At 40.3% G+C, this 72,089-nt stretch overlaps 1 protein-coding gene across 1 annotated transcript; it reads left to right on the plus strand.

The window, feature by feature from the left end:
- Positions 1 to 6,881: 6,881 nt before the first annotated feature.
- CAVIN2 (caveolae associated protein 2) lies at positions 6,882 to 58,709 on the plus strand. Its single transcript, XM_075285253.1, has 2 exons — positions 6,882 to 7,592; positions 54,585 to 58,709. Exons 1-2 carry the CDS (start codon positions 7,098 to 7,100, stop codon positions 55,344 to 55,346), a joined length of 1,257 nt encoding a protein of 418 aa, XP_075141354.1. The 5' UTR covers positions 6,882 to 7,097; the 3' UTR covers positions 55,347 to 58,709.
- The last annotated feature ends 13,380 nt before the right edge of the window (positions 58,710 to 72,089 follow it).

The following is a 72,089-nucleotide window of genomic DNA, read 5'->3' on the forward strand; positions in this document are numbered from 1 at the left end:
AAGAGGAATTTCCTTTTGACTCATTTGTTTGATTTGCTTCTCTCTATCTCCTTTTAGGACCTCTGTGAAAATCTGATGTATTTTAGGTAAAAAAATAAGCAGATATAGAATAAATTCTGAAGGGTTCCCAAACTTCGAAGCACAACTGTCCCTTCAATATGCAATCTGTTCTTTTGTCTATGTGTCTGTTTCGACTAGAGAAGATTGAGAAAGCCATACACAGATATGTAGTTTATAAATAGGAGCCTTGCATCTGGTTTTCCAGAAATGGACTAGGAATTAAAAACAAGGTTATTTCAAGGTTAAAAAATTGCAGGCATTGTTCTTCCTTCAATTTTTCTATTTTTTTCTGCATGAATGAAAAGTTATGTTTTACTTATGTCTTGCTCTAGGTTCATACCTGCGCGAAAAACCCAATCCACTAAAAAAGCGGTTACCGCAGACGTTATAGACAATGATGGTGTCCGCTAGGTTTCCGCTAAAAAATGAGAAGAGAAAAGTCTCGCTTGCAGGACTTTTCTCCCCACATTGTTTTTTTAGAAGGACACATAAGAAGATTGAGCCAAAAAAGGGTGTGGGATATAGTAGGGTAACAGCAATATAGGAGTGAGGGACCAATAACCAGTGGCGTAACTACCACCATAGCAGCAGAGGCAGCTGCCACAGGGCCCGGGACATTAGGACACTGGTGACAGCCGCTACCGCTGCTATCATTATTCTCGGGGGTCTTTTCGGACCCCCAAGTATGATTGGCGGACCGGGAGAGGTAAGAAACATAAAAAAACACTGTTACTTACCTCTCCACGATCCTGCCAGGCCTCCTTCCTGACGTCCTTTCTGACGTCTCTGATGTCACATGGACCCGGCCTGCGTCCCGGGTCATGCGACGTCCGACGTCATAGAAGAAGGACGGCAGCAGAGAGGACAGCGTAGAAGCCGGGGGACAGGTAAGAAACAGTTTTTTTTTTTATGTTTTTATTCCCCCGGGTCTCCGATTATTATACTCTGGAGTCTGAAAAGACCACAGAGTATAATAATTGTTTATGGGTGTTCACAGTGGGACATAATACTGTGTACAGGGGCCACTTAGGGACATAATACTGTGTGCAGGGGCCACTATGGGGCATAATACTGTGTGCAGGGGCCACTATGGGGCATAATACTGTGTGCAGGGGCCACTATAGGGGATAATATCAATAGAAAAAATATATGTAATCAGCTCACCAGTCCATATATAATTGAAATCTCCTGGGAGACCAGATGTCGGAAAGAACTTTTCCCGAAGAAATACTCCACAAACAATTGTAAAAATCGGCTCCAACCAGGAAGATTATCCATACACGATCCGAGGTATACTTCTTTTTTTAAAAAAGCATCAATTTTATTCATTATCCATTTAAAAAAAGGTTGTGAACAATCTCATCAGCTACGCGTTTCGGCGCCATTGCGCCTTCCTCACGGCATACAACTTAATGACAACAACCCACATTTAAAGGAAATGCAGACAGTTCACTCCTCCCACTTTTTAACCCTTAACAAAATATATACATATAAATACATTCCATATAAACATTATCTATACCTCTGATCCAATAAGTACAACATGAACCATATGACATGGCATCCATCAAATGACATAAAAAAAGCGAAGAAAAAGAGAAGAGATAATATCATCTTACCCTATTCATCCATTCAGAAACCAGGCCGGACTCACCAGGTCCACACGGAAGTATGATCCCCCACATCGGAAGCAAAGAGTCACACCCACACACTGTGGAAACTACAATTCCCATGGGGCTAAGTTTTCTACGCTACATACATCCGGGGTAGGTCTAAACACAAATCACTCCTCATGCCTCACAATTCCCTTTCTCAGTATGTAGCCACTAGTTCATATTAATAAATGAACGACAGGTCAGAACGTATGTTTAAACCTCCTGTACTACGCGTACCTAGACGCATAATCCAGAATGCTTCTCTCAGGAGGAGTTTCTTCCTCCAATCTCCTCCCCTAGCCGGTTCATTCACACATTCAATGGCATAAAATTTTAAACCTGTTGTGTCGCCTTTGTGTATTTGTGCAAAATGCTTAGAAGCCCCCGAGGTGTTTTCAGAAAATTTACCACTATCCGTGATGTGCTCAGAAATTCGATTCTTCACTGGTCTAATCGAGCATCCCACATACAGTTTATTGCAGATTTCACATTCGACTATATACACCGTATGATTGCTATTGCAGTTCATAAACGATTTAATTGGAAAAGTTTCAATACTGTCAACACCGCTAAACGTCCTGCATTTTTTTACAAACTTGCACATTGTGCAACGGCTCATACCACATCTGTAGAACCCTTTGAGCTCCAACCAAGTCTTGCTTTTATCCCTGGATTTCTCTCTGAACATGCTAGGTGATAATATATCACCCAAGGTTTGACCCCGTCTAGCAACAAAATTAATGCCACTGTGCAACAATTCTCTGGTAGTGGCATCCTGATTCAATATAGTTACATTCTTTTTGAAGATCTTCACAATTTCTTTATACTGTCGGCTATATGGGGTAGAGAAGGTCAAGCCCTCTCTGCTCTCCCCATCCTTAACCTTGATTTTATCTTCCAATAATGCTATTTGTGTCTTAGAAGCTGCAGTGTCCACTGCCCGCCTCAAGGTCCACTCAGGATAACCACGGGTTCTTAATCTCTGTACAGTTGCTTTCTGTTGTAACTCAAAATCTTTATCGGAGGTACATGCCCTCCGAGTTCTAGATACCTCACCCAGCGGAATCGCTTTAATTGTGTGTGCTGGGTGGTGGCTAGTGGCTAGTAGAACGGAGTTACATGCTGTAGATTTCCTGAATAGACAAGTCTCCACCTTCTCCAATTCTAAATTGCCTCTGAGTAATATGTCCAAAAAATGAAATTTCCTCAGTACTGCATGAGAAAGTTTTGTGATAGCATCCTCTGGTACGGCCGCTACATAGATGATATTTTGTTGGTGTGGCGGGGAGACGTAGCGGCCGTACCAGATTTTGCTAAGTATTTAAATTCCAACATGCTTAATTTAAGATTCACTTTCTGGTATTTCGAACGAACGGCGCGGCGGAGAGCACTTCCAAAGGTAGAAGACGAATAGCCTTTCTAAAGGCTATTCCGACGTGTTACCTAGAAAAAAAAGTTTTTTAATGGTAGAATCCCTTTAACGTACTGTGTAGGAAAGTCACTCTTATACTGTATTCATGGTGTTATGTACCTGAACCTGGCGCCCCCAGTTGTATGCAGCTATTAAGAAAGTTATAACTTATAGATAGCAGGCTGTGTGGGTTGATATGGAGTTTGAAACCATATTAGGATACTAAGCCTGAATCTACTGTGCCATAAAGTCAAGTAGAAGGCATCTGGTGAGAAGCACAGGACTTTAAGTAATTTATTGTTACCTATTAGAGACTACTCGATCGAATATCAAATTCCACCATAGTCTATGGGAAAAAATGCTCGTTTCAGGGGAAACCACTATTCGACTAAAGGAGAGTAACCAAGTCCACGAGTAGCAGGAGGAGAGTGTTTAGGAGGAGCGAAGTACAGTTAAAGTGCACGGACCCCACAGACTATGGGCCAGTTCACATTAGCGCTTGCCTCCCATCCGGAAGGAGTCCGCAGGAGGACCCCCCTTCCCGAACGGAATATCAGCACGACTGCAAGTGCTGGACAGTTAAGCACATGAACCCCATAGCATATAATGGGAATGATATTCCGTTCAGGGGGGTCCTCTTGCGGACTCCTTCCGGACGGGAGGCAAGCGCTAATGTGAACCGGTCCTTACTTGTCCTGCAGAACCAGCATTGATTGTCCGAATGCTATACACTGTATAGCATTCGGCCAATCAACACTGGTTCTGCAGCAGGCTCGTCTTTGTTAGTTGGGAGAGCTGGCAGCTTGCGGTTATGCGGGAGATGACTTTTTCTCATAGAAATGCATTGACCAGCGTTGATTGGCCGAATGCTATACAGTGTATAGCATTCGGCCAATCAACGCTGGTTCTGAATCGAATCTTTGTATTTGATAGAGTACAAGTATTTCGAATACCGAAGTTTTCATTTGAATACCTACTTGATTGAATACTACTCGTTCATCTCTAGTACCTATGAAATAAGGAGTTTTTGGTTTTCTATTCATTTTCCTGCTGAAGCAAGCCACTTTAAGTTGCTGGTTGTGACTGTGTACAATAAACCTGGACTATTGAACTTCTGTACCTGTCAATGTGTGCCAGTATTGCTTGATGGCAAAATTAACTAGAGGGTCCAGATTCACAGAGCCAACAAGATACATAAGATTTTTGACCACACAACGTTTTAGCCAAGACTCTTGTCTGAAGACGCTATGGTAAAAAGATGTTGATAATAATAATAATAATGTTATGTCAGTGTACCATTGGGTTAAATGCAGTGACATTCCAAATAGCTATGTATCAAATTGTATTAAACTACAGGAAATATGTGGCTTCCTTCTTGGAGCAAACTTTAAAAAGAATTCAACTCACCTTCTCTTAACAGATGGTTGAAGGAATATTAAAAGTTCATCAAGGGTTGCAGGATGTGGTAAGGACTGCAGGTGTAGTAAGGACCACAGGGTGTGGTTTGAAGGTGGAACCGGTATAGAATTATTAACAAAAAATTAATTGTCCTGACAAAGTAATTTGTTGGTTTTGAAAGTAGGGAGCCAATGTAAATGTCTTACACAAAGGACCTTTGTTGTCAGTGTCTTTCCCAGATTATTGTTTTAAAGTTCTTTGTAAGAGTTCAAGGCTTAAACATATGCTTCATATATTGACCTTGGGTCAGTTATGTCTTAAATTCAATGAAGAAGATCCTCTAGTAATGTATTGCTATAATACACCCTCCTTGTAAAAGTCATTTCTCTGCTTTTTGTCATTCATTCTCTTTATTTGTAGTGGATAAAAATCAGTCCATGGTCATGTGATAGATGGTCCATGGTCATGTGATAGATGGTCCATGGTCATGTGATGAACACACAGGTGGACAGCTCATTACCAGACAGATGTCTGATTACTGTGCTGTGCACATATGTGTTCATCACATGATCATGGACCATCTATCACATGACCGTGGACTGATTTTTATCCACTGGAAGTAAACCATGAGTAATTGATAGATAGACTATATTGGAAAATTGTACAACAATGACATTTGTTTCTCAATATTTATCTGAGACTGGATAATCCCTTTAAGAGAAGCTAGAATACCAGGTTCAGTGAGGGTACTGTACGCCATCCTCCCAAACCAAAGCACAATAAGTTATGCAGTACAATTTGTCAAGACTCCAGTTAAATACAATCTTACTCCATCATATAAAAAGGTATACATTTTCTTAAAATGGGTGACAAATGGGCAACAGTTTTAATATCTTGTGCCCAGTGGCGTAACTATGACCGTAGCAGCAGAGGCAGCTGCCACAGGGCCCGGGACATTAGGGGCCCAGTGACAGCCGCTACTGCTGCTATCATTATACCCGGGGGTCTTTTCAGACCCCCGAGTATAATGATCGGCGGCCCGGGAGAGGTAAGAAACATTTAAAAAAAAACACTGTTACTTACCTTTCTATGATCCAGGCAGGCTTCGGCCTAGTCGGCTGACGTCTCATGACCCCGGCCTGAGTCCCGGGTCATGTGACGTCTGACGTCATTGAAGATGGACTACTTTGGAGGCCGACAGCGTAGGAGCCGGGAGATAGGTGAGCAACAGAGGTTTTTTATGTTTTTCTCCCCCTGGGTCTCTGATTATATATCGAAAGTTCGCCACGGGGCCCCGCCATTCCTAGTTACACCACTGCTTGCGCCATGCAATATATCTTGTATGATATATTGGATTTAGAGACAAGATAAGTATGTCACTTAGGACCTCTGGGAAAAGGTATTTCAAGAGCAGGTTTCTAAGTTCACGTATCTCCTTAGATCAGTGGTGCTGAGCCATTCTAACCTTCCCACTAATCGGAGGAAATCTTCACACTGCCAAGGCAGAGTGAGCAATCAATTCTGGAGGGGACTTAAAGCACACCCATAACAGGGACACAACTATAGAGGGTACAGTGCTAGCCAAATAAAATATGTAACTATTCTAAATAGCACATGGTAGGTAAGAGCGCATTACAGATTCTGCCCCCAAACATATATCTGGGGTAAAAAGGACTATAAAATATTAGTTCTGCGGTCTCTATGCGATTATGTGACTATGTGACTATGTGATTGATTTCTGTATGGAAGACGTGCTTGTTGCTAATGGGCAGATAGTACAGTATGGCATCTCAACAGTTATGTGATTGATTTCTGTATGGAAGACGTGCTTGTTGCTAATGGGCAGATAGTACAGTATGGCATCTCAACAGTTAAAGAGAAAAATGTCACAGGGAAACCATTCACAACAATGGAAAGATAAACTTACACAAACTGCAACTATACCCCTAAAAAAAGAGCTCTGTGAAAAGCGAGATCTCTAACCTATATTTGTAAGGAAAAAGAAATGTAGATGTGAACCACATCATGAGTTATTCCCTTGGCAGATGCAAACAATACTTCTCTCTGAAAATAACTTCATCCAGGAAAAAAACATGCTCAGTGTTCCAGTGTATCATAGCAGCCAGCCAAAAGTTTTCCCCTGCAGCCAAGAGAAGCAGGGATGGCTCCTGTCCAACATAGGGTGTTTTCTGTGCCTGCATGAAGTCATTATTGAACTATGGCATGTTAAAAAAAAAAAAAAAAATGTAAACCTGCACATCTAGGAGTGCCGTGACATGGAGTGTGTGCTCCCAAACACACCCCTGGATCTGAAAAGTTTGGACAATTCACATTTCACCTCCCACTGGGTGGAGCAGAGGCTTAAAAGAGAAGCTGGAATGTAGTTGCTGGCAGTGTTTTGCTGCAGACTAGTGTGTCATACTATCCTATCAAAGCAAACACTAATCAAAGGAGAGAAGCCAAAGAAGAGAACATCTGCTACTTTACAATAAGTTCTGCCGCATATATCATAAGCAAAACCCAAGAGGAAAAGTGAAGCAGCTGCACAGTGTGATTTGAGAACATCTGTGAACATGGAGGAGGATGCAATTCAAATAGAGAAAAACAACGAAGAGTTTCAGAAGAGCGGGGATCATGAGAGTCAGGAGTTGGTGGTGCCCAGCCACAGCCCTGCCGAGTCGCCCAGCTCAAGCCCTACACCCCAGCAAATAGTGGCTGACTCCATCAAAGATAGTAATCAAGTTAACGCCATCACAGTCCTCACCCTGCTGGATAAACTGGTGAACATGTTGGATTCAGTACAAGAAAACCAGAACAAAATGGAGAAGAGGCAGATTGACATAGAAAACTCAGTAAAGGGTATCCAAAATGATATCACCAAACTATCAAAAAGTCATACGTCTACCAGCAACACCATCAGTAAACTGCTGGAGAAATCTCGCAAAGTCAGCGCCAACATGAGAGACGTCAAGGATCGTATGGATAAGCAGACTGTGCATGTGAAGAAGCTGGAGAACAACCACAACCAGCTCTTGAGAAGGAACAATTTTAAAGTCTTGATCTTCCAGGTGAGTTAATCCAAAGTATACAAATCTAAGCTATTTTTTCTCGATTAGTTCTTGAAAATAATTTTATAGATCCTCTTGTTTGTATAACAGGTTCAGACTGGTACCCTGGTCAGCCACTCCCTTCTCACTACAGAGATAGTGGTACTTAGATTCTAGATTTCAGTGGATTTAAAGGCAGATATACATAGAAAGTTAGAGATGTCTTTTCTTTTAGCACTTGGGAGGGTCATCGTAACAATATCATATACATTATATATTATATATATGTATACGCTCACAAAAATGTGCATAAATAGTGGTGCTACATGATGGCTTAAACTGAGCACCATATATGGTTGAATACAGTGGGTGTGGTATTTCGGTATTTTTGTAATAAACTATATAAAACACAGAAGAAATGAATCATACTCAGTTACTGGAGTCTTGGTTGAATGTAATAATCCAGTACCATAGATCCCACTTGTTGGCACTCTGGTGTAAACTATGTCACTAAATGTCGCAAAAGTGATGACGACACGGCAACATTTTGGCTGTAAAATTTGTAACTTTTTACGTTATTCATCAAATTTGGCAAGTGACAATAAAAGTGGGTGTGGTGAGAGGAGACCTAATATATTCCACGCTTATTACGTTGAATAGGAGGAAATGGCACACATTTTGGTAAGAATGTAAAGCTGTTCATAATAAGTGTAGATTTATTTTCCCTACTGTTAGACAGGTGAGTGTCAAACCTATCAAGCGAAAATCACCATTTAATACACTTTCTGCAAATGCCCACAATCGTCTGCATTACTTGACTTGTGGGCCATTTCCATCCTGCATTTCTGTCACCTATAAATAGGTCATATCCATTGCAGAGAATACGGCAAATGACAATTCTTTGGCAGGGATATGATCGGATCTCCATGCTGCTGTGGAGATCCAGATGTGACACTTGCTTTGACAATCAGTGACAATCATTTGACACAAAAGGGGAAATCAACAGGTCAGGATGGGAATTATTTATAAATGGTGTCTTTGCAAAGAACTATGTGCTCACGTAGGTAAAATTACAGTTAGTATCCATAGATCAATCTGTAAAACAAAAAAATAAGGTGGAATTATTAATTTATCACTAAGTCATTATGAATTAGACATGACAAAATCCTTACCTGTACAGTATGGTAACCGTAGGGTGGCTTCACACATTGGGGGAATTCATCAAATCCCCATACCACTTTTGTGGATTAAAATAGTTGCAAATCAGTGATTTGTGACTATTTATAATCACCTGTCACTAAAATTTTTACAACTGGTATTGTTTCCACCATCCTCACCACTTTTCCAAAAGGGTGGAGTGGGGGGAAGTGCCATTGCCTGCTTCACGTTCTACTGTCATTTATGCCACAAAAGTGGCGCACAAGATTTGTGCCTAGGCACAAGGTTGCGGGACACAGACTCATCATGAATAAATAGCAGACACACGCGACATTAAGACCAGAGCAAAATTTTACAGTCTTAATGAATATGCCCCGTTGTATATTTGTTGCAAAATTTCTGTGGTCGGTTTCTGCACCACAATGCTACAAGAAAGTACAATACAACATCTGCAAAATTTTATCCACAAACATTGTCTCGTCTACAGATGCCCCAAAGTTCTAAATCCCAAACAAGCCGATCAATTGAGGATATTAACTTAGCCTCAGGTAAACTGTTGCGCTGTGTTTATCAGTTGTGGAGTCCATCAAACCCTTAGTTTATATTTTTGTTGCCCGTGTAGTCTAAATATGTTTGAGCTTAGAATTTGTTGCCCTGTTGACATGATCAGATTTCCATATTGCTCTGGAGATCCAAATGTGTCATTTGCCATTGTAATGAGTGGCAGGTGGTGCACAATGAGACACTGCACCAACACTACAGGACAATAATGACCTACAGAGCAAAGAGACTACATTGACTACCTTTGGGTGAGGGTTTAGTGGTTGCAAAACTTTTTGCATAAATTACAGGAAAAAAATTTCCACCCTGCCCTTACTGCAATTGTGACAGTATCTTGGAATACCCCTTTACAGCTGGAGCTGTTGCTATTCATACTTCATATCTTCATATATTTCTCATCTATACTATAAAACGTTTTTATATAACATAACGATCTAAAGTGCAGCTTCTGACATAATATAAGGAATCACTTTATTATAAAACTTGCATTTTCTCAAGATTTCCCTTTTTCCTTTTCACTTACCGTGAATGTCATGTGCTTAAGTTAATCGTGAATAATTCATACCAAAAATGGAAAAGTTGAATCTTCAACCTTTCAACTCTGAGTATTTTACCATGTGTCCAATTCTGCTAAGCATTTCTTCATTTAACCCTGTACAGAGTCAGTTTTCTTGCTCATCCTGGGCACAGCTTCTACATATACAATATAGCACTTGAATGTAGAGAACTAAGGTAAGATATGGTTGTCCAATGGGATTCAACTATCTGAGACATTATATGGCCTTTGCACTACATGGAGACATCAGTAAACCTAATATATAGTGTTGTGTTCTTCAGGGAGTTCCATACAGCTTACTAAATAAATGCTACACCTACTCTACCTGACATCTGGGGCAACATGGAGGCATGACATTCTCTGCTAGGCAATAAGAGTGGTCAAAGGTTAAGCTAGGGATGAAAAACGTATAGTATACATCTCCAAGGGAGCAACTAGATTGGTATATCTGTACTTTACTATGTTTGGGTAGGATCATTCTATAGTCAACTGCTTTGTGGTGTGTATTAGGATTTAGCGTAATATGGCACATTGCGGCCTCACATATACTACAAGTGCTTGATTCATAACACATTTATATTACTATTCAGCATAGCAGTATTCTACTCGTTGCTTTCTATTACTAGCAGAACTACAGTTTCTAGCCTTGATAGCCTACAGGATTTCAAGTCAAAGGGTGAATTCCCAAGTGCCATCATTTTAAGCCATAGACAAATCCACATCTTTCTTGGATTTATATGGAAATCCACAAAATCCTCATATAACACATGGAATGATGTAAGGATCAGAGGTGTATTGTCCTCAGCTTTATGGGGGCAATGCACATTTACTAGGAGATCCTGGAGTTACACCTGTGGAAACGTTGGTGTTTTCCATACAGGTATAATAAGGGCAGATAGTTGGCAGAGGAAAACTCAATAAAACATTTTGCAGAAAGAAACAATGTGTTTCTGCTGCGTTTTTTTTTCTGCAGCATTTTCTTGCTGCATTTTGATACGTGGGCGCTTAGGCTAAGGGTAATAAAATACATTAAGCTTCCAATAGTGGCTTCTACAGGTACAAGAAATATAAAGTAAGTGCTTAAACCTCTGTCTTCAGCTATAGCTACTCCTGGCTAACAATAAAAAGCAGCAACACCTGCAACAAAAAATATAGTTTTTCTGCAACATATGGCCACAACCTAATGCTAAAGCTGCTGTGGAAACACAGTGTTTTGGCTAAAGCAAAAAAACAGGAGAAAAAAATGCTTCGTTGTACATTACTAGCAAAGTGATTGAGATTTCATATTTCTCATCCAAGCAGAAAAAAAGAGCTGTGGAAAAGTTGCATTTTCAGGATAGGTCATCAATAAAAAATCCAAAGGAGGTCTAACAAACAGAACCCCTGCTGATCAGCTGTTTAAAGGGGTTCTAGTGCTCATGTGTGCGCCATAACCCCTTCATAGCTTGCACGCCATCTGTTTCATAGTGGCCATATCATCTGTTTCAGACAAGGCTATTGCATTACAATGTCGTTATGAAACAATTGCCTGATGTAAACAGTAAAATGTGACATTTTTTTCCATTAAAAAATAGCTGGACCGTATTTCCTTGTAGATTGTAAGCTCTTTCAAGCAGGGCCCTCGCTCATTGTTTGATCGGTTAAAGAGAACCTTTCATGTCCTCGGGCACATTCTGTTTTATATACCCCTAGAAAGCTGAGATATCTCTGCCCACTGTCGGAAGGGCATTCCTGACAGTTTAGCTGGGCTGTGAGGAACGCCCCCCTGACAGCACTTGTCTATAGCTCTGTACTATCAGAGGGGGGGTTTCTTACCACATAGCAATGACGCTGAGCTTTGAGGAATGCCTCCCCAGTACAAGTCTATGGACGAGTACTGTCAGGATGGGGTCTTCCTCATAACCCAGCTAGACTGTCAAGAACGCCCTTCCAACAGGGGGCAGAGATCTTTGCCGACACTAATGGCACCGATATCTCCAGCCCGGGGTCACATAAAGGGAAAGCTAAATTCAGTGCACTTTCTGCTTTCTAGCGATATATAAAACCATATGTGCATGAAGTCATGAAATGTCCTCTAATTATTTTATTACATTGTAATGTCTGATACTGTCGGCTCATGTCCCTTTCGATTTGTAAGGTGCTGTAGAATAAGTTGATTCTATGTAATTAAAATAATTATCTTAAAGAAATAATAATAGACATAGCATGCCTTTACACAGCAGACTATCCATGTGGCCAGTTATCGACTATTATTGCCCATTAGGTACGCAGTTGTAGTGTAACTAGTATATGTGTAGCTGTACATGGTGCATATAGAACTAGACACAAATATTTGTGTGGGCACTTTTTTTCCATATGGCAAAGGTTAGGAAAAAATTGGCCTTGTGTCACATTTCTGTATGTGGTGTAAAATCCCAGCTCCAAATATTTTACATTCCTGTTGAGCAAGCAGACCCAGCCCAGGATAAGACTGAGCTGCATTGTTGTGGCACTGACAGATAGCCAGCAGCTTGTCTCCCACTGCCTTTCATGGAAGTAACGTACAGTGAAGTCTCTCCAAAAGACCACCTATTTCAGGAGACCAGACCAGTTCACTATATACTCTGCATATTGGCCCTGTTCCTTAAGGCTGTCACCACAAGCTACGGAAAGGCAGCAGAAAAAGACCCTGCGTTACAGATCCAGCAAAGTGAATGAGATTTCATTTAATCTAAAGCAGACATTGTCGGAAAGGGAAGTGGTGCAGAAAAACACATGTTAATTTTACCTATGAAAAAGCAGTTTTTTACCTTAAATTAAATGGGGTGGAGAAGACAAAAATGAAAACCGTAGGAGAAAAGCATATTGAGATTAAATATTATACCAAACATTTTTAGAAGAAACCTTGAGGTGAGGCCAAGAATAATCACAACATCTCCAACCAACCAATAGCAACCAATCCGAATTCAGTTATCTTTTTCGTAGCAAGTCTAAAAATCAAAGTAGTGATCAGATTGGTTATGTGACACCTCCTGTTCTTTTCTGCATTACTTGTCATACATGGGATCCATAGTGTGTATGTGCCCCTATACGCTATCATACTGGATAAGTGATTAATATTAAAAATAAAGATCCAGTCCTGCTTTTATATTTTTGAAGAATTCCTAACAAATAGTGGCAATGGGGAATACACATAATAAATATGAATACAGATAAAACAGACCTGAATTTGTCATTTCTTTCTTCTATGCATTATTATAATGCACACTGAATAAAGTAACCATTCAGTGGCGTAACTAGGAATGGCGGGGCTCCGTGGTGAACTTTTGACATGGGCCTCCCCCCGACCGACACCGAAGACCTCGACCAACTGACCCCCCCACACACACACACATTTCTGCGCACACTATAATGCCCCATAGTGGTCCCTGCACACAGTATTATGCCCCATAGTGGTCCCTGCACACAGTATTATGCCCCATAGTGGTCCCTGCACACAGTATTATGCCCCATAGTGGTCCCTGCACAGTATTATGCCCCATAGTGGTCCCTGCACAGTATTATGCCCTATAGTGGTCCCTGCACACAGTATCATGACCCATAGTGGCCCCTGCACACAGTATTATGCATCATATTGGCCCCCAGAGTATTATAATCAGAGACCGAGGGGGGATACAAACATAAAAAGACTACTGTTACTTACCTATCTCCCAGCTCTGCTGCAATCTTCCGGGACGTCATGTGACCGGGGTCCTGCGTCACGACGCATATGGACGCAGGTCCCAGGTCATGTGACATTACGCAAGTAGGCCAAAGCCTGCCCAGAGCCTGGAGAGGTAAGTAACACAGTTTTTTATGTTATCTTACCTCCCCCGAGCCTCCGATTGTTATACTCGGGGGTCCGAAAAGACCCCGAGTATAATAGTGCTTGTGGGGCCCGTGGCATGACTTACCAATCCTGGCCCCTGCCAGGAAAGGTAAGTAAGTAGGGACCATTACCGGCTGGAGTAACTCCAGCCGGTAATGGCCTATTAAAAAAAAACAAAAAACGCAGCAGTAGCGGCTGTCACCGGGCATCTAATGTCCCGGGCCCTGTGGCAGCTGCTACCATGGTGGTTACACCACTGTAGCCATTCATTTTTAAAAACTCATTCACACTTTGGGTAGTGACACTGGCTATGTCTCCTTTTCAGTTGAAGCATGGCAGCCACATGAGGTTTGTAGGTTCCACTTCTGTCAAGTGGATTCACTATAACTTTCTAGACAACAAGATGCAACATACATTTTGATACATTTGTTTCAAATAATGGCAATATTGTACACAGCAAACTTCAAAATACTGCACATAATATACTCCCCTACAGTGTCAGACATGGGATACATAAAGCACTTTTTTATTTTTCAAATTTCCAGATATTTTGGAAATAAGGAGATGCGTTCAGTAAAGTAGGTCAGCACATCTTTACTTTTACTCCTTATGTAAATGAGGTGCTCAGATCACTGGGGCCTTGGATTCCTAGCCCGAGCACCAGCCATTACGTCGTCTCCGAGCCCCATCCCACCCACCTAATACTGAACACAGGGAATCATGTGAACCTGAGAGGAGTGGGGCTGTGCAAGGAGTCAAAGTGAAGATGCTGCTACTCATTGCTGGAAATATACCACAGGAAAACCCACATAAAATTCTAAAAATATAAATCAATTTATCGATATGCAGTAAAGAACATATATCACAAAAACAAGCAAATGAGAAAAGAGGAAGAGAGGGGAAAAAGGACTTGTAAGTCCAATATTATACCAGAACTATCCATAGGTGTGGTGCAGAAAGGGAGGAGAAACAGTGACTCAGACTCAACAAATCCCCGGGATGGAGCCTTGGTTTGAAGGAGAAACGCGTGTTTGGATTGTGGTACGGTGCAAAAGGGTAGGTGTTTCATTCCTTACTATGTGAGCCTGTGTTTGCATGTATCTTGAGGTGCTTTGAGCTATTGAGGGTTATCTATTACCCTATTGTACTGGATGTTCTAGCTATATACTATAACTAATAGGGGGTTTCTTTGTTAACTCCATGTATCATAATTGTTACTTAGTGGGCCATCCCTTCTCTCTTATGTACTATACATGCTTACATTTGTAGAGTCTGAGTCACTATTTATCCTCCCTTTTATCCTCTGCACCACACCTAGGGATAGTTCTGGTATAATATTGGACTTACAAGTCCTCTTCCCCCTCTCTCCCTCTTTTCTCATTTGTTTGTTATTGTGATATATGTTTTTAACTGCATATCAATAAATTGATTTATATTTTTTATAATTTTGTGTGGATTTTTCTGTGGTATATTTTGAGTTTATTAATCCTAAAAGTGATGTTATTGACCTGTATGGATTCTCTTACTCATTGCTGGAGTAAAGTTTCATTTTCATGCTGTTTTTGAAATTGACCACAATTATTACAAGGCTTGCACTGGCCGGCAACCACAGGTGATAACAGATGCTCTAGCAGGCATGACCACAGTCAAGGTTTTTTGTAAGTTTCTTAACCATTTAATGTATACACTGTTGTAGGAGTGGTTAGTGCAGAGCAGTGGTGAACTTGGAATGGCGAGGCCCCCTTGGTGAACTTTTGACATGGGCCTCCCCGACCAACAACAACGCTGAAAACCCCGACCAACCCTCTCTCCCCCCTGCATTCCTGAACACACTTATGCCCCATAGTGGCCCCTGAACACAATATTATGTCCCATAGTGGCCCCTGTACACACTATTATTTCACCATAGTAGCCCCTGTACACAGTATTATTGCCCCATAGTGGCCCTTGCGCACAGTATTATTTCCCCTAGTGGCAACTACACACACAGTATTATGCCCCATGGTGGCCCATGCACACACTAGTATGCTCCATTGTGGACACCCATGTACAATCATTATACTCTGGGGTCTGAAAACCCCCCAGAGTATAATAATCAGAGACCCAGGGGAGGATGCAAACATGAAAAACACTGTTACTTTCGCTATGTTGCGTACTGAGTTTGATCTCCCTAGCAATGATTTTTTTTTAAGTATCTCCAAATTCGGTACCTTCTACAAACTCTTGGAGCCTTGAGACTTGTTTTTCCAAGACTAGCCTTTCGGTTATGGAGACAGTCTCCTCCTGCCCGAGGTGGCACCTCTGCATTCTATAGTTTTCTCTCAACTCCATCTACGCAGGTCAAACCTTTTACCTATTGCGTTGGGAAGCTGATCTAGCCAGAACCATTCCCCTGATGGAGTGGCATGAGGCCCTTGGATTTGTTAAGAAGGTGTCCAGGGGTGCTTCCCATTGGGAGACGGCTCAAAAAAATTATACTGCGCTGGTATAGGACTCCTGTTCAATTGGCTCATATGAATTCCTGTATGTCAAGGCTATGCTGGCGGGGCTGCAGTTGTGTAGGCTCATTTATTCATATGTGGTGGGAATGTCCCCCAATTCAGGCGTTTTGGGTAGCAGTGTTTCAGTTCATGTCTTCCATTGTTGTTCTCCCTATTCCTCTCTCCCCAGGGTTAGTGCTGTGTTTCTTGGATCCCGGCTCTTTTCCAACGGGTACGCAGGTTGTCTTGGGCCAAATAATCCTAGCGGCTAGGTCCATGATTGCCCGACATTGGAAATCAGCATTATGTTTGACTGTAAACGTTTGTAGAGGGCACACTTTTTCTAAATTTCAGACCAAATGGACCCTTTGGTCTTCTTATGTAAGGAACGAAGGGACTCCCAACCCCGGATTTTGCCTCCTTCCTCTGGAGCTCCGTGATAGCAGCTTTTCTCCTTAGTCTTAGTCTTAGTCCACATGGTAGCTTTTAGTGCAAAGTGGGCATGGGATTCACTATACTGTAAAACACTGCGATTTTTCCTATGGCATTACCACCGCGGGCAAATCATGGCGTTTCCGTCCCGTGGGGCCCCAACCTTATACTTCTTCTTTCTAATCAATCCACTCCTAGCTTTTACAAAAAAAACACAACAAAGTCTACAACAAAAAAAGCTCCATTTCTGCTTTGTGGTCTTCAGCCTAATTCAGTTTTTGCTGCGTTTTTCGCTGCATTTTGTTTCCCCTATTACAATGCAGATTTTCTACAGCTCTTTTTTCTGCAACGAGTTGATGAATGTATTCACTTTGCTGGTACTGTGAATGGCAGCTTTTTTTCTCAGCTGCTCAACTCTGAATTTACGCAACGTGAGGAAGTAGCCTTAATCTATAGGCAAATGAGCTGTTCAGTGTACATTGACCATGACCAGCCCTGCCAGAGCATCTGTTGTCATGTGATATGTTTGGATGTGGATGTGAGAATAATAAAACCCCTTGTTTTACATCACATATGGCATTTGGTAATACGGTAATACTATGCCGGGATGTGTTTTTAGTATCGGTTACTGTTATATTTGTTCTATCAAAAGGAATCCTACGTCGCACATGACATCTGAGGCCAATCAGCAGTCACAGAAAAGGAAACAGTGACGTCACATACATTAGGCCTCCTGGCTGCCATAGTAACCCTTCATGTTATTTTTTCTAATTATCACTTCAGAATAGCCTTAAGAAAGGCTATTCGTCTCTTACCTTTAGATGTGATCTCTGCGACGCCATTCCTCAGAAATACCATTTTAACTGGTATGCAAATGAGTTCTCCGCAGCAATGAGGGCAGGCTCCAGTGCTCAAACGGTGATGGGGGCGTCCCCACTGCTGCCCGAGAGCTCACTCCAGCGCCGCCTCCATCTTCAGCTGCAACCCCACCTCTTCTGTCTTCCGTCTCGGTCCAACCTCCGACGCCTGCGCAGTACGCTTCTGTATTGATCTACAAGAGCGGCCTCCCAAAAATGGCCGGCAGCTGGCGGCCATTTTTGGGAGGCCGCTTTTGCTCTTGTAGAGAATAAAAGCTAATTTACATGTATCCTTCTGGGGTGGTTATATCTTTCGAAGGGGTGGATTTAATCGAGTTATAGCCACAACCAAATGAGTTATGTCCTTTAGTATTTTGTGTTTAATGACAAATCCTCAGGAACAAATTTATTAAACATTTGCAATGCAGAATCCAGAAAAATTGGCTTAAAAAATTCCCCTTCTGATGAATTCCCCCCCATATGTCCTGCAAAAAAAAAAACTAAATAAAAAAACTACATATTCATGAAAGCGATAAGTGTTTGTGCCTCTTTGATGTCTCGTCTTAAGCTGAGCTTGTGGGTATAGGCAGGAGTATATTATTTAATTGAAAGCATATATGGGATGTCTGACTGATGACATGTATGTGATATGGAGACAGAATGAGACTTTCTATAATTATGTTGTCAAAACAAATGTTGTTTTCTTATTGATTTAGTGGAATACAATTTTCCGCAACAGAAGCGGAACAATCGTGTAGAGCTCTTTGCTTTAGTACAAAACTGACATGTGGTTAACACAAACATTGATACAAATGTTCGCTCACATACAACACCATGTAGCTATATAATTATACTTGTCATTTACCAAACTATCCTGCAGTACTATGTTATATGATAAGATCAACAATGGTCTTTATAGGAGAAGAGAAGGCTTATGTATCCATTATTCTATAACCTCTGTGTAGAGTATTGAGTTATTCCAGTTAGGCCATGTATGAGCAGTCTCAGTTTGGCCTGTCTTTTAATGTGCTTGAAAATTGTCCATTCCAATTCCAATATACTGTACCCTTGCTCATGATAGATGAAAAGAACAACATATTATCAACATGGCAAAAACAAAAAATTGAAAGGTCCTGTCCTATCAGGACACATGGAGCGGATTTCTGAAAGTCAATGGCCAGTGGAAGATCTATCAAAGTTTTTCTGATATCTCAGAGCAGGATTTGCTTCCATTTCTTAGGCTTGTACCCCAGTTGATTTTGCAAAACGAAAATTGCAACTTTTTAAACTCTGCATTGCCTTTGCCACATTCCCAAATGTATATTTAGCATCATTTATGCCAGAAATCTGGTGTAAATAATGTGTCCGGTGGAGGGTACACCTTATCATATATGAGGCACATCCTCCACCGGCTTTAGGGCTATGAAGACTCGCCCTAGTAACACCAATCTTCATAAATCTGCCCCATTGTCCATACATGTAGCCATATACAGCCATGGGCATGAGTTTTTGATCTGAGTCTTTTTGTTATAGACCAGAATTACTAATAAAATGAATGCCTGTAAGTTATTGGGAACTCTGCCATTCATCATCAAATGAGCCTTAATCATTTGTAATCATTTGTACAAGCTCAGACACAACAGATATTCAATAGTAATACAACTGTAGTAGCACCTGGAGGATTCTATGGTGTTTTATACTGTGGTTGACTTTACATGGGTGTGCCAATATAAATGGTGCATCATGTTTGCTACGTATTTCTCAAATAACAGAGATCATAATAAGGAAGTCACAGAACTCTCATGTTATACTGTACTGAGTGCAACCAGAAGCTTCCATTGTAGTGAGGAATATGATATCCAGAGCCCCAGTCACTATTTACTACTGTATATCAATTTCCGATGAAAAAGAAAGAAGAATCCTAGTTTACTACACAAGAGATGGGAATCGATACTCTACACTTTCTAGGGAATCACAATTTATGTAAGTCACTTGCAACCCGCAAGGCTCTGACAGCGCCCTCAATTATCATACGCAAAGCGGCAATCTCCAAACTCAATTTTTGATCTGTTCGACTTATATTTAATGAATATTACTTCATACATTTGCCAGCAAATTTTAGAAATAATTTACAATACTTTGCAAATTGTAGACATTTCTTGAAGACATTAATGATCAGGCCCAGCTAATGCTTTTTCAGTTGCAGAAATTTCTACAATGAATTTGGAGTATATGAATATAACCAAATTACTTCAATTACACTTATACTTCATTTCAGTTCTATTCATTTCTCTGAAAGGTTTTACATGTGCAATGCTAGCCAAATCTGTGGTGTAATGTGTTAACCTTTCCTAATACATAATATAATATATATTACATGTCTTTTGTACTATAGAGACATCAGCAGAAGGATTCTATGAACACATAATGTAGTTTACATACCCACAGAGTATTCACAAACATGTGTTGAATGCTCCACCGTATACTAGATTGTGGAAATATTATATGCTAGAAACAAGACCATTAGGAGAGAATACAGTGTCATGAAGGCACCATAAAGCAACCTACCTTACTTAAGAGATACTACATGGTTTTAGATACATTTTAAAGGACCATTCTGGGCAACACTTCGGCCTCTTTCACGTACATAGGGGCATCTTTATCATAGCATGTATATATTTATATTTGTTTATTTAGTTGGCCTGAAGAAAATACTAGTACTGTGTCGAAAGGTGTTGCCTTTGATCTGTATGTCCAAGTGGAGCCAATAAATTGGAATCATTTATTCAACATCATCATTGATATCTATTGTCTCATTGAGCAGCACGCACATTGTATCCAAGTTTTTTATCATCTCTCTTTCAAAGTTCATAGGAACAGTTTCCCCAACATGTCATTGGAATTGGAAGAAGTGGCTTTTTTAAGGGGGTGGGTTATTTATTTTTTTTTAACATATTTTTTTATTATGCCAAAAGTAGCACCAACACTTTGGAACAGAACATGACAGACCACGCCTCATAAGACGTCTGACTGCGTGGTGGAAATGGTAGTAGCAGTGGTGGTATCAGTGGCACTGTCACAGTATAGAATAGAATATGATGGACCAAGCCACAGAAGATGTTGAGTTGAGTGGTGATAGTAGCAACATCTATGGCCATAGAATATCAAACAAAACATGAAAGACCAGGAAATGGAGCATGATAGACAGGGAGACAATGACAGTGACATCAGTGGTCCAATGATTAACCTTCCTCCCCCTCATACACACACACAAGCCCCTAATGGTGGATTACAAAATAACACATTGTTCCTGGGCAAACCCTGGTTGCACCATTGGACCATCTTTCTCATGTTGAGAGAAGGTTTTTTTTTTCTCTCGTGTGGACTACTAATGTTGTTGCTGGTTATATCTTACTGATGAGCAACTGGTATTAACCTTTTTGTGCAGAACATCACGGAGTGTTGTTTGCTGGTACTGTAAAACAGGGTTTTTTTACTACTGTGTTTCCACAATAGCCAAAAACGCTGCTTTCCCACACATGGCACCTTAGCCTACAAGGGTTTTCTTATGAACATAACTAGAATTCAATCTGTAGACAATAAAAAAGGAAAGGAATTTTTGAAAATATATAAATATAAATAGTTTCAGATTTTACCGTTTGTCTATTCATCTTAGTGGAGACACTGTCTTGATTGGTTACCAATGGATATGGCCATGAATGCAGGATTTTTCTGTGGTGTATGATATCCTTATTGTGGCCAGCTTATCTTCTCATACATGCAGTGTTCTTGCCTGATAAACCGGCCACAATAAATCCCAAGATCAGAGAAAATTACTGCATTTATGGTCTCATCTACTGGCAACCGATCAAGGCAATAGACTGTCACCAATAAGTTGGTTAGAAAAAATCTTAACATTTTTAACTACTTATTAGAGATGAGCGAGTAGTGAAATATTTGAAAATTCAAAATTCGATTCAAGTAGACCTCAATATTCCACTATTCGTTCGAATATCGAATCCCATTATAGTCTATGGGAAAAACATGCTCGTTTCACGGAAACCAAAATTCGACCAATTGGAGTCACCAAGTCCACTATGACACCTCAGGAAATTATGTAAACACTTCTGGAATGCAACTGGGACAGCTGGGGAAGCATGCCTGGGTGCACCTAACACACCCAAGTCCCAGAATTATTATTATTATTATTACTGCTGCTGCTGCTACTGATTTAGCCAGCCAATGACTGTATACATTTTTTTTTCCAATGCCTACGTTGTCCTACTTCCTGTCCCACCTCCCCTGCATAGTTATTGGTGTAAAAAAAAAAAGTGCCAGGGAAGGTGGGAGGAGAATCAAATTTTTACTGCGTTTACCGCGTGGTATTCAATCGAGTACGAGTATTTCGAATACCATAGTATTGAATCAAATACCTACTTGATCGAATACTACTCGCTCATCTCTATTACTTATACCTACTTATACTTGCAAAATGCTCTTAATTGTCTAAAAATTCAAAACTGGTTATATCCATGGGAAAACCCCTTTAACTGGAATAGACCCATGTTCCCAGGCTTCAATATATCAGCAGGCCCCAAATGTCTACTACAAGACAACTTTAGTTAGCGTCAACTTTGAAGCTGATTGCCTGGCGTTAAAATATGCATTATAATCCACTTACATGCAGACATATACAGTATAACCTACTAGACCTTATCAAAGACAAGTTGTGTGTGCAATGATAACAGCAAAGTTATTTTCCTCTCCTGGGATCCACTAACCCTGGCTGACACTGGTTGTCTGTGCCCAAACATAACAATTTTAATAGATTAATAAATGCCCTGTTACATTGTGACTTCTTAACAGGCCCGTCCGCAGGTCAAGCAGCATTCCGACAGGCCCTGAACTTACCTGGAATGTTCTTTTAACCTCATTCCCTTATTCCCGTTTAATAAAAGCAAGTAGCAGGAGACAGATTGTAAGACAGAAAGTGCTGTAAGTATATTAAATGATTTTACATTCTATATCTGGTATACTATTGCCTTTTTTCAGCAATGGAGAATTATGTTACCTCTTCAAAAAAAAAAATCACAATTGACTAAATTTAGATATGTTAATTATTCCACTATTCATTTGCTATGCAAGTTTCGTTTATTAGGAGCCAAAGATGTTTCCATGACATTTGATAGCATGAACATTGCGTAGCTTTAGCACCATGCTGGGCGGTTCTTGATGAATTCTCGGAGGAGCTGGTTTTCCTGCAATAATCAGTTGCCGTAGTGATCATTAGAATAAGTTACTTAACACATTTGGTATTAAATTGAGAAATTATAGTCTTCTGAAGAGAGATTTGAGTTACTGTTGAGGATTTCAGCACACAAAGAAACCATTGCATTATGTTTAACCACTCTACAAATTAGAAGAAGTTCTACATTAACTGGAAATGTGCGATTATTTATGTAATTCCTTCCCATTAAGAAGGAAAACCACCATAAATCAGTTCATGGGATCTTTATTCTATGGAAATGATAATACAAAAACAGACATGTAGCCCCTTGAGGACAAGGAGATTTTCAGAGGACATGCTTTTTTTACCTTTATTTTGCCATATAAGAAAATCAGTATTATAAATGGTATAAGTTAGTTGCTCCATCTGTTACAGATTCTGCATTCGGGCTAAGGGGTTTAAAAGGAGGTTGGTAAATTTGGTCTGACAACTGGTTTTATTGTAGGATTCTCTACTGTGAACTCAGCAATACAGAACAAGGATGTAACACTATAAACAACACATACAGTACACATGATAAAGTCCACTCCCCTTCAATGGCATACCTGAATGGAGGGAGACTCCCTCTCCTCCCGTATGTCATCTGTCACAGTAATCCTGGCAACCAGTCTTTAGCTCTGCAGTATACCAGGGCATGTATAGACATAAAACATACATACAAAAAAAGTTCAAAAGCAGCGGCACCGTTCTGTGAGTGTGAACATACACCAAATCACTGGATCTCAAACTAGATGATCTGGCATTCAGGTGGTGCTCACTGTTAAACAAATAGTCCAATATAGTGCAAAAAAATAGAAAAAAATCAGGGCACTCACCAGCCAGTAGTAAAATTCACCAAACTTTAATAATCTTCCATAAAAATAGGCACTTGAACAGCATTTACAGACGGGGGTATGGTAGATGGAATGTAGAAGAAATGAAGCTTCATTTCTTCTACATTCCATCTACCATACCCCCGTCTGTAAATGCTGTTCAAGTGCCTATTTTTATGGAAGATTATTAAAGTTTGGTGAATTTTACTACTGGCTGGTGAGTGCCCTGATTTTTTTCTATTTTTTTGCACTATAAAACATACATATATCGTAATCAGGGTCTAAAAGAGAGTCTAGCACCTCCTTCACTGTGTTATAGAGCACAGTGATAAACATCATATCTTATATATGTCACTTGTGTAGATTTGCCTCCTAGACCACTATTATCTCCTGTCTGCGCAACCTCAGACAGTGAGAGTTGATCCTCACAAAACTAGGGATATCAGCCATCCTACTCGATCAACAAGAGAGGTGATTGATGAAGCTGAAGGAGCTGAAGGCCCACCCCCAGTGCACCAACCTACTCATTTGCATAAACATTCAACATTCATTGTTTCTCTCCAAATCTACAAAAGTTGCAGTTGAATATGATTGAGATGGTTGTAAACCCACTTTATCTACATCCAATTACTTATAGGCACAGAGAAAAATAATGCAACAATGTTCTATTTCTGCTAACACCAAGGAACAATCATGTAATAGTGTTCAGTCTCTAGTAATGATAAGAAACAACAGTTTAGCCATATGCAACGTTTTGCAGCAACGCGAACAGCTCAAGTCCATACTACAGCTGTAAGCAACTGGGGTGTTAAAGCGTAAACTAACCTTTTGGAGTCTTTTGATTTCTGGGATTATTTCTGTCACTAATAAATTTTATAATATGTGTTACAAAATTAACTTCATTGAAATTCAGAAACAGCTCTCAATACAGAAACAAGGGAAAGAGTAAAACAATGCAGGATTTCACAGAAAAAAAGCCAAAATTTGTTAATAAAGAATATATGACACAAATACTGCCAGAAAATCAAATGTCTGAAAATTGAATTATACTTTCACAACATGGAGTATTAGTATTTTACCCACTTGCTTTCTGGTGAAATGCTGCTGGAGCAGTAAAGCATAGAGCAGTATTCAGCACATGTCTCTTCTCCAGGGCTCCCTCTAGTCCTTGAAACCAGAATACCCCCTTACATGTAAGAAAATAGTAACTCATTTTTCATACAACTGAGTCTCATTTCACAGAGTATGTAATACTGAACTATGTAAAAATGTAATGGAGTTTAATTAAAAATGTAGCTGCTATGCACCTGAATATCCTCTCTAAAGTGCCTGCCACTAGAGGGCTCCCTTCTGGGTAATTTGCAGTTCACATCTTTATTACCGGGGAAGTACGTCCCTAGATATGAGAATGGAAGCAAGAGATCTTCACAGTGAGTAAAGGGAGGGGCTGTTGTTCCCACTTCACACAGTCAATACAGATGAGAGGGGTTGATTCTCCTCATATCAGTTTTGCAAACTGCTCTGTGCAAAGGACTAAAGATTCTGAAAATGTTGCAGCTTACAATGTAAGAAAAGTTGTTTATCTACCGATATATACTTCTGGCTGCTTGTGCAATTAAAGATAGGATACTATTCACAGACAGCAAACAGCTTTACTAACTGCGTTTATTAATTGTTTGTTTGTTTGTTTTTCTTGTGTTTTAGCTGCTTTGCTGCATGTATTTGTCATGTTTTTCACCTGTATTTTCAGTCCTGTATTCCTGGATCTCCTATATTATTGTCACTTGGTCTTTACTCAGCTATTTGTTTGCTGTTGTATAGCTACTCCTGGCAGAATGGTAGAACGGTATCAGTAATGGATATTAACGGATAGTACTGTATTATCCATGGTGCTGTAACACACTGAATTTCCCCATGGCGGGGCTATTAAAGGATTATCTTATCTTATCTTAAATGCACAGTTTTGTATTCCTTTAGTGGTTTTCTAATACATGCATCTGTAATACATCTGTACTAATACAGATTTCTCACTTATTTCTCATGTTTTGCAACGGCTCATATGTCAGGTAAGGTAAGCTGATAAATGACTTTCTTTGGGACTACATGGAACAGTGTGGACAATGTCTATGTAAAGTGTTTTGTGAATATGATGGTGATATATAAGTAAGCAAAATAGATAAATATTATATCTATGGTAAGTAATGAATATAAACCTAGTACACAGGAAAAATGTATACATATTCTTACATGCAACCCAAGTTTGTGCCTTTTATCTATATATTCCCTATTTCCATAGGTTATATCCATGCTTGCAGACTTCCCATAGCTCTTGCCCTTGTTCTGTGTGACTCTGACATCCGCATTATTTACCACAACACTTTAAGCATTTCATCCCAGCATGACAAGTTTCCTTGCAGATAGTTTGTTCACTTTTATGTAGGGCAAACAGACAAGTGTGAAATACGAAATTCCTCTCCGTGCTGTACAATTGCGAAGAAACTGCCTTTATATTTATTAGCCATACCATTTTTGTACAGGTTTGCAGGCATTAAAACATATGGGAGGATGATAATATTCAGAAATTGAACAATCAATCACTTCTATGGCCTAGGAATTCCTAACCTAGCAGAGGTAATTTGATTACCTTATTCAATGAAAATCAGTGTCCATATCCATAAATCAAGCCAGCATGGCAGACGGAAAAAAACTCTTTTTATAGTGTTGTCATTGGAAGATTCAGGTGGCAATTTTGCAATGCTGTGTAGGTGACATCATTATTAACCACATTTATATAGCGTACCTTTCAGTGTGACCCATTTTACCATAGACATTGCTGTGCTCCAAGTTTCACACTTATTTCCCAGCTGAAACAACATGGACTGTGATAAATAATTCATCCTCTGGAAGCTATCCATTTGTCAGGAATATTTAAACAGGGTGAAATGTTAAAATTGCATGATATAGATAGATATGTATATAGATAGATATATATGCATGACTGTGCAATCTCTGGTTGTGTTTGTCAAACCAGTGTAAATGTAATAATACACATAAAGCTATTCATTCTGTGATATATATTATATATATATATATATATATATATATATATATATATATATATAGTAGTCTGTAAGTTTCCTCTGTGCAATAATTTTACATCCTCCCCCCATACAGCTGATTTGAACATTGGATTTTGCAAAGTCACCAAATCTAGGCTATATAGACAATAGCCAGAATTAAGAGATTTCTGGGGTTAATAAAAATTTGGTTGGGATTTAGAAAATATAGATTCATCTTTTCAATGCTGCCCCTCAGGTGGTTCATGGGTTCTATTTATCTATCTATCATGCTTACTTATATAGCGCCATCATACTCCACAGTGCTTTACAGATATTGTCAGTCACTGTCCCAGATAGGGCTCACAATCTACATTCCCTATCAGTATGTCTTTGGGAGGAAACCAGAGGAAACCCACGCAAACACAGGGAGAACATACAAACTCCTTCCAGATGTTGCCCTTGGCTGGATTTGAACCTAGGACACCAGAGGTGCAAGGCTGCAGTGCTAACCACTGAGCCACCATGCTGCTGCGTTTCACATTGGCCAACACAAGGCTAGCAATTATTATATAGTACATATATACATAGTAGATGAGGTTAGATGAAGACATCAGTCCATCAAGTCCAACCTATAACCTTACAGTCCCCTACAGTGTTGATCCAGAGGAAAGCAAAAAAAAAACCATGAGGCTCATGCCAATTGTCCCACTTCAGGGGAAAAAAATTCCTTCCCGACTCCAATCTGGCAGTCCGTATAAACCCTGGATCAATGTGTCCTCATTTTTCATATCCGTTAGGTACTTGAAAAATGGAACTGTTGTGTGCATTGGGCCATAGTCTTTCCCAGAGGGTGTGGACTAAAACTGAGCATAGAAAGAAGAAAAAACTATTGGCATAGATTGTTCAGTTAACTCATTCCCTGTACTTGGTTAAAGGGAGTCTACCACCACCCCCAAGAATATTCAACTGTCACCACCATGTTACGAGCACAGTAAAGTGAGAAATATCATTACTTTTGCTATGAATGTCAATTTTAGAGATTGCGAGACAAATAAACTTTGAAGTCTAATGCAAATGAGGCATTTGGTGCACTGAGGGTGGGCCTTCAGCTTCCTGGAGCACTGATTTGCCACTCAGACCCCTGCCATCTTCTGCTGGTTCACGATATCAGGAAGGTTCGAACAATGCTTCCATGCATATGGCACTATTTGTTCTATAATTCTAGCAGACTTTGTATAGTAAGCAGAGGCCACACGGTGGCTCAGTGGTTAGCAGTACAGCCTTGCAGCACTGGAGTCCTGGAGTTCAAATCCCACCAAGGGCAAAAATCCATCTGCAAGGAGTTTGTATTCTCTCCCCTTGTTTGCATGGATTTCCATCCCATATTCCAAAGACATACTGATAGGGGAAAAAATGTACATTGTGATCTCTATGTGGGGCTCACAATCTACATAAAAAAAAGACTTTGCATAGTAAGCCTTCCTAGCTGATCATCAGTTTATATGACACCCTATACTGTTGGATTTCCATGTTGTATATCTAGTCCTAGCTGCAGGCAGAGGTGAGCATAGTGATACATACAGTTTTGCAGAAAACAATTCATTATATATTGTATTTTATTCATGTAACCCTCTGCTTGTTCTGGGCTTAGGGATCTATTTTATTCATTGGCAGCTATCTCCATATGCACAATAATAAGAGGAAGAATGTCGATCACTGAATAGGACTATCTACTGGACACCTAAACATAGAAAGAGCAGGGAATTAAATGGATGAATTGCAAAATATACTGGATCATTTCCAACAAAACTACATATAAATTTGCTTTATAACATGCTGTCCTCAGCTTGACATGTTATCTTCTGTACAATTTTTTCCTTGTCATTTTATGCTGTAGATGGTAGTAGAGATAGGCATGTTATGCTGTAGTAGACAGTAGGAGATATATAGTAGATATATGTGATAGTGAGCTTCAGGTTTTAGCATTGAGGTCAGCTCATTATAGATGATATGTACAGGTATGAGTAAGAGGACAGATATGTGATATTGCTGGAATTCCATGCATGAAAACTGATTAAGATTTTATCTGAGCAAACTATGGTTTACTTTATGATATAATGTGATATATAGTTTTCACCCACATCTATTTATTCTTCCACTAGTAGATCATGTACGTTAATAGGGGAACAGAAAAGAACAGAGAAAAAATACCATTAAAACTCAAAAACACATCTGTTATGGTTTCCTTAACAGAAATTATGTATCATGTCTCAAGACAACCCCTCTAAGCCAGTATAATTCTGTATGATTTAGAATTCCTTACATTCTCTGATTAATGTACCTACAAGGAAATATATGGTGGCACATGTTGCTAATTCTAATTATTGTTTCAGCCGAGAATAATTTACCTGATAGTGAGGGACTTAATTGAGTTTTCAGAACTGACAGTCGTTGCGGCTCCAGCTTCTTCCATGTCCGGCAATACATTGCCGCTCAATCGCTGTCCATGTAAAGAATGGCTGGGCCAGTTCTCTTTACTAAAAGGGATATCAAGCAAGGGACTATGATGTGCATATGATGACATAAACTGAATTTAAGAGGCAGTGATTTTAAAAGAGATCTGATCAGCCATGTTTATTGAAGAGAGCAATGTTATATATCCCTATGTTATATGTCCCTAAAAGAAGATGTAAGGAACGGAGGATGCAAATCTAGTCCACCAATGAGAAACATACATAAGACCCTCTTAAAGGCTATGGAGATCTTTACATTGATTTTTTTAAATGGAATTGTATTTGGTGGTAAAAGAACATTTTCCTAATTGGGGTTTTTCTAATAGGGTCTAATTGGTAATTGAATGGAATCTACAACCATGAAAATAGCTTCTAACCACTTATATGCTGTTCATGGGGCTGTTACTAGCATAGTAACCATACTGTTTTATGATGTCTTGCTGCTGTAAAAATCAGCTTTTAGTCTCTATGCAAATGAGCTGCTCAGTGCACCGGGTATGGCCGTGTCTTCTGGAGAACTCATTTTTTACTATGATGAGGATACAACATGGACTCCTCATCTTTATTTTATGTTAGGATGTCACTACGTTTGGGGTTTAGGGTTTGTAGTACTAACACGCTCAGCTCGGCTATTACATTAAGGAATAGCCAAGCTGACCGTGTTAGTAGTACTAAGGAATAGCAAGCTGAGTGTGTAGGAGATGTAGGAGAGCAGATATGCAGCAGACTAACACGAAAAGCTTGGCTATTCCTTAGTACTACTAACATGCTCAGCTGGGCTATTACACTAAGGAATAACCCAGCTGAGCGTGTTAGTAGTACTAAGGAATAGCCAAGCTGAGTGTGTAGGAGAGCTGGCAGATATGCAGCAGACTAACACGCTCAGCTTGGCTATTACACTAAGGAATAGCCGAGCTGAGCGTGTTAGTAGTACTAAGGAATAGCCAAGCTGAGTGTGTAGGAGAGCTGGCAGATATGCAGCAGACTAACATGCTCAGCTTGGCTATTACACTAAGGAATAGCCAAGCTGAGTGTGTTAGTAGTACTAAGGAATAGCAAGCTGAGTGTGTAGGAGAGCTGGCAGATATGCAGCAGACTAACACGCTCAGCTTGGCTATTACACTAAGGAATAGCCGAGCTGAGCGTGTTAGTAGTACTAAGGAATAGCCAAGCTGAGTGTGTAGGAGAGCTGGCAGATATGCAGCAGACTAACATGCTCAGCTTGGCTATTACACTAAGGAATAGCCAAGCTGAGCGTGTTAGTAGTACTAAGGAATAGCCAAGCTGGGCTAGTCGTGTTAGTACAGGAGGAGTAGCTGGAGGGATGGTTGGGTGTAGTGCAGAGCTCTTTCATCTGTCCGGAGTAGCTGGGCTAAACGCACGGCCAGCTCTACTATATCTCGCTATAGAAATGCATTGACCAGCGTTGATTGGCCAGTCTACAGCATTCGGCCAATCAACGCGGGTTCTGCCGGAGGAGACGGAGTCTAAAATCGGACCAGAATGGAAATTGCTGTGGATCAATTTTAGACTCCACCTCCTCTGGCAGAGCCAGAGTTGATTGGCCGAATCCCGTAGACTGGCTAATCAACGCTGCTCAATGCATTCCTATGCGAAAAAGTCAGCTCCGGCATATTGCAAGCTGACAGGGGATCCCAACATAATAAAGGTACTTTAAGCCCCCAAACATGCTTCCCCTGCTGTCCCAGTTGCTTTCCAGGGTGTTGGCATCATTTCCTGGGGTGTGATAGTGGACTTGGTGACCCTCCTGAGTCGAATGGTAGGCTCTAGAGATGAGCGAGTACTGTTCGGATCAGCTGATCCGAACAGCACGCACCATAGAAATGAATGGATGCACCTGGTACTTCCGCTTTGACGGCGGCCGGCCGCTTAACCCCCGCGTGCCGGCTACGTCCATTCATTTCTATGCGAGCGTGCTGTTCGGATCGGCTGATCCGAACAGTACTTGCTCATCTCTAGTAGGATCCCCTGTAGCAAAGCATTTTCTCCCATAGACTATAATGGGGTTCGATATTGAGTGGCTATTCGAAACGAATATCGAATATCGAACATTTTACTGTGTTCGCTCATCTCTAGTCCATAGCCATTCACACAGTATTATTGAATGGCTGTGGGCGATCGTGTTTCAAAGAAATCATCTCTGCATCTTTTCTGCTTGATACACACTATAAATGGACTCACATTTGATTTGTTTGACTTGAATGTAAGAAATTTCCGGATCTGCTCTACAACTTAATGAGAATGCAAAATCACAATCAAATCAACGGCTCCTATTCACACAGGAAGTATAATACATTAGGCCATTATACTATGCTAGAATTAGCTTCCCGGGGTTGGTATAAACTATTAGTTTTACATGTTTGATTAACCCTATAATGGCACAAATCTTCATTATTGAGATGTTGCACTAGGATGTCACAATTTTACCTATCTTCTGTGCCCACACTTCTCGTCTGCTTTGTTCCTCGCTAAGATGCTTCTTCCTTATTTCATAACAGTAATGCTTATGGCAATAAACTTTTGGATAAAGGAAAGACCTTGACAACAGCATGAAATCACACAGTCAAAATAGACTGTATAAATGCACAAAATCTTATATTGTGTGATAAAATAGCTAACGCTCTAGTTACATCACAGGCTGTTGGAAAGGAGTCAGATACAGCGTTACGCCACGAGAATTACAACCTCTCCGACAAGCAACATCTGGTCAGACATTGGTCACTTGACAAATTAATAGAACTGAGTTGCAGCATGACCACGAGACCAACAGATATTGCGTCACTTCTTATGAAGAAAAAGTCCATGTTTCTAATCCTGGATAACCCCTTTAAGTTCCTCAATATCTTATCAGTGGGGGTCCAAATGCAAGAACCCCACATATTAGCTGATTGAAATTGCAAGTAGTGCATCAGTGAGTATCACTTCTGCTTTTCAGTCAGCTGACATTCATTTGTCCTGGCCTATGTGCAGCTCAGTCCCATTTAAGTGAATGGGACTGAGCTGTAATTTACACCATATGGTGCTGTACTTGGTGAGTAGTGAAAAACAAAAACAAATGCTGCTGTATCTTCAAACATGTGATAGGTGGGAGTGGATAGGTCAGCAATATCTTGTTCTTAGAAAAACCTATGAAGGCTAAAGCCCCATGTTGTGGAAACGCAGCTTTTTTTTTGTTGCAGATTGTGCTACATTTTTTTGACTCAAAGCCAAGGATTGAGCAGAACTTAGAAGTATAAGAGCTTTTTATATATTCCCCATTTCTTTTGTAGCCATTCTTGGCTTTGGCTCAAAAAAACGCAACAAAATCTGCAAAAAAAAAAAAGCTGCTTTTCCGCAACATGGAGTCGCAGCCTAACTCTTCCTAGCCATAATAGAATTGCACATAGTACCAAATATACATATACAGTCCTATGAAAAAGTTTGGGCACCCCGATTAATCTTAATCATTTTTAGTTCTAAATATTTTGGTGTTTGCAACAGCCATTTCAGTTTGATATATCTAATAACTGATGGACACAGTAATATTTCAGGATTGAAATGAGGTTTATTGTACTAACAGAAAATGCGCAATATGCATTAAACCAAAATTTGACTGGTGCAAAAGTATGGGCACCTCAACAGAAAAGTGACATTGATATTTAGTAGATCCTCCTTTTGCAAAGATAACAGCCTCTAGTTGCTTCCTGTAGCTTTTAATCAGTTCCTGGATCCTGGATGAAGGTATTTTGGACCATTTCTTTCTACAAAACAATTCAAGTTCAGTTAAGTTAGATGGTCACCGAACATGGACAGCCCGCTCTCAAATGATCTGAAAACAAAGATTGTTCAACATAGTTGTTCAGGGGAAGGATACAAAAAGTTGTCTCAGAGATTTAACCTGTCAGTTTCCACTGTGAGGAACATAGTAAGGAAATGGAATACCACAGGGACAGTTCTTGTTAAGCCCAGAAGTGGCAGGCCAAGAAAAATATCAGAAAGGCAGAGAAGAAGAATGGTGAGAACAGTCAAGGACAATCCACAGACCACCTCCAAAGAGCTGCAGCATCATCTTGCTGCAGATGGTGTCACTGTGCATCGGTCAGCAATACAGCACACTTTGCACAAGGAGAAGCTGTATGAGAGAGTGATGAGAAAGAAGCCGTTTCTGCACGTACGCCACAAATAGAGTTGCCTGAGGTATGCAAAAGCACATTTGGAGAAGCCAACTTCATTTTGGAAACAAAGATTGAGTTGTTTGGTTATAAAAAAAGGCGTTATGCATGGCGTCCAAAAAGAAACAGCATTCCAAGAAAAACACATGCTACCCACTGTAAAATTTGGTGGAGATTCCATCATGCTTTGGGGCTGTGTGGCCAATGCCGGCACCGTGAATCTTGTTAAAGTTGAGGGTCGCATGGATTCCACTCAGTATCAGCAGATTCTTGAGAATAATGTTCAAGAATCAGTGACGAAGTTGAAGTTACGCCGGGGATGGATATTTCAGCAAGACAATGATCCAAAACACCGCTCCAAATCCTCAGGCATTCATGCAGAGGAACAATTACAATGTTCTGGAATGGCCATCCCAGTCCCCAGACCTGAATATCATTGAACATCTGTGGGATGATTTGAAGTGGGCTGTCCATGCTCGGTGACCATCTAACTTAACTGAACTTGAATTGTTTGTCCAAAATACCTTTATCCAGGATCCAGGAACTGATTAAAAGCTACAGGAAGCGACTAGAGGCTGTTATCTTTGCAAAAGGAGGATCTACTAAATATTAATGTCACTTTTCTGTTGAGGTGCCCATACTTTTGCACCGGTCAAATTTTGGTTTAATGCATATTGCACATTTTCTGTTAGTACAATAAACCTCATTTCAATCCTGAAATATTACTGTGTCCATCAGTTATTAGATATATCAAACTGAAATGGCTGCTGCAAACACCAAAATATTTAGAACTAAAAATGATTAAGATTAATAGGGGTGCCCAAACTTTTTCATAGGACTGTATGTACTGTATATGTGTATAGGGATGGATGGATGGATGGATGGATGGATGGATGGATGGATAGATAGATAGATAGATAGATAGATAGATAGATAGATAGATAGATAGATAGATAGATCGATCTCATACAAACATACAATAATACATAATTATGCAGTAATAGTGAAATAAATCCTTTTGTTCATCTGGTGAAATAAAGAGCGAGTGAGCGAAAGAGGACAAGAAGTTCCATTTATTCCTAAGCCCGACTCTACCAACAGTAGCTCACTAAGCACTCACTTGTTCCTTCCTCCTAAATAAGAAGCACTCTTGCCTAAATATTTACAGCTCTAAAGACACAACCATAGGAGTTATAGGATGTCTGTGCCAAAGCGCTTTGTTTATGGCCCTGGGCGAGTCTTTCCTAACAATACAATTATATGGTTTCCTATAAAGTTTATACCTATTATTCTACAAATACACCTCTTTGGTCTTAGCCGTACATCTTGCACCTTACAGATCATTCTCCTGACTGAGATTTACAGAAATCAATGAACTTGATGCAAAATCAACAGATTTTAAGTTGTAAAAAAAACTCTATAACAAAATTTGTCAGATGTGACCATACACCAACACTATACAGCAAGAATCTGTAGCGAGTATTATGTATAAGATAGTTATCATACACTCTTGTTATCTGTCCCTAGTGAAAGAAATAGAAAGACTCCGATTTTTCATATCCAATTCTATTATTTTTGACTTCAATAAGTGGTGCTCAAACATGCATGTTAAATGGGCTGGTTTCTGGCATTAAAGACCTTTCATCCTGCAATATACTTCCTTTAAGCTCTGTTGCCCCAAGCTGTAAGATTGCGTACTAGCAAATACCAGCCTTCCAGTAAAATCACTATGGGCTTTTTGGTTTAATGAATTGATGGGCTGCTTTCTCTCAATGTGTCTCAGATGAGCTTTAAAGGTTTTGATCTCTTCTTGAAACGCACTTCTTGAAAGGTCACTCGTCCCAGGTTCCTAGCCTCCTACACTTCATCACTGTGGAGCGTAGATCTGCTTTATCTCCACTATATGTAAAGTACAAATCACAGCAGGAAAGTTGGCTGTTTTCGCTAGGAAAGACACGGTTCTGGTTTCTATTAGGTAGCTATTCTATTGCGGGAAGAGGTGTATGTAAACCGCGTTATGTCTTCAATGATACAGAATGGTAAAATATTAATCCATCTCCATAGATACGCGGATCTTATTTTCTTATTCAGTCCCAGACCAAGAAATTTAGCATATGAGTTGTGTGACACAATTCCCTTATTGCAGAACCTTTCCTCTGGCCATTTTACTGCTCATTAACTCTTGAACTGGAGCCAACCTAGATCAGCAAACAGAAGTAATCTCATTAAGTGTTCCTACCCCAAGGTAAAGTGAATAGTGCTTAATTAATTGTTCACAATTATTACCTGATGGCCCACACCATGGAAAAGACTTATTTGTCACCGGACCACTGTTTCGAAAAACAGGTTTTCTTAAAGACATAATTGGAATTACTAGCTGTGATAATTGTGCTCGAATAGTTGAAAATTCCTTGGCAACCCCATCATGTCTGAAATCCTGGTGTACCAAACAAGGCAGTAAATTAACATGGCTTGCGTTGCTGAGAAAATAATACATTCCGACTCCTTACGGCTTGTATTGAATAATGATTGACTGGAAAACATTTAGGAAAATACAATAACTCACCTTGCACAATCTTAGCCAGCATTATGCTGAAATAAAAGTTAAAGTGAAAGCATTTACGTGCTAGAAGCCAATGAGTTTCCATTAGTCAATCTATAAATAAGGTGAGATGTGTATGCTAATGAGGAAACCGAATAGATCTGCCGTAATAATTTGAAGTACAGATCAAAGGAGTAATTATGGCCTGTTATATTCCATTTCATTGTTGCTTAATACAATATAATAGCTCCATTATCATTTTGATTCCATAAGATATGCAATAGAGATAATGTGCTATGAGTATGAATTCACTACTTTAGACGGTTTTATTCGACTGGAAGCAATAGCTCATCCGAAGAGAGGAAAGTCAGAGACCGGTTATATAAATGCATTCATAATGACGGGATGGCAATATATTCTATCCTCATTTTATTGGTATAATGCTATTTTATTTAATATTATTAAATGACTAGCTGTCATAAATCTCATAAATGTCAGAAACAGTATTGTTAGAAAAATTAGGACTCAGTTTAATCATTTTTGTATAGGTTTTTAATATTTAAATAGTGCTTTGAAACGTAGTTGTGTGGTATTTGTAGTATGTATGGCGGGACAGAAGCCATCCAGGCACATGCAGCAGCAGCTTAGGTGTGTACTATGAGATTATACAGCAGCTGATCTGTATACAGTGAGTATCTGCAGCAGCTTAGGGGTGTACAGTGAGCATCTGCAGCAGCTTAGGTGTGTACTATGAGATTCTGCAGCAGCTGATCTGTATACAGTGAGTATCTGCAGCAGCTTATTTGTGTATTATGAGATTCTGCAGCAGCTGATCTGTATACAGTGAGCATCTGCAGCAGTTTAGGTGTGTACTATGAGATTCTGCAGCAGCTGATCTGTATACCGTGAGCATCTCCAGCAGCTTAGGTGTGTACTATGAGATTCTGCAGCAGCTGATCTGTATACAGTGAGTATCTGCAGCAGCTTATTTGTGTATTATGAGATTCTGCAGCAGCTGATCTGTATACAGTGAGCATCTGCAGCAGTTTAGGTGTGTACTATGAGATTCTGCAGCAGCTGATCTGTATACCGTGAGCATCTCCAGCAGCTTAGGTGTGTACTATGAGATTCTGCATCAGCTGATCTGTATACAGTGAGCATCTGCAGCAGCTTATGTATGTATTATGAGATTTTTCAGCAGCTGAACTGTATACAGTGAGCATCTGCAGCAGTTTAGGTGTGTACTATGAGATTCTGCAGCAGCTGAACTGTATACAGTGTGCATCTGCAGCAGCTTATGTGTGTACTATGAGATTATACAGCAGCTGATCTGTATACAGTGAGCATCTGCAGCAGTTTAGGTGTGTACTATGAGATTCTGCAGCAGCTGAACTGTATACAGTGAGCATCTGCAGCAGCTTATGTATTTATTATGAGATTTTGCATCAGCTGAACTGTATACAGTTAGCATCTTAGATGTGTACTCTGAGATTCTGCAGCAGCTGATCTGTATACAGTGAGTATCTGCAGCAGCTTAGGTGTGTACTCTGAGATTCTGCAGCAGCTGAAATGTGTACTTTGACATTTAGTAGCAGAAATGTAGCAACTGTGGTGGAAAAAATTGCTAATACTTTTCTTTATAGGGCACATAGTTTAGCATCAAAGGTAGTGGTTTCCTAGAATTAAAGGGGCTCTATTAGTAAAATTATGCCGTATGAGCCCCACATATGCCTGAATAGGCTATTCAGGCACTGCTATTGGTATTTTAACCCCCCCCCCCCAGGTTTTAAACTATTACCTTAAAAACCAATATGCAAATAATACTTACAGTGCACACTGGTGTCTTCTTTCAGTGACATCCTCCTGGTCTTGCTCTTCCCCGCCTCCATCTTCTTATCTTCCTGCTGGCTGTGTTCAAATCCCACGCATGTGCAGTAGTGCTCCCTCCGGATCGCTACTGCGCACGCTCCGATACCATTTTTGTTAATGGGAGTTTGGAGGGCCCGCAGGAAGATAAGAAGATGGAGGCGGGGAAGAGCAAGAGAGGGAGGATGTCACTGGAAGAAGACACCAGCGGAAGGCGGGACCGAAGATGACGTCAACCAGTGCATGAACTGCCCAGGGTGCACGGTAAGTATAATTTGCATATTGGTTTTTAGGGTATTAGTTTAAAATGGGGGGGGTTAAAAAAAGATTAGCGGTGCCTAAATAGCCTTTTTAAAGGCTATTCAGGCATATGTGGGGCTCATACTGCATAATTTTGCTGATAGAGCCCCTTTAACAGAGGTGTTGGTGGCGCTGGGTGTCAAATAAATAAGTAATGCAATCCAAAATAAGTGGCTTTATTCAGCTTATAGCAGGAACAAAAATAACAAACAGCCTAGCCCACACACAGGGCAATACCTCACTTCTTGAACCCTGACTAATCTACCAAGGGCAAGATACTTTTCTGAGGTTTCTTCTCACCAGTCTGGCTCACACTGAGCTTAACAAGTCCCTTTTGGGTTCCCGTTCTCTTGGGACAGACCTCCTGTGTGTCTCTAACTGGTCCACAGTGCACTTGCTCCTGCAGGTCACCAGCAGCACTCTCCTGCTCTGTGCACTCCCTCTGGAGTTGAGCCTCTTTCTCAGGTATGGGTGTGGTCCAGGTCCTTTTTAACCCTGTTTTGGGTCGCTCTACAGCGCCCTCTAGATTCACACCCTCACAATAGGTAAAAATTGTAGCTTCACCTTTACAAGGTACTGGTATTAGGTTTATAAGCACAAAAGTCTAGTCTTTTTCTTGTATTCTGTGTTTTAACTTTTCTTAGAATTGTATTATTCTAATCCAACGTTAGTGCTAATAGTTTCCTAGCATTGCAGCTCCTCTACACAATATTCTACGTGATATAAATAGCTACATTGTTAAAAAAGTACATTATTAGATGATACTATTGCTCTTTATAAAAGTACTGCACATGACTTTTCAAGCACCAGGGTAGCATCCATTAAGTGACACCGCCCTTCTTCATATTCTGCGAACGTCCAGGGCTCGCAGTACCACATCACCAGCATTCAACTACTTCTAGTTATTTTCTGCATGGCCTGGGAATCTCTGCAAACTGTTGTGAGCATTAACTTGTTCCAAACTATGACGACTCATCTTATGCTGTCATACATTCCATACCAAAAAAGTTACAGTGCGCCTTCTGCCAGTGCTAAGAATAATTACTCTAGATCTACTATATAACCGTATATGTGCTTTAGAAAATGTACAATATGATTTTATTTATGTATGCAGTTGATCATTGAATGACTTAGTTCACTTACAGACCTTGATTTGTAGAACTGCATACAATACAGCATAAGACACTACTGTTATAAAAGTCATAAATACAGACAGAAGTCTTCCTTTATTGTTGACCCATTCATATAAAAACCTACAAGTACAGTGGATTTGCCACATAGTTCACTACATTCTACTTTCAAAAGCTTTACCAACAAGCCCACACATGCCCACAAGAAGCAATTCCGTGCACGAGCCAAATTGCTTGCACCACTACAAGTCCAATTTGGCAAGAATAAAATAGTTTAAAAAGTGTAAAAAGCTTTTAAAACAAACATTAAAAAGCTAAACTTTCAAATCACCCCCTTTCCTTAGATTTGAAATAAAAGTAAATAGATAAACATAAACATATTATATATCTGTGTCCGAAAATGCCTGGTCTACAAATATAGAGATATTTTTCCCATACCGCAAACTACGGCCGTAGCAGTAAAAAATAAAAAAAATAAAAAGAGCCAAACCGCCATTTTTTCACCATCTCACTTCCCAGAAAAAATTTGAATAAAAATTTAAAAAGACTAGAGATGAGCGAGTACGATTCGAAACGGCCGTTTCGAATAGCTCGCACCCATAGGAATGAATGGAAGCGGCCGGCACGCAGACTTTGCCGGCGCCCGGTCGCTTAACCCTCTGCGTGCCTGCTGCATCCATTCATTCCTATGGGTGTGTGCTATTCGAAACGGGAGTTTCGAATAGTACTCGCTCATCTCTAAAAAAGACGCATTTTGCATCCCTGTAAATGGAGCTATAGAAATGTTATGGGCATTATATGGCAACGCCAATATTTTTTTTTTCTTGCAAAGATATGGAATTTTTTTAAAGGGGTTAAAACAAAAATAACTATGTAAATTTGTTATCCCTGAAATCACACTGACCCATAGAATACAGGTGACATGTCATTCTGGCTGCACCGTGAACTCCATAAAACAAAGCCCATAAGAAACTGCACAAATGCAGTTTTTCTCCAATTCCTCATTCTGATTATTTTCCACCTTCTCAGTATATTTTACAGAATATTAAACGATACCATTACAAAATACTATTTGTCCCACTAGCAATAAGCCCTAATATGCCTCTGTGAATGGAAAAAATGCAAATGTCAAAAATGAAAACTGCTGCAGGAAGGGGTTAAGGACACTTTAATTTCAGACCAAATCGAATCTGGCAGCCAATTCAATGAGATCATACCCAAAACAAATCTCAGAAAATGTGCTTATATCTAGGAGGGATCCTTATAATTGGGATGTAAAGTACAATAATAATAATTGTATTTATATAGCTAGAACATATTCCGCAGCACTTTACAAATCAGAGAGTATATGAGCAGACAATATTAGACATTACAATATGATAAAATAGTTAAAGAGGACCTTTCATCAGATTGGGCACAGGCAGTTCTATATACTGCTGGAAAGCCGACAGTGTGTTGAATTCAGTGCACTATCGGCTTTCCTGATCTGTGCCCCAGGTAAAGAGCTATCGGTCCCGATACCATAGCTCTTTACAGTCAGAAGGGCGTTTCTGACAGTCAGTCAGGAATGTCCTCTACAGCAGTGCCTATCACACTGTACAGTGTGAGCGGGGAGGAATGCCCCCACCCTCTGCTCACAGTGCTTGTCCATAGACGACTATTATCAGGAGGGGAGGGGGCGTTCCTCCCCGCTCACACAGCACAGCGCGATAGGCGCTGCTGTAAAGAAGGATGTACCTGACTGACTGTCAGAAACGCCCTTCTGACTGTAAAGAGCTATGGTACCGGGACCGATAGCGCTTTACCCGGGGCACAGATCGGGAAAGCTGATAGTGCGCTGAATTCAGCGGATTGTCAGCCTTCCAGCAGTATATGGAGCTGCCTGTGCCCAATCTGATGAAAGGTCCTCTTTAACATTAAATAATAGGATAGATAGGGGAACACAATTTTGGTACAATGGTCCAGCCATCTTTTAACCCCTTCCCGACATTCGCCGTAATAGTACAGCGCTGCAGGGAAGGGCTTCCCGCAAACCGCCGTACTATTACTGCGGATGCATGGTGCGCACACAGAAACTGTGTGCGCACCATGCACAGCGGGTGTCAGCCGTAATACACGGCTGACAATGTCCCGTATCAACATGACCACCGGCACCTCCGGGGTTACAACGTCATATGGTGCCGATCGGCACCCCCCGCGCCGGTTTCGGGGGGTGCCGGTGTTCGTAGGGGGCAGCCCGGGGTCTGATCAGTGACCCCGGGTCTGCCCCTTCACTTACCCCGTCCTCGCGCCTGGCCGATCCTGCCGTAAATGAAGCTGTCAGCCTGTGCGTCTACACAGGCTGACAGCTTCCTATTCTCTGCAATACACGTATAACACGTGTATTGCAGCGTATATCTATTGAAGCAGTGATCAGCCGATCACTGCTTCAATCCCCCATGGGGACAGAAAAAAAAAGTGAAAAAAAAGTCAAAATAAAAAAGTTTAAATAAGTTTAAAATAAATTATAAATAAATAAAGCCCCAAAAATCCCTTTTTCCCCATATAAAATGTTTTATTATGTAAAATAAAGAAAAATAGAAAAAAACATTACATATTTGGTATTGCCGCGTCCGTAATAACCTGAACAATAAAATTAAAATATTATTTAACCCGAACGGCGAATGTTGTAAAAAAAAACGTAGAAAACCGCACAAAATAATGATTATTCACCACCTTTCCCTTACAAAATGTTCAATAAAAAGTAATCAAATGGTCAGATGAAAACCAAAATGGTACCAATGAAAAGAAGAGGTCTTCCCGCAAAAAATAAGCCCTCAACCAGCTCTGTCTAGTGAAAAATAAAAACGTTATGCCTTTCAGAAGATGGCGATTCAAAAACAATAGATTTTTTTCCCTGAATTGAATTCTATTCTGCACAAATAGCAACGCATTAAAAAAATCATATAAATGAGGTATCGCTGTAACCGTACCGACAAGCAGAATAAAGGTAACATGTTACTTATGCTGTACGCTGCACGGGAAAAAAAAAATGCTAAAAAGCAATGCCAGAATTGATGTTTCCTTTTACATCCCACCCAGAAAGAGTTAATAAAATGTAGTCAATAAGTTACACGCCCCAAAATGGTGGCATTGAAAAGTACATCTAATACCGCAAACACCAAGCCCTCATATGGCCACACTGCCAGAAAATAAAAATAAAAATCTACCTTGTACAATGTGAAGACAAAAACCCCAAAAGTCGCCAAATCATTAGGACATAAGTGGCTGCGACTAGAAGGAAATGTGTAAGCGGTGCGAGCGTTTTCAGGGGACACCCCATATTTAGAGCTTATGACAGATAATACACCAGCGCTGACCCCCCAGAATGCCCCTCTTCCCTGTCCGTGTCATAGGAGCTGGTGGGAAAATAGAATGGGATTTGGTGTACCCAATTTACTCCGCACAGCTTACACATTCACTTCGGGGTTACTAATGCTACTACATCACTTGATAAATACTTTGAGGGGTGCGGTTTTCAAAATGGGGTCACTTTCTAGAGGTTTCCACTGTTTTGACTCCTCAAGGGCTTTGTAAATGCGACATGGTTCCTGAAACTGATCACAGCCAGATCTGCCCTCTAAAAGCTCTTTGGCGCGCCTTCCCTCCTGCGGCTCGCTGTGCGTCCATATATTAGTTTACACCCACAAGTGGGGTACTATGGTAGTCGGGAGAACTTGCCTAACAAATTGTGGGATGCGTTTTCTCCTTTAACCCCTTATGAATGTGCAAATTCTAGGGCTAAACGAAAATATTAGTAAAATAAATTCAAATTTGAAAATTTCACCTCCATTTTGTATTAATTCCTGTTAAGCACTTATAGGGTTAAATTACTAGGTATATGTTGTTTTGGCTTATTTAAGGGGTGCAGTTTTGAAAATGGGGTGATTTATGGGGGGCTTTAATACAAGGGTCTTTCAAAACCCCTTCATAACTGGATTAGGCCCTTTAAAAAATGGGTTTTGGAAATTTCTTGAAAATTTTGAATATTGTTGTTTCACTTGTAAATCTTATAATGTCCGTAAAAATTAAAAGGGTGACTAAAGTTTGATGCCGACATAAAGCAGAGATCTGGGACATGAGATTTAGGATATAATTTTGGCGGTCTGACTATCTGTATGTAATGCACATCATTTCAAACTTTATAAAATGCATATTTTTCAAAATTTCCACCAAATTTCCAATTTTTTTTATAATTAAACACAAAACATATCAACCAAAATTTACCACTAACATGAAGTACAATGTGTTACGAAAAAACAATCTTAAAATCACTTTGGTAAGTTAAAGCGTTCCAAAGTTATTGCCACATAAAGTGACACATGTCAGTTTTGAAAAATCGAGCTTGGTCAGGAAGTCAAAAAGTGCCATCGGCGGGAAGGGGTTAATAAATAAGGTCATATAACTTATAGGTTTGCGGGTTTGACTGTTTTCTTTCCAAATGTATTTTTACTATGAATAATAAAACCATATTTCATGATATTTCATGTAGATTTTCTACTATAGTGTACAATAAAAACATTATAACAGCAAAAGAATATATATTATAATCAGTCTTGACCATCTGTCAAGTTCCGTTGGAGTTAATGAAAAAAAAACGAGGATGAGAGAACTTTGATTACCATCATTTCAAGCTGACGAGACGAACAGAAAGTGGCAAAAAATTAATACCAATTACCTGCAAGTCATCCAGGTCCTAATTGAAAATGTGCTATCTGAATGAGAATATGTGCACAGTTTACTTCCTTACCAAGGGCATAGATGTTCCGAATTCCAGTTTTCTAACGTTTTATTATATAACATATTAATGTAGGGTTAATACAATGTGAGAAGACAGCAGGTACAGTATTGTGACATTTAATATCCTCAATATAGGAGCCCTACTGTACAAAAAGACACTAAGTGCACATAATAATTCTATTCAAATTTAGGTTACAAGTTAGAAGCATGATATACAAGGGGAGATTTACTAAGCAAATACAATACAATGATGGAAAATTGTGGCGTTTTACAGTACAGGTAAAGTGAATGGGATCTGGCGAATCCCAAGCCCACTTTGCGGTAAAAACCACTGTGCGGACACGCCGCAATTTCCGAAACTGTCACAGTTTTGGAAATCGCAGCATGTAAATGATACCTATGAAAACGCCAGTGATTTCCCCATAGGTACAGTCCTATGAAAAAGTTTGGGCACCCCTATTAATCTTAATCATTTTTAGTTCTAAATATTTTGGTGTTTATAACAGCCATTTCAGTTTGATATATCTAATAACTGATGGACACAGTAATATTTCAGGATTGAAATGAGGTTTATTGTACTAACAGAAAATGTGCAATATGCATTAAACCAAAATTTGACCGGTGCAAAAGTATGGGCACCTCAACAGAAAAGTGACATTAATATTTAGTACATCCTCCTTTTGCAAAGATAACAGCCTCTAGCCGCTTCCTGTAGCTTTTAATCAGTTCCTGGATCCTGGATAAAGGTATTTTGGACAAACAATTCAAGTTCAGTTAAGTTAGATGGTCGCCGAGCATGGACAGCCCGCTTCAAATCATCCCACAGATGTTCAATGATATTCAGGTCTGGGGACTGGGATGGCCATTCCAGAACATTGTAATTGTTCCTCTGCATGAATGCCTGAGTTGATTTGGAGCAGTGTTTTGGATCATTGTCTTGCTGAAATATCCATCCCCGGCGTAACTTCAACTTCGTCACTGATTCTTGAACATTATTCTCAAGAATCTGCTGATACTGAGTGGAATCCATGCGACTCTCAACTTTAACAAGATTCCCGATGCCGGCATTGGCCACACAGCCCCAAAGCATGATGGAACCTCCACCAAATTTTACAGTGGGTAGCAAGTGTTTTTCTTGGAATGCTGTTTCTTTTTGGACGCCATGCATAACGCCTTTTTTTATAACCAAACAACTCAATTTTTGTTTCCAAAATGAAGCTGCCTTGTCCAAATGTGCTTTTTCATACCTCAGGCAACTCTATTTGTGGCGTACGTGCAGAAACGGCTTCTTTCTCATCACTCTCCCATACAGCTTCTATTTGTGCAAAGTGCGCTGTATAGTTGACCGATGCACAGTGACACCATCTGCAGCAAGATGATGCTGCAGCTCTTTGGAGGTGGTCTGTGGATTGTCCTTGACTGTTCTCACCATTCTTCTTCTCTGCCTTTCTGATATTTTTCTTGGCCTGCCACTTCTGGGCTTAACAAGAACTGTCCCTGTGGTCTTCCATTTCCTTACTATGTTCCTCACAGTGGAAACTGACAGGTTAAATCTCTGAGACAACTTTTTGTATCCTTCCCCTGAACAACTATGTTGAACAATCTTTGTTTTCAGATCATTTGAGAGTTGTTTTGAGTAGCCCATGATGCCACTCTTCAGAGGAGATTCAAATAGGAGATCAACTTGCAATTGGCCACCTTAAATACCTTTTCTTATGATTGGATACATCTGGCTATGAAGTTCAAAGCTCACTGAGGTTACAAAACCAATTTTGTGCTTCAGTAAGTCAGTAAAAAGTAGTTAGGGGAATTCAAATCAATAAAATGATAAGGGTGCCCATACTTTTGCACCGGTCAAATTTTGGTTTAATGCATATTGCACATTTTCTGTTAGTACAATAAACCTCATTTCAATCCTGAAATATTACTGTGTCCATCAGTTATTAGATATATCAAACTGAAATGGCTGTTGCAAACACCAAAATATTTAGAACAAAAAATGATTAAGATTAATAGGGGTGCCCAAACTTTTTCATAGGACTGTATAATTGTAACAGAGAGTTTTTCCTGCAGTGCTTTATTGCTGCAAGACGTCCTATGGTGCCTTAGCCTAAGACGGTTTCATACAAATTAAATCAAATAGGCTTTATTGGCACGTCCGAATGGATATCTGGCATTGCTAAAGCTAGTAAAGTGGGGGGGGGGGGGAGTTGGAGCCGAGGGGGAGAGTATGGGGTGGGGGGGTGGCTGATTTGAACAGTCCATGGAGTCTCAACTTCCTCTTAGTTGGTAACCGCTATATGGGGAGGTGGGGTAGGGTGGGGTATAACAGTCCGTGGAGTCTCATCTTCCTCTTGTTTGGTGACAGCTGGACACATATTGGGCAGTGATCTCCACAGTGGCCTCTTCTTCTCCCATACATTTCTCCCCACTGTTTAATCTCCTGATTTCGCATTTATAAAGCTGCCCATACACATTTAGATATTGGTCAACCCAAATGGCCAATTTCATCTATTTTAGCCAACAATCTGCTATCTAAATGCTGGAAAAATGTGTTTGCGACAACAGACTTACGCATGACAAATCCAGATCGACCTTGCTGGAAATTTTTTAGTGGTCAACCAAAAAACGTTATTGTCTGGCATGCTCTGCTACTTACAGACTCACTGCAGACTTGTCAGACTTATTGCGCAACTAAATGCCCCCCATTTGGTAGATTGCTAAGTAATGTTGATGTTGAGTTTGTTTCGTACAAAAGACAGCCTGAAATTTAATGTATATGGCCAACTTTATTCATTTACTTAGAGAATAATTTTTTTTTTCTGTGACTGAGAAAACTTTTCCTTAAAAATTTGCAGTAAACAATTAGTTTTTGCCTTCATTCTACACCAATAAAATCTAAAGAATATTTTGGATTTCATTATTTTCTAGACTGACTCATGGGCCATTCCATTGCTTTGCTGATGATATTTTTTATCTAATTAGCCTGGAAATCATAATGAAGTTATCAATATGCAGGCCGGCTCTCGGCAGGTATTATGCCACATTTTTTAATTCACAACCAGTGGTCAATCTTTCTGTATAATGAATCTACGTAAGTATCAGAACCTTCTACACACTGTAGGATATATTTAGTTGTTAGGTAGCAGGCAGTAATAGCACTTCTTGTCTCTAGGTTACAGACATTTCACTTGACATTAAAACTGTCCTCTGAAATGAGAAATATATTTTTGGCATCAATTCTTCTCAAACATTCCTGGTATTGCTCATGAGTGGTATTTCCAATGTAGACTTACTTAGAGCTTGTTTGTTGTTGAGATATAGCCACGGTTTATTGGGTTCCTTTTCGATAAATGGTTTCCATGTCTCTTCAATAAAGGAAGCACAGCTTTGATTTAGTGTAGAATCCTTTATACAAAGGCAAGTTAATTATGTTACATAAACTTGGATTACTTTAGTTTCCTAGGGTACATAGATTATAAAGCAGACCATTGGGTGGAGCATCATAAAACACTTGGAAGCTCTCAAGTGTCTCCTACAAGGGGCATAGCTACAATGGCTTAAAGGGAACTTGGACACTAACACACTCACAGGTACTTATGAGCCCATGATTTAATGCCGTGAAATAGTCCTATGGTGTTTGTGTCTGAAATTAAGAAAGTCCTGCTATTCTCAGTCCCTGCCCAGTTCTTTATTAAAGCTTTTACTGTGCATGTACAATGTGTACTTGGCTTGTACTTCAGTGAAGAGCTGTAGGGTCAGTATTACCAGAGATTAGTTTCATGACACACATTGGACTCATCCCTAGATAAGTATTTTTTATTTTTATTTTTATTTATTGTGGCCATGGACCTATTGGCCTCATGCACACAACAGGGATAGTTTACAGCTGAATGGATCAAATACAAGTCTATGGGTTCCCTTTTTTAACACCCGTCAAACTGATCTAAAGCCAAGTGATGGTCACTAAAAACTGATCAGTGGATTGGGCAAAAAAAAAAAAGAATGAAATTCACCCCTTCAAAAAAAAGTTTAGTTAAAAATGGATCACAAATGAATGAGATTGAAATATTAAAAATATGTGATGCATGAATGGAAAATGGGCATTTCATTTTATTTTTTTTTAATCCATTTTTCCCATGTTTGTATTGTGGGCCTCAGTGCTCCAAGAGCCTCTCCTTATCCTTATAATATCTATTACCCCAGAGCACATACATATATTATACATTACACATGGGTTGTTTGGTGCCCTGTTTGATATTTTGACTTGGAACCAAGAGCTTTTATGTGCCCCTTATTCTGTGGAGTTCCAGGTTAATGTACATTGGACCTGCACATTAAAGAACACTGTCTGGTGATGTTATGGTATACAGCTTCATTTATTTGTATAATTGTAGTTACTTTTCTTCTTATAAGAATGGCTGTACAAGCACTTCTACCTCTAGTGTCACCCCCTATACCCAATCTTGCGAGCAGCGTCCTCAGTCCCCTTGTGTCTTCTATCCGTACATGAACCCTTTGACTTGCAGTGTACTGCAGAATATGTTGGTGCTATATAAGTAAAATCAAAAGAGAATTAAAATAAAGGCTAAAAAATAATAAAACTTTAAAATGCCACAACAGCAGCGGCGTGTAATGTGGTTTGGCAGCCAGTCTTCTGTTAACCAATTACATAGTTATATAGTACACATGAAAACAGAGGGTGGAGGAAACAAGAATTATTTCCAGTGTATCGAGGATATTTTGCATCAAGAAGACGTGTAACTTACCATACAGTATAGCAGAAGATCCGTATGTGCACAGACCATATCTAAGCATAGGCCAACAACAACATAATAAAACAATTGGTCAGCCACTCCACAGTAATCCAGCTGAAACTTCATACATTTTGTTGAATGTCCATTAAAAGTCCTTATAGTGAGTAAGGCTTTTCTAGCTGAAGCCATATCTTTTGTGTTGACCATTTATATAAATCAATCACGTTCCCGCTTAGATGTTTCTTCTGAAGACGTCAATTACTTTAATATTTCCTCAGTACTGAGTTCCACCATGCCCTTATCAGTTTAGTCGCCCTTTTATGTGCGTTTGGTAACTTTAAGGAATCCTTTCCATGAACTGATGCATATTCTAGAGGTAATATTCCATCCCTGTCCCACAAGTCCAGGACTCTTTTAATGCATAATAATGTCCTACTGGGCTTAGCTACAGTGAATTGACACTATAAGCTGTTAGCTAATATACAGTATTATCTATGAGTACACCTAGGTGTTCTACTTCCACTTTTGCCAGAACATATGTTGCAGGTTTGTGTGATACTCCCAAATACACTGCTGGTAGTGAAGTGTTTTTAATTGTTGTGCTGATATATAACTTTTTGTAGTGTTTTTTGGTTGATTTATACAGTTTAGGCCCATTGCGTACACGCATCGTTTTGGCTGTGGTGGAAACACCGTGGTAAAAAAAAACTGTGTATTACAGTACCTGCAAAGTGGATGGTATTCTGGCTAATCCCATGCACACAATACAGAGAAAAATTCCAATTTCAAAAATACTCATGTTTGTAAATTGCAGCATGTCTAAGTCCCAGAGGTCACCCCAGGTTTGCCACAGTGGAAAGGGACAGAGGACTAGAGAAGGCAGTAAAGACCAGCTTGTATCTGTAGAGTGACCAAGATTGTGGATACTGCTTGCTATAAGTAAATTGTCCCTGCGTCTTACATGTGACTGTCTTGCAAGTCCCACTTGTTCAACTGCCTCCGTGTCTCCTTTGTCTCATTTGTACCCACCAAAACACCAAAACACAGGTGACCCACAACAAGGATTGGCATGAAGGATCCCTCTACTATCTCCCAAATGTGACCCCCTTTTTATTGTGCCATTAAAGGGAGATTTGTCTCCAGTTTGATAAGGCTAAGACTGAATAGCAACCATCTTGGCTCTTCTGCCCCTGCACCTTCTCCATCCACACGGTTAGGCATTGCATGTGCATATTACTAGTACCCAGATGCATTACTGTCTGGTGAATTTCCAAACATTCGGGTGTGTATTAACTATTACTATAAATAGAAATATGAGAATGTTAATGTTTTATACTTTTTAACATGTCATTCAGACTAATAAAGGAAGCGTAACTGCGTAACTCAAAATGTCATATATGTATGTTATCTGCAAGGACTAGTTAGCACAGAATGCAGTTGATATATGTCATTCTGATCAGGCAGACAAGCAGGCACACGAGCTCTTCCCATGCAATCATCTTGGCAGCCTGACTGTAACTGATGACCGCCATTCTGCTACACGTAATAGGCTAAGCAATGTGTTATTGAAAGGTGTAATACACTGCAGTATGTATGTGTATTATACTAGTGATCTTGCCTCTAATGGTGAAGTACACTAGGAGAATTAAAAAAAAAAAAATGTTAAAATATTTAAAAACATAAAAAAATATGAAAGACTATGAAAATAAATTGAGAAAATGCTTGGCCTTTCAAGGCTGGTCATTAAAGGGTTAGTCTTTTAATTTTATCTAAATCAAGACGATATATATTTAGAAATACATCACTCCAGTGCATTACATGGAAATTTCGGCAGTAATTCTTGGCAACCACCAAATTACCCTCATTTTTAAGCAAGTGCGATAAATTGTCCGACCATTTTGTCTCTGTGAGTGTGATGCTTTACATCTTTCACCAAAATAAGCACCTTTATAAAACACGATCATATTGAAATCTCCTTAACTATTTCTACATGCAAAAATGACTTTTCAGTATAATTGGAGATAGTGATTTGTGCCCAATTTAAAATGTCTAAGGCTAATATAATCTTCCTTTGGAAGCAATTATTTGCTCTGAGATTAACTAGAAAGTCTTTAGATCACCGAAGTTTCTTTATTAGAGCATTGATTTAGCGTTCTCTCTACCTTTTCATGCTAAAGCATGCTTTTACACGGGTATTCTAAATTTAGGTACAAGCTCCAGATAATCTAATTTTCTACTCTGCTGCTAAATTAACTATTAGTCATGGTTGGATATACTCTGTTATACCTCACCCAAGTGCAAAATAAATTAAGCATGTTGTAATATATAAAATAATAACACCACTGGTTTTATTTCTCTCTTTGCATTACCATTAAACAAACTTTGAACCAATGACACTTTTTTCTTAGTCTGGCACTAGAATGAACTGTGTTTCTGGTCTAGTCTATGACTTTTTAAAGAGGACCTTTCATGTCCTGGGGCACATGTGGTTATATACACTGATAGAAAGCTGACAGTGCGCTGAATTCAGCGCACCGTCGGCTTTCCCGTTATGTGTCCCAGGAGAAGAACTATCGGTGCATTTACCGATAACTCTTCACTGTCGGAAGGGCGTTCCTGACAGTCCAGCTGGTGACAGTAGTCTGTATAGCGCTATACTGTAAGAGCGTTCCTTACCACCCAGCCATGGCGCTGAGCAGTGAGGAACACCCCCCCCCAGTACTAGTGTATGGATGAATACCATCAGAAGGAGGGGGCGTTCCTCACAACTCAGTGTCATGGCTGGGCAGTAAGGAATGCCCCCTCACAGTACAGCGCTACGGGCAGACTGTCAGGAGGGGCGTTCCCAGTTAGAAATGCCCTTCTGACAGTGAAGAGCTATCGGTAAATGCACTGATAGCTCTTCACCTGGGGCACATAACGGGAAAACCGGCAGGGCACTGAATTCACTGCACTGCAGTGCACTGTCACCTTTCTGGCTGTATATAAAATTACATGTGCCCAAGGACATGAAAGGTCCTCTTTAAAGACATTGTACCATATACTGTACCTTAGACTATTTCTTTGAATATGCCCCATTGGCCTACAGAGTAGTCATGCCACCCATGCATTACACATTTTGATGCATTTTCCAAAAATTGAAGTGATGTTTAACTTTTCTGTAAATAAATACATTTTGTAATGTATTGTTTTTATACAAATATATCCTTATTGTTGATATGTGAATAAAGAATTCCAACAGGGATCTGTAGTTGAGGTGCAGACATCTGTTTGTAAGTCCATTTATATTGTGAGTTGTACATGGGAACATGTTCAGTATATTCTATGACGCTCTCCTCTCTAGATTCTTAAACTATATTTTACTAAACTTGACTCATATAACATAATAACTATAGAAAGGTCTACGTGTGCTTACATGTTTTCTGAAGACGTTGACAAAGGCTCTTCTTAATGAATCTCTTATTTGTATGCTTCTTTTGTTTGCTTTTATTAGCATGTGTGTATGTATATGTAGGTTTATCAAAGGTGCCAAGTATGTTACATTATAAGCTCCGCCAGGGCAAAGACTGGACTAGTTCAATGAACATGAAGGAACATGAAGAGTTCAGTGCATAAGGCTTATTTATATAAAGCATGATATCAATGGAGCATGTAGATAGTAATATATTAACATAAAGCTTAATTCTGTATGGCACAACGTTGTGCTTCCAACTTGAAGAAGGGACAGAAATATGGATCCTGTCTAGTGTCAGTCGAAGTACCAACATCTAGATCTCTACCAGAATTTTGTGGCATAAATATCATGAATAAACCCTTCCAATACTATATTTTCAATGGTGTTTTTATTGAATCGTAACACAATAAAAGTATTGCATTCAGCTAGTCAGGCAAAGGAAATTGAAGGCAACAGACAGTGAATTGCAACGTGACTATTCATATATGTAAAACTGGAAAATTAGTAGCACATTTCATTGTATAACTTCAAAGTATTACAATATTTTCACTTTTATATAAGGACCAAGTAGGAAAGGAAGAAGCATGGGAGAAAGGTTGGGTTTATTTGGTCAAGTAGCAGAGCCCATTTTATTAGGGAAGACTTGTTTTTACTGAGGAGGAGAAAGTGGCCACGACAAGATGGAGGATTTGTGGTACAATTGCCAGGGCTTCCATACTTGAAGGAAATGAAGAAAGATTGTAGGAGGAACTTTCCAACCTTATGTTTCATTTCACCAACCACCTCTTAGGATAGGTTCACATCTGTGTCAGTGTCTCCACAGAGAGTCCTCCACATAATCCACACTGAAAATCAATGGAGGAAGAACAACACTTTCAGTTTAAAAACAACGGCTCCGTGTGTAACTGCAGTTTTAGCATTCTACTGTTCTTCTGTTCAGATTCCCTGACAAACCCGAACAACATACAGCCAGTTATCTAGTGTAAACTTAGCATCAAAGAATTGTGGGAATCCAACATCCAGCTCCCCCATTGATCAGCTGTTCCCAGGAGCTGATGAGCATTAAGCAGAGAGCTCTGTCCACTGTGTAGTGACCAGACCTGGTACTACAGATCAGCATCACCTAAGCTGACAGGAGGAGTCAGTTCTGTCACTACACAAAGAATGGAGCTGTCTGTTTCCTGCTCCATTCTCTGTGTATCCGTTGCTGAAAATAGCTAGTCAATAGGGAAGACCGTTGTCAAACCCTTACAGACTTGATATTAGGGATTTGCCTTTAGGATAGATTATCATTATTCTTAGCCTTTAGGGGATTTTGTCAGTACCTCACATTATTAAAGTTAGCGGTACATACATAAATAGCTGCCACTAAACTAGTGTCAGACATGTTTTTTTTACTTATTCTCTCCCATTCAGTTGTTATCAGTGTCATTAGCTCAGGCATTGATAGCACTAAGCGGCATTGCTAAATCAATGTACTTAGGAAAACTGTTCAATTTCTATAATCCAGCAGTATAGATAGGATCCTTGAGATGGAAACACCCTTTAATACTAACAGTGCAAGAGTTAATAGTACCGGTAATGGCTGAAAAGTGAACAAGTAAAAGAAAGTTATTAATAGCATCAGTGACGGCATACCTGCCAATTGTTCAGGATTCAGCAGGATAGTCCAGGATTTTGGATGGTATGACCTGATTTAAACTCAATTTACATCCTCAGAATGCAGAGTTGAATATGGTGGTGAAGCAGAGAGCCACTAAAAGATGCTGCCAGCATCTTGGATGCAAGGAAATACAATTATAGTGGCATCAGAGTGAAGGAGAAAGTTAAGACAGCTTCAGGGGGAAAGGGTGATGTGAGTATTACCTTATACTGTGTGTGTGTGGGGGGGGGGGCACAGAGGGAAATTATACTGTGTAAGTGCACTTGGTATCTGCAAGGAGGCATTATACTGAATGTGAGCCAGAAGTTGACATTACACTGTGTAGGGTCTACAAGGGAAGTGTTATATTGTTACACTGTGTGGGTGAACTAATGTTTATAATATAACATTTCTTAAGTACATTTAAGGAACAATTTATATTTTCATTACATTCCCTATTTTCTTCCATTCATGGTACACGTTTCTAATAATATTTGTAACCTTGAAGCCAGTCTTGAATTTTCTAATGTGAAGTTCCTCATAAGGGTTGATGAAGGTCTCTTTAAATAATAGTTTAAATAATAGTTGCTTATACAGTAGCTAACAATGCCTTTTGATATTTACCTTTCATGTAATGTTTTTTTATTCTATTCAAATATGTTTATTTGTTAAACTTTCAGCTTTTATAGTATATAGATGAAAAGAAGCTCAATGTAAATAAATCTTCTCTTGCTTTGAAGCCTGAATATCAAATATCTTTTTGTTCAGCCTGCACTAGTTCTAATTGTAATCTTTTCTTTTCAATGAAGGAAGAAAATGAAATCCCTGCGAGTGTTTTTGTGAAAGAACCAACACCTGTTCCTAGTATAACAGAAGGTCCAGAAGAATCCACTGACCCTAACAAGTCTCAGGAGGAGACCATGCATACAATTGACCTTTCTTCAGATGATGAAATTAATCATGAGGATGATGGCCATGATGACAGTGTGGATGAAAAATTCGAGCCAAGCAGAGCTGAGAAAATGAAAAGATCCAGTCTGAAGAAAGTAGACAGTCTCAAGAAAGCATTTTCACGTCAAAATATTGAGAAGAAGATGAGTAAGATCAGCACTAAAATTGTTTCACCAGAAAGAAGAGAGAAAATTAAAAAGTCTTTCACCCCATCCTCCAAAGGTTCATCATTCAAAGTTCCAATAGGTTTTACCATTAAGAAATCCAATGATGAAGAATTTCCTGCAGAGGGTGAGGCAAAGACCCCAAGTCATGCTGAAGAAGAAAAAGCTGTGAATGGTGAGGATGCCAGCCCAGTGGAGGAGAAGCCATCTGAGATACTTCCTAATGACGAAGTGAAAACAGTTGAGAGCTCAATAGATAAAGAGCCTAAAACAGAAGAAGATGTGAGGAAAAACATTGAGTTGTCTATTGTTGAAGATGACGAAGACAATAATCCAGACTTTGAAAGTGAGAATCCATTTAGCACTGAGTACAAGCCAAAGCCTGGGGAATTAGAGGAATGTTATGAAGCAGCACCTACACAGTCCACGGCTCTACAGATAGACCAAACTGCATAAAGGTTGTCTCATTGTGCAGTTAGAAGTGGTGGTTTACGCATTATGCGTAAATATGATGTTAAACAACCTAATATGTTAGAAAAGTTTAGATGGGAGCAATATGTTTAGGTAAAGGGCTCTGTCCGTTACCTAGTAAACTAGTGATCAGCTAAAAGTTTTTGTTCCTTACATCAAAATTAACCAGTTTAAACCTGCATTGGAAAACAAGATGATAACACATTCACTTGTTCATTTTGATAAATGTGTCGTCTATCTATTATCTCTATCTATCTATCTATCTATCTATCTATCATCTATCCATCTATCTGTCCTATACATTCTATTATATCAATTGGAATTTAAGAATGGTCATTATTGTGCTACTAAATATGTTACCAGGCCTCACTTTAAAGAAAGCAAAATCAAAATTTAGCTGTAACCTAATATGTTATACACTTCAGTCACTTATACTGCAGTAGGTCTCAATGTCACCTAGTACGGTGGTTGGACTTATTTCAATAAAATATATGGGACCAATCTTAAAGGGAACAACAGATTTACATAGATAAAAGAATATATGAATGTGTCCTAATATTACAATATTAATACTAACAACGACATTTACTGAAATAATCTGTATCTTTACTGGCTTCTTCCCTTATTATATTTTAGCAACTAAACCCTAATGTTATATACACATGGACAGACAAAACATATAAAATAAGTTGACTTCAAGCAAACAGTGGAAGAGTCCTAAGAAGACATGACATATGGCCACCAAATGTAAAACGTTACTATGTACAGCTAACACAACAGCTTTGAGCGCTTCTTCATTTTTTGTGTGTCATTTACCTGTTTGGCTGCCAATATTATCGGTTATCAATGTTGAGATATGACCTTGTCTTAGATAATGGTAACTAATATTTGGAAAGAAACACACTTATTGAATTTAATTTCCTAACAAGAATGAAATATATATTTTAGTTATTGTAAGATTTTCATGTTCTCAACACCATATACGTACTTTAAAATCTCCAAAGCAAAATATGAGGGCTAAGACTATTTAAGGCTGAGGACCTACATTGTGGAAAAGCAGCTTTTTTTGTTGCAGATTTTGGTGTGGTTTTTTTGAGCCAAAGCCAGGAGTGGATAGAGCGAAAGGTAGAAGAATTTCCTTTATATTTCCCATTCCTTTGGTAGCCAATCTAGGCTTTGGCTCAAAAAAAAACTGCTGCAAAATCTGCAACAAAAAATGTTTCTGCTTCAGCCTAAAGGGGGTTTCTTCTTTTTCTAGACCCCATCCTTTCATCTTCTTGTGTTTTATTGTAGGTTTCCTAAATTTCAAAGGGCAAAAGTGCAGTGACCTCCCATTCACTTTCGTCTCCTTCCAATGAACACTACTATAAATACATCAATGATGATGCTGCCTATCTTTTAAAAGCCTTCTATATTTATTTTGAGCATTCATTCATTGGCTTAAAGGAGTTGTCTAGGAATTGGAGCAACTTGTGGGGTAGCTGGGGGAGGTGTAATATATATAAATATATATATTCTTTTTTAAAAAGGCATACTAGTCTGCTCCTGTGCTACATTGTTTGCTGCTGGTGTCCTTAGGTCTGGTTCACATGTGTGTTCGGGTTTCTGTTCAGGGAGTCTGCTTGGGGACCCCCGATTGGAAACATAATCCACATAAAAAAGTGGTCACCTAAGGAAACCTGTGGACCCCATAGACTATATTGGGGTCTGTTTGGTTTCTGTTTGGTTTCTGCACAAAAAATGCGGAGAGAAAAGTGCTGCTATGGGGTCCACAGGTTTCCCAGGTAACCATTTTTTTATGCGTATTTGGGGGGTCCTCAAGGGGACTCCTCGAAAACCCAAACGTAGATGTGAACCAGTCTTACCTCTCTCGTGACAGTGTTGCTGGAAGCCCTGAGGCTTTTGTGATCACTGGCAAGGAACTGGCAATGTATGTGAGTGACCTTAGTGGTCTCATGAGACTCTGGACTTCCAGCAACACAACTCCAGCTTGAGAATGAAAGGGTACCATTGGCAGACAATGGCGCTGATGCTAGGTTCACACTAGCGTTCGGGTCTCCGTTCTGCAGGCAGAAGACAGAAAGCTGTCAGACCGGCTCTGGCCGTGAGCAGTGAGCGTTTTATGCTCTCCGCCATGAAACCGGTTTTTAAAAACTGGACACAGAGTACTGCATGTCCGACTCTGTGTCCGATTTTAAAAAACCGGTTTCGCAGCGGAGAGCATAAAACACTCACCGGCGCTCATGGCCGGATATCTTTCAAACCCATTCAAATGAATGTGTATGCAAGAGTCCTGCAGGTTTCCGTCTCCTGCCTCTGTTTTGTGCAGGAAACGGAAACCCGCAGAGACTGGGCGCAGATGTGAACGAGCCCTTAGTATGATTTTTTTTATTTTATTTTGAACCTACCCCATGCCTTGCTCCAATACATGAACAATGCCTTTGCGATTTGTCTTTATATTATGAAATGGGGAAAAACAGATATTGAAGTATTCAATTATAGATGCAAACTTTTCTGTGCCTTTTTCAGCACTGTGTATTATTATCTTTACATATATTGTATTGTACCTTACCCTGCTTTGTACACATGAAAATTATAAAAATGCACCAATATTACGAAGATATCTATGTTTATATATTGCTGATGGTTGTATAGAAAAGATTATATCCACTGATGACTACTGTAAAAGAGTGGGGAAGTTATATTAATAAAGAATAATGAGAATATATTCCTTCTATGGTGGGAGTATGTGTGAAGATCACATAATTGCCTTTGCAAGTTATTTTTACAGAAACACAGAAAGGGAGATGCTTATTCTACATCTGCCAGAAGGTTATACAAGACATTCATTTCAAAGGCTTTATTTAGAACCTCAGTTGTTATCCTATAAAAGTAATTCATTGCACTAAAAGCATGACATATACAAGCTCTGCACCAACCTATAGTATACAACGTCAGATTCATGGAATAATAGCCTTGTTATAGAAGGTATATCCTTCCAAAACATTTCATGCTTAAGATTGCTAAATGCAGGTGTATGTGGGAATTTGAATATGTATGTACAGTGATATATGGTCTCTGATATATAAAATATATTCATTAAAAAAAAATAACATATGTATATGTAGCCCAGTCATCTGCTTAGATTGGTAACTCTCTTTAAAGGGGTCATTCTAATCTCAGTCTGTATTGGCTGAAACAAGAATAACAGGGTCGGAGGTGATCTGGAGTTACGCTAGGTTCACACCTGCATTCGGGTCTCCGTTCTGTGGTTTCCGTCTTCTGCATGCAAGAAGACGGAAACCACAGACTGGGTCCGGCCGTGAGCGGTGGTGAGCGTTTTATGCTCTCCGCCGCAAAACCGTTTTTTTTAAACCGGACACAGAGTACTGCATGTCCGACTCTGTGTCCAGATTAAAAAAAACGGTTTCGCAGCGGAGAGCATAAAACGCTCACTGCCGCTCACGGCCAGACAGCTGTCTCACCCATTCAAATGAATGGGTGAGAGAGTCCTGCAGGTTTCCGTCTCCTGCCTCTGTTTGGTGCAGGAAACGGAAACCTGCAGAACGGAGACCGGGCGCAGATGTGAACGAGCCCTTACCGGAACAGCTGAACATGGCTGTTCTATGCTTTTTTGTTTTTGTAAATCCCCTAGAGGGAAGTAGGAATAATGACAAATGTTTTCCTCTTACTTTAGCCACAATCTGATCATCCTTTTGGATTAAAAAAAAGTATACAGGAGAGCGGAAGATCAGACCATGATATGATTGTCTTACATTACTCATTGACATAACTGTCTTGACACATATGAATCCCTCTCTAAATGGGGAATAACATCGCTTTAAGGATTTTTTCGGGGATTAGAAGTTGGACAATGCAGGTGGCCAGTTACATTAAAACGAAGCTTCTTTACCCCAAGAATGACTCGCAGGAGTAGCAACAACAATTGGTGGATCTTAGGAAGGACATCAGATTTCTTTGGTGGCAATACGGCAATTTTGTAAGATATATGAACCTATACCAATGGCTTTGTGTGCGATACTTTAGCGTAGTAAAGTTAAATGAATACACTACAAACACATTGCTAAACTGAAATATATTAAAATATTATTATTTTGTGCCTCATATTACTGCAACACCAAATCTACCCATTGCAGCCCACTTTTATTTATCTGAAAAGACCACCCTAATCTTGTAATGTAAATTGATGTTATATTTGTTGAAAATGTTATAGATTGACAGAATATATTTCATAACTATAATACTTTATATTGAAAGTAATGAACTGATATAATACAATTATTTTCAAATAATTCTGCACATTTGTATAATATAATGGGCCATAATAACATATTTAGATATACCGCCATTAAGTATCAGCTACAATAGACTTGAGGTAAGCTCTAGACTCTAACACTTTAAGGCTCTGCTTGTAACGTCTTGTATCATTTCAGACAGTACTGTATGTTTGGTATATAAATCTGACAATATTCCTGACTTATTGTATGTGACATATATGTCTGAAGTGCTGTTAGAGCCTGGTTTATGGGAGAAGTGTGTCTCTTTGACATTTGTCAGGGTGGTCTGTGTCAACGTACGGTTTATTTAGCTGTACTGAATAGCATAGCTGACCACACTTTTCAGTTCAACTAGATCCTGCTAAAATGCCTGTAGTTACTAAATACTTACATTTTCTGCCAAACCCAAAATATATAAATAAAAACCATGAGAATAGAGTCATACTGGTAGTGAAACACTGAATTACATATGTCTGAAAAGTCAAGATTTATTGTTATCTATTTTTATTTCTTTGTAAAATATTTTTCTAAGAGATGCCAAGTAGAGCGGATTGACTTTCGTGCATTGTTATTTTTTTATTTTTTTATCAGACCACATACAGATGGACGACACTTGCTGTACACTATTGATAGATTTTAGTGCAATGGGCCACACACTGTTTTTCTGTCTATGTACATAGTTACATTGTTACATCGTACAGCTCAAAAAGACTTGTGTAGTTTTATTTAGTAATTGTAGGGGAGTATTATTTGCTAACACTGTTACTAAACCATTGAGAACAATATGCGATTCATTAGAAAATGATCTGTATTAAGGAATAAAACTGATGTCAGTCATATGTTGCCCATTTTATTATGCAGATCCATTTGTTCAGTGGTTGCAGCAGATCCATTTCTAACTAAATTAAATATATGGCCCTTAAGATGATTCATGGTTAATTTAGGCTAAAACTTCATCACATCGCTGCATATTAAACTTGTCATCTTAGTATTTTAGTACATAGGGTACGTCAGACTGATCATATTATGTCCATGCACAAGGTTATCTGGACTTTTCTTACTGATGACCTATCCTCAGGATAGATCACCAATATGTAATCTGTGGGGGTCTGACACCTAGACCTAGCACAGATCAGTTGTTTTGGCAGCCTGCAGACACTGGAAGCTGCTGTAGTGGACGAGGGAAGCACATGAGGATGTTCCTATTCAAGTAATAGGAGCGGAGCTGCTGCCACATCAAAAGGTTATGGGGAATTGCCGCATACCGCCTGTCCATTGCACCAGAATCCAGTGCTTGGAGGCTGGGAGAAATGCTGATCTGTGCAGTGTTCAGGTGTCAGACCCCACAGATCACATTCTGTTGACATATCCTGTGGAGAGGTTATCAGTATGAAAACTCCATTTGGGGCCAGAAGACCCCTTTTATCGACCATATTCCTTCTCTCTTTGTTACAACAATGACTAATATACAATCATCCTGTGTGAGAGAGGTCTAAGTATTAGGCCTCATGCACTAACCCATAATAAGGCATCCATATAGATGAAGGGGAACCCAATGCTTCTCTTTAAATGGGTCTTTAGTAGAGGGTAACAATAGGGCACATGTTTGGAATGACATGTTTCCGCTATATTCCACTATGTCCGATTTCACCTTATAATATTCCATGAAAAATGACGTGTGAACTTGAAAAAATACACACTAATGTGAACAGTTCTATTTTGTCATCACTACATTTTTAGTATAATACGGATATGTTTTATACATAGAGTTCAGCTACTGTATATGTAACTTCTATGGATGCAACGTAAATGTTATTAGCTTGCTTTTTAGGTGCCTTAGTAAATATAATGGAAAGCTTTATATGCTGTTCAGTGCATTTATAGATTATATTTACTGCTCAGTTGTGAATGTGCATGAAATGATGGTATCAGTAGGGCTTTTGGAGGGATCACGATATATTTTTAAAGCTTAGATTGACAAGTCTCAATACGTATATTTTTGTATGCCAATAGTTTTACACTTGACTGCATCTGTAACAAGCAAATATTGTAAATAAATCACAAGTTAAATGCTAAGATTTTTGTATTTTTTATGAACTTTTATTCTGTACATAAGAGAAAACATTTCCAAGAATGCCAGATGTTTCTGATCCTTAATGTCTGGGAAATACAGGCGGTAGTTGGAATGATTGAGGTGATGTTTGATTTGCTAAGACTGGTAGATTCACAGCATGAGAACCCTGAGGCTGGGAGAAAGGGGAAGATACTTAGATTTATAAATATTTAATATTTGTCTATATTGTGAACTGAATAAATAAAGAATACATATTTAATATGCAGGAACACCAATATGTATTGACAAGCCGTACATTGTATCGCACAGCGGCGGTTGCAAGTTTGCAATAGCTAGATAGCTACAGGTTGGAAACAGCGAGATTCTGGACAATCTGATAGGATGTATACAGGGCCGGCTCCAGGTTTTTATGGGCCCTTGGGCGACAGAGCCTCAGTGGGACCCCTTGTAAAGGAGGCGGGGGAGTCGAGACACTGCGTTGCAGATGAAGCGAGTGACGTCATGCAGGAGTGTGGCGTCACCAACGCCATACCTCCCAATTTTTAAAGAATAGAAAGAGGGGCAAATTTAGCTCCACCCACTTTTATGTTGACTCCGCCCATTCTCATTCATTTATCATGTGCTCCCACACAGTATAATCCTCCTACAGTCACCCGTAAATTATATGCCCCCCCTCCATCTCTCCCCCAGTTTCATATACACCCTTCCTCTGCCCCCAGTTTCATGTCCCCCCTCCATCTCTGTCCCCAGTTTCATGCCGTTCTCCGCCTTCATCTGCACACAGTTTCATGTCCCCGTCTCTGTCCCAGTGTCATGCTGTTCCAGCCCCCCCATCTGTCCCAGTGTCATGCCGTACCCCCACTCCCCTTCATTTGCCCCCCCTCCATCTCTCCCCCAGTTTCATATACACCCTTCCTCTGCCCCCAGTTTCATGTCCCCCCTCCATCTCTGTCCCCAGTTTCATGCCGTTCTCCGCCTTCATCTGCCCACAGTTTCATGTCCCCGTCTCTGTTCCAGTGTCATGCTGTTCCAGCCCCCCCATCTGTCCCAGTGTCATGCCGTACCCCCACTCCCCTTCATTTGCCCCCCAGTTTCATTGGGCCCCCTCCATCTCTGTCCCCAGTTTCATGCCATTCTCTCCCCACCCCCTTCATCTGCCCCAGTGTCATGCCGTTCCCCCCCTCCCCTTCATTTGCCCCCCATTTTCATGGGCCCCCTTCATTATGTTCCACCTTAATATTTAATACAAAACAAACACTTACACTCAACTTCCATCGCTCCCCCGATGCTCCTCTCTCCGCTCTCTCACTCCATTCACATAGTTGTAGGCGCGATGACGTCATCACATCGCGCCTACAAACGCAAGCCGGGCCGCAGCGTTAAAGCAGGAGCTGAGCTCACAGCTCCTGCTTTAATCGCCCATGTAATCAGCTCATCGGCATCCGTCGGACTGGAAATCGGGACAGGCAAGTGCTGGGGCAGGCAAGTGCCGGGGGGCCCCCAGAGGCTCTGTGGGCCCCAGCACTTGCCCGACTATGCCGTGCGCTGACGCCGGCCCTGGATGTATACCAAATTGTCAGATAAGGGTCAGGGGTCATTAAGATTAGTTAAAGCAATCATACCCCAATTACAGCAAAAAATGGCATTTACATTCAGGTGGAAAAAGGTCCTTCCCAAAAAATCTTTACAAGGTCTTGAACTGTTTTGAAATGCATTTGAATATAACTGAATATTCTAAAGATAAATGGTCTAATAACAAATGACCCTGGGATATGATTCTTACTTTAGCACTTACTGCCACTGATATGATTCTGACCTCAGCGCTTACTGCCACGGATATGGTTCTTACCTTAGGGCTTACTACCACTGATATAATACTTAACTCAGTGCTTATTGTCACTCATATATGATTCTTACCTTAGCGCTTACTGCCACTGATATGATTGTTATCTTACCTACTAGAGATGAGCGAACAGTAAAATGTTCGAGATTCGATATTCGTTTCGAGCAGCCCCTCAATATTCGACTACTCGATTCGAATATCGAGCCCTATTATACTCTATGGGGGGAAAATGCTCGTTTCAGGGGTAGGCAACATTTGATCAAATTATACTTACCAAGTCCATGAGTGAGGGTCGGGCTGGATCTTCTGAGAAGTCTTCTCTGTGCAGTGTCCCCGCGGCATCTTCCAGCTCTGAATTCACTCTGCCAGGCATCAGGCCTGGGCAGAGCCGACTGTGCATGTCTCCACTACAAGCGGACATGCGCAATCGGCTCTGCCCAGGCCCGATGCCTGGCAGAGTGAATGAAGAGCCGGAAGACGCCGCGGGGAAGCTGCACGGAGAAGACTTCTAAAGGTAGGAGAAGAACCAGCGTTGACTGGCCGACTGTATAGCATTCAGCCAATCAATGCTGGTTCTGCATCGAACTTTTCCATTCGAATAGCGAGTGGTACTCGATCGAGTACGAGTATTTCGAATACCGTAGTATTCGATCGAATACCTACTCGATCGAATACTACTCGCTCATCTCTACTTACTACCACTGATATAATACTTACCTCAGCACTTACTGCCACTGATATGATTCTTACCTCACCGCTTTCTGCCATTGATATTATTCCGACCACAGCACTTACCACTGATATAATACGTACCTCAACACTTACTGCCATGGATATGAAAATTACCTCAGCACTTACTGCCACTGATATGATTCTTACCTTAGTGCTTACTGTCACTGATATGTTTGTAACTCTGGTACAAGTTCTATTAAATGAGCACTATTAACCACTGTTAATCATATTAATTATTAATCATATTTTAACCACTTCCCCTCACTACTTTTTTCATGTCTTAGTGGACACACCAACATCCATTAGAATATTACAAGGCATACCAGGGATCCTTCAGGATTCTGGTGCCAGGGTTCACCATCTCTCACCCTGCCCATTCCCCACCACATTCTCCATACCCAGTGGCAAGTAGTGGTAAATGTGCAGGTGCAACGGACAAGTTCCTGGTGCTCCCTCTATCACTCACTGGCTCCCCACAATATGATCATAAGTCTTGGATAACTCCTTTAAATAGTGTTGGTCACCAGAACCCAGAATATCAAGTCAGCCTTGCAGACGGATAGATGATAGATAGATAGATAGATAGATAGATAGATAGATAGATAGATAGATAGATAGATAGATAGATTAGTGTCACCTGAATCAGTGTTTTAAACTTGTAAATTATTACCCCCATTGCCATGATATTGCTGTTTTTGTCAGACCACCCCCACAACCCGAGGGGAACATGGAGATAGGTGGGTTTTTTTTAGGACTGTGGACATGCAATACCTGCAAAAGTTGTCATAACCTTTTAAAATAAATCTTGACAACCTTGAAGTGGCACTACTGTTAAAAAATAGTTTTCATTTACACAGCCAACTCTTCTACTACTCTTACTTTACTTGTGAGCCTGGACACTGAGAAGGCATTTGACCGACTTGATTGGTCACTTATGATTGCTACCCTTGAAAAATGTGGGTTCTCTGGGGCCTCACAGCCATAAAGGCTCTTTACTCCCTCCCTTTAGCAGTTGTTAAGCTTCTTCATGTTTTCTCTTCCTCTTTCTCTATTTGTAACAGGACCTGTCAGGACTGCCCCCTAGCTCCCCTCATATTTGTATTACGCATTGAACCCCTAGTGGTCCAAACTAAATCCAACCTGAATATCTCTGGAGTATCTGTGAGATAGAATTTAAGATTAGTCTGTTTGCTAATGATGTCTTCCTGACACTTAGTAACCCTTACACCACCCTTCCCAATCTCCTCGGTGTTTTGAAAAACTATGGGGACCTCTCAAGTTACAAAGTTAATCCCACCAAAACTAAGGTACTGCCTTTTAATATCTCAACTGACGCCCTTCATTTGCTTCAATCTAATTTTGATTTCCAAAGTAGGGAACATTCTCTCCGATACCTGGGTGTCCAGTTATCCTCCTCATATTCCACACTTTACTACACTTAACTACCCATGCCTGTTTCACGAGCTCTGCTCTCTCTTAGACAAGTGGCGACCTCTCCATATGCACTATTTGGTCCCTCTCCTCCCCCTTGCCATCTGTCCCGCTTCTGGGCCCCATTCATTTTACTCAAGCTATTTGGGTTGCCTGTTCTACATTATTCCCACTGGTCTCCCCACACTCCTCTATGGTGTCCTTCCTTTATAATCTGCGGCTCCCAGAGTTCCTCACTGCTGTAATGTTTAGGCCTTGGAGTAACTCTTCCATATAGCTGTTCTAGTGGACTCAACAACCTTGGAGCTCAGGCCCTTTGACTACTTCACCTACATGTTTCATTTGCCTACTTCGGAGTGATTTCATTATCAACAGATAGTCTACTTTGCTGTGACTCAATTTGGAACCATACATGTCTCCGTCCCTATGGCCTTTGAACAACTGTGTCATGCAGATATCTCTACAAGGTGCCTGATCTCTGCATTTATAGGCTGTTATCCTCTACGCAGGGGCAGAGTCTCATAGTCTACAAATATATATTTAGATGGTCAGGAGCTATGGGCAGGCAGATTTCCCAAATAATGTTGTAGAAAACCCTGAATGGGGTATTTTGGTCCAATATTTCATGAATTAATCTAACCCCCTGATAGTGGCATCCATGTAATGGACCATCTCTCATTGATTCCTTTCTTCTGATCTTCAACTAAGCCATGTGGTTATCTCCTGATATTTTTTGGTTTTCTGTGACATTGTATCAGTGATGACATAGCTGGCATTTCGAATCCACAGAGCCTGGCTTCTTTGTGTTTGCACTGTACCTTTGAGCCAGCAGTACATGCCCCCATCATTAGTGATGTCAGCTTCACAGGCTGATGGGTGTGTGGGCCCGGGTCTGTACGTCTGATCTAGCAGTGCATTCCAATGTCATGTGTGACCTCAGGTACATAGACAAGCTCAGTGTGGTGGGTAGTAGGAATTAGCAGTAGGAAGATAGCTCAGAGGACAAGAAGCATGGTGAATGTGAAGTGCCTGATACAAAACAAAATGTTGGGCACCACCACTGGACTTGGTTAGGGGGGTGAGATTTAAAAAGAAAAAAAGGTATAGGGGATGAGACACTTATAGCAATTCAAAATGCATATCTAGGCTACAGAAATTCCACTCTACCTCCAACAAGTCTAAATCTTAACATCAATTAATAGGTGCTGCCCCACTGATTCTGGCACAGTTGGAATTTTTTTCCATGCCCCCATTGTACCCAGGCAATCTGTGCTGTTAGTTTTGGTGCCGGATATGATTTCTAGACTCTGTACTGTCAGGAAGGTGGTGTCAGGCAGAAGCAGACAAGGGTTGTAATTGTGAGCTCTGACACTGATTATCTCTGATTGTAGCCCTGAATCTTACCCCGACTAACACTGCCCTTCTGACATTACAGAGCTTAAATAGCACATCATGTGAGTAACACTGTTTCATATATTTACCCACCTTCCCTGGGCCTCCACTAACGGCCGTGAGCAGGGGCCAGGATCAGTAAGTAAATAAGGCCCGTTACCTGCTTACTCCAGCAGCGGACTATGAAAAAAAAAAATCTGGAGCAATAGCAGCTGCCGCCGGGCCCCCTAATGTCCCAGGCCCTGTGGCACCCGCTACCACTGCTACCCTGGTAGTTACGCCCCTGGACAGACAACAATTCAGCCCTAAACACTCTTGATGAGGAGGTAATTGAGCTCCATCTGTCCTGGAAACACGATCTGTGTGACAGCTGTATTTTCTGGAAAAACTATGGCTATGTGAAAGGAACTCATTGAACCACAGTGAATTATCAGGTAGTGAGCTTCTGATTGGCCAATGCGCTACTGTATGATAGCTCACTGCATCGTAACTCACCATGATGTATTGAGTTCCATTCACATGTCCGCACTAAATCCAGGCAATACGGCCACCTCAATGACAGTGTTTCATAGACAGAACACAATCATATGAATAAGCCCTTACAAATATCTGGTATACTGTGAATGCATACAGGTGGCCATACAGGTTGTACTGTACTGTAATCCTGTACATACAGTCCTATGAAAAAGTTTGGGCACCCCTATTAATCTTAATCATTTTTAGTTCTAAATATTTTGGTGTTTGCAGCAGCCATTTCAGTTTGATATACAGTATCTAATAACTGATGGACACAGTAATATTTCAGGATTGAAATGAGGTTTATTGTACTAACAGAAAATGTGCAATATGCATTAAACCAAAATTTGACTGGTGCAAAAGTATGGGCATCTCAACAGAAAAGTGACATTAATATTTAGTAGATCCTCCTTTTGCTTCTAGTCGCTTCCTGTAGCTTTTATTCAGTTCCTGGATCCTGGATGAAGGGATTTTGGACCATTCCTCTTTACAAAACAATACAAAACAAGCGGGACTCTTTGTTACAGTAGCTATAGAATTTCTTGCCCAATTAATTGTTTAAGTGCACAATTGCAATTTATTTTGTTTCTTGGACTAAACATTGAGTTACAGTTATTAGATTAGATAGTAATACTTATTAGATGGTGGTAATATTAATTGGCCAATAATGACCCCTATACCCATTCTGCCTCCAACAAATAATTTGACACACAAAAATGAAAGTATTTTTACAGTTTGCTTGTTTTCTCGAAGATTTGAACGCGGTAACAGATGGTAACATTTTTGGCAGTGTATACATATTATTATCTATAATATGGAGTGTCAGAATTATTCTCACATAGTTATGTAATGCAGCGTTTGTCATTGTCAGGTATCCAGTTTACCTCATTGATATTCCTGAATTTGTCTCTCCGTTGAAGCACACTGTGTTTCCTTTGCATTTGCATAAACGAGGACATGAAAATGATACATGGTTATGTGAGGCAATTCATTTTAGAGTCTCAACACAAGTGATGTTTTAGAAAGTACACATGCAAAATGAATGGAATATGTAAATACACTAGTGATTACATTTTTTTATTAAATCAATAACATAAAGGAAATGATAAGGTGGGTAAATTCCGAGTTCATATAATCATCCATAAGGCATTTTCAATGCATTTAATATAGGACTAAAAATAAGTAGTAGAATAATACAACTCCTGCAAGGTTATATTAGGAGCCTTCATTGCAGATTCTGTCAAAAATGGCCGATAGCTTAAAGTAAACCCAACAGTCAAAGGGGTCTGTCAGGCTACATAGGACGCGGTCCAGTAAAGAATTAGCCAGTGGCTTGCTTTCTATTTCTGTTACTATATTGTAAAAAAGCATAAAGCCCAGAAGTAGAGGTGAACCTAGATTATAGATGTTAGGCTGTGGCCCAAGCATTTAGTGTTATGTTGTCATGTGATTATATTGTTGCTTAATATTTTTATTTTATGTGCATTTATGTATACTAATGTTTGTTTCTTCCCAATAGAGCTGTTCTACTAGTAGATAGAGATGAGTCCATGATGCTTTCCCAGCCACAGATTGGAGGAAGACTTTCAGCGAGTTAGCCTGTTATTGAACTGGAATGCTGCCCCATTGGACATTGCTAGAGACATCTTCACAGTATGGTGCTGTAGCCCAGCTGGGGGGCGCAGAGGATGTAGTAGTAGTGACAATAGCTGTGCCACTGGATAAGCAGAGTACCCTCCCTAGCTCAGTTCCTAGGCCAGACACTGACAAGGATGGCCTTCTGTGCTACCAGATGTTGGTGGTAGTAATTCAAATCAAATCAAACAAGCTTTATTGGCACGTCCGAATAGATATTTGGCATTGCCAAAGCTAGTAAAGTGGGGGGGGGGGGGGGAGTTGGGGTCGGGGGTGTGAGTGGTGGGTATAGGGGGGGTGGGGGGGTTGATTTGGGGTATAACAGTCCGTGGAGTCTCATCTTCCTCCTAGTTGGTGACCTAGAGCGCTTCCACATAGAAAGGAGTCCTCTCTTACCCTGAGCTGGTGTAATGGTGTTCATAAGGTTCCTGATGGTAATGCAGGAATGACTCAGCAGGATTTACTCAGTAAACTGTAAACTTTGTAGCTTCTGAATGGGGATAGTCGTCTCCCACCATGTGGCATGCCCAGCCTTGGACTTGAGAGGATGCCCAGTTATCCACTCCAACAACTCTGTCCCCAAATCTCAGCTACCTCCAGCAGAGGATACTGGAGATTATACTCCAAGACAGTCCTTCCAAAGGCCTGCTTACCTTATAATAGAAGGTCCCAGACAACACATCCTGGTAAACAGGACTCCCTCTCTCAGGGATCAGTATGGCAGCGCTACCATACTCTGTCACCACAAACTGTTAGGGGGCGTTCACACTACCGTCAGTGTCCAACAGGTAGTGTCTGCTCCTAGTGTCCATTCAAAATCTTGCACGGACATTAGGAGCGGACACTAGCTGTGTCCATGACACTTTTCATTCATTTAAATGGCGATCGGGTACGTTCTTTTGCACTCCGTGCCTGTCCTTAGCTGTCCGTTTGTAAAGATGTCCGACTTTTCAAGCGGACAGCAAAAACCTACAGTCCTGATGCAACACACAGCAATTGTCCAGCTCTCACAGTGGTTTGTGCACAGTGCAGGGGCGTCACTACCGTGGTAGCAGCAGAGGCAGCTGCCACAGGGCCCGGGACACTAGGGGGCCCATGCTAGTAACTCCAGCACGTAACGGGCCCTATTTACTGCCTGAAGATGGAGAGGAGCTGCCTCCTCCACAGTCCATCTTTTAACAGTAGTAAAGCCAGCAATTGCTGCCTTTACTACTGCACCCAAGCAGGGGCCGCCTGCTGTCCAGGCCCCTGCTGCCTCCCAGCACTTGCATAGTGACAGTGGGCAAGAGAAAATTCTATCTCCTGCCCGCTGTCCCCAGTCCCTGTGTCGGCATCTATACTAGTAGATTGAAGGACCTGAGACACGACGTCATCAAAGGTCCTTTAATCTACTAACATAGACTCAGTGTCTTTAGTGGGCGGAGCTACCCAGATTGTACAGGTCAGTGTACAATGGGGGGAATGGGTTATAGGCTATGAGAAAGAGGGGTACATGGGTGTGCAGGCTGTGTGTGAGAAAGTCTGCACCCCCATTCCTTTCTTTCTCACATACAGCCTGCACACCTATGTACCCCTCCTACTCACATTCTGCACCCCCCATTCTGTCCTATGTGAGCAAGAGGAGGGAATGGGCATGCAGGCTGTGTGTGAGCAAAGAGGGTGACCTGGGGGCGCAGGCTGTGTGTGAGAAAGAAGGGGGAATGGGGGTGCAGGCTGAGGGTGAGCAAGAGTGTGGTGGAATGGGTGGTTCCCCCCTCCAGATCACCCTCTTGCTCGGACTCAGCTTGCACCCCCATTTCCCCTCTTGCTTATATACACCCTGCACCCCACGTCACCGTTATTCACAAACAGCCTGCGCGCCCATGTACACCTCTTGGATGGGGTCCCATGTCAAAAATTCGCCACGGGGCCCCGCCATTCCTAGTTAGGCCACTGGCTCAATACTTATAGTTACCATTTCCTGTCCTGAAACATCTCTTTTATATGGAAACATTCCTGCCTGGCATGACTACAAAAGCTTCAGGCCATACTTCAGGCAACCTTCATTTCAGAAAGTCCTAGACTCAAGTAGGCACAGTGATTCATCAGCATAAGCCGTTGAAGTGACTGTGTTACATCATACATACAGTGAAAACATCATCAGCATATATATAGCGATATATAGTGCATTATATGTTATACAGTTCACAGTCAGACATAGCAATCAGAGGCAAACAGATAACAGCTATACAGATCAATCTTGGGTAGGAACCTTGCAAGGTTACCCCCATTTTGTGGAGGGGGTAGCTTCCATCACCTTCCAAGCATATATCCTTTCCATCAACTACGTTCATGGGACACATGAATTGCCACAACTGCCAAAAAAGGAAAACATACTGGTGCTCTGGTTCCACTGCCACAGACTATTCAGTCACGCACCATGCTTTGGTCCCCAGAACCCATTCACCAGACAAGACTGCTGAAGTCTTCAGTGGCCAGTGACATAGTACAGGGTGAGGCAACATAACTTCCTTTTTTCAAAACGCAATAAAACCCATTTTATGAATCAGTAATGTTTTAATTTTTTTTATAATGTAGGTACATTTCTAAAAAAAAATTTTTACATACTTTTGAAAATCATATCAGGTAGGTGAAGCCCCTCATTGTCCATTCACTGAATAAGCCAATTTCTGGCATTTGTCATGACCCTTACCAGTATAGCAGCAGGTATATTGGCAATTTCTGCCCGAATGTTGGCCTTCAAGTTTTGTAGGGTCCTTGGACAGTTGACATAATCATGGAATCTAAAAAAACACACACCCAAAAAA

This window comes from Leptodactylus fuscus, chromosome 8 (assembly GCF_031893055.1).
Source record: "Leptodactylus fuscus isolate aLepFus1 chromosome 8, aLepFus1.hap2, whole genome shotgun sequence".
Taxonomy (NCBI): Eukaryota; Metazoa; Chordata; class Amphibia; order Anura; family Leptodactylidae; genus Leptodactylus; species Leptodactylus fuscus.

What these genes read in the sequence shown, in the direction of transcription:
- CAVIN2 (XM_075285253.1), top strand. Translation starts at nt 7,098, where the DNA reads ATGGAGGAGGATGCAATTCAAATAGAGAAAAACAACGAAGAGTTTCAG. An exon ending in TTAAAGTCTTGATCTTCCAG is followed by an intron (nt 7,593 to 54,584) that starts GTGAGTTAATCC and finishes TTTTCAATGAAG; the next exon opens with GAAGAAAATGAAATCCCTGC.